Here is a 71,601-nt window from a genome sequence, read left to right as displayed (position 1 = left end):
CCAAGGATGAGCATTTTGAGTGTCTTACAACTCCCTGTTTCAAGTCTGCCTTCCTCTGCTAGTCGTGTGAACAGCAGTTTGTTTCTGCAGGATTTCTTAAATTCCCCCCTTTTCTTCTTCCCCTTTGTACCACATCTTCAAAGGCACTTCGCCCTCTCTCTGTCTTCTGGTCCCTTCCCGAAACTGTCCCCATGAGTCCTACTTGCAAGAACTTCCTCTATAGCCAGTGTTGTCTCTGCAAGATTTTGGACCTGTTTTAATGTGGGACGGGCATTTTCTTTCCAGAGTTGATTTTGTCTGCTCTCCATAAACCTTAGGTTCTCTGTTCACTCTTCCTCTTCCCTGAGAGTTTTCCTGGACCCCTCTCATTTCCCACACACCCAGGTATGAGCAGGGGACTCTAGAGGTGGCCTTGCTGGAAATTGGTGAGTGTATTTTTACTTACAAATACTGCAGGGTCCATCAGAAGTAAGGCTTGTTTGAGTGTGGTTGCTAGGGTATGTGAATGTCTCTCATGAGATAGACAACAGTTTGAGCATTTCGTTTCACCTAAAATGTCATGTGGTGTGCTTGAATTGTGATGTTGTTATGTTACAGAATTACATGCTTATGATTTTGTAATAAAATAAAAAAGGGGCATTACTTGTGCTGAACCCTGTATGAAGTGAACTGTATTCTCAGGCTCTTTATGACGCTGCAGTTGCAGGGCATACATGGTTTTTAAGAATTTTAAAACTATGTATGATCTTTTTCAGAGGATGTATGTAGAGATACACAGTTTGCCAGCTACCATTTCCCAGGGGCAACCCAGAAGTCCCTTCTACTTCTCTCAGACAGTAGTTTTCTAGATTTCATTTCTTCCTCCCTTTTTTCTTTGATGTATTTCCAAGGTGAGAGAATGGGAAGGAGCATTTACAAATTCATAATATAATTTGAGGTAGAAAACAGTAGCTACCTCATGGTTGTATGTACGGTCACACATGCATGTCAGTAAGCTTTCATGTATCATTCAAAACACTTTTGTTGAGAGATTATAGGGGAGAAAGATGAGTTTAATAAGCTTCAAAATTCCTAACAAAATATTGTTTTCAAAATTTTTCTGACAGGTAGTAGAAATAAGGCTTGAGGGTTAAATATATTGGTTTTGGATATAAAGTATTTACCCTAAATAAAAAGCTCTTATGTCATAGATTCATTATTAATCATGAATTATTTATTTTATTATATATTATTAATCATTGAACTTGTTTGTTTAGAACATTTTATTTTTTAATTATTATCCATTTAATATTTAGAATTTATTTTTTAAATATTTTTTCTTTTTCAATTATAGTTGACATGCAATATTATATTAGTTTCCAGCACACAATGTAATGATTAGACATTCATAAGCTATTATTACAATTTTATTCCTTCTCTTCTTATACCAACAGGAGATCTTTCCTTTTTTAAAAATTATTTTTCGGGACCCTGGCTGGTGTATCTCAGTGGATTGAGCGCGGGCCTGCGAACCAAAGGATCACTGGTTTGATTCCCAGTCAGGGCACATGCCTGGGTTGCAGGCCAGGTCCCCAGTAGGGGGTGTGCAAGAGGCAACCACACATTGATGTTTCACTCCTTCTCTTTCTCCCTCCCTTCCCCATCTCTCTAAAATAAATAAATAAAATCTTTAAAAATTTATTTTTCAATTACAGTTGACATTCAATATTATTTTGTATTAGTTTCAGGTGTTCAGCATAGTGGTTAGACAATCATATCCTTTATAAAGTGACTCCCCCTCGGTATTTCAAGTACTCACCTGGCACCATCCATAGTTACTATAACATTATTGACTATATTCCCCAGGCTGTCCTGAACATCCCTGTGACTATTTTGCAGCTACCAATTTGTACTTTTTAATCACCTTTTTTACTCAGTCCTCCAACCCCCTTTCCCTTTGACAATCATCAGTCTGTTCTCTGTGAGTTTGAGTCTATTTTGTCTCTTTATTTTGCAAAAGCAGATCTTGATATGTAGGACTGAGAGGTGGTTGGTGAGCTAAAGATGAGGGTCCCCTGGCTATACAATGTAGAGACAATGCCCAGAGATGTGGGGGGGAAAGTTAGCAAGAAGCCTGATCACTAACCAGAAGTTAAGAAGAAATCAGACAGCTGAACTTTTTACCTTTAATGAAATATTAGTTGTAGGACAGTAGGACTTTTGATATTCTAGTTTAGTGTTTACTACAGGGTGATCTGTGGGTTACAGTAAGATGATAGGGTGGTGGAAAAACGTTGGCAATTTAATCTTCCACGTGAATCTCAGAATAAAGGAACCAGTGAGAGACAAAGAGAGAAAGTGAGCTTGAGCACTAGCTGGAAGTGAGTGTCAGGACAGCTAGCATTTTAAATTTGCTACCTAAAGACCTTTTTTAGGAATGTGTGCCTTTTTACTCTATTGTTTTTTATTGACCTTCTCTCTTCTTGTGTGGCCCTTTTGACCTGAGGGCTGAGACCTCCAGTCTTTCAAATTATGCTGGTAAGGGATCCACAGACGAGTGGCAAGGGAATTAGGATTTCTGAGCTGCTATGCTGTGCCAGACACCTAGGAGACCTTTCTTTAAAAACTCTCTTAATCTTTGTTTTTCCTTTTTTGCTTTCCATGGGTAGCTAAACACATACAAACTCACACAGGCTCACCAAAGCACACACCCACACGCACACAGGCACCCCAGTTTTCTCTTGGCCCACTCTTAAGCAGCATTTGAATACCCAGTGACATATAAAGACAAAGCCCTTATTAGTGTTTGCCACTCTAGGGGCATTTTATTTCTTTGACCCAGTGCTGCTGCTGCCCAATACAGAAACCTCTAGTTACATGTAGCTTTTAAAATTGAAATGAACTAAAATTAAATAAAGTTTAAAATGTCACCTTAGCTGCATTTCAAGGGCTCAACAGCCATCTGTGGCTAAGGCTGCCGTATCGGGCAACACAGATACGTAAAACTTCTGTCACTGCAGAAAGAGAGCTGCCCTAGGCCCAGACAACACACCATCTTCTGGCCTAGAGCTCTCTCGCTGAGTGGAGCTGGAAACCTCACTTCAGTATTCCTAATGCTAAGCATGTAGTAGATATTCAATATACTGTTTAGCATTAAGAAAATAGAAGCTGTTACCCCTTATACATATATATATTTTTGTATATGTATATACAAAAATACATAGAATGCTCCTTCTGCTAAAAATTGATGGAAAAATAATAAAGTGTAGTAATGGATTTCTATTTTAATATTTCTTTATTAGATAATAGTAATATTATTTTTCTCATTTTCTTTATTAAAATTGGGGATATATTTGCATAATAAAATTGGTTCAAATGTAGTTCAACACCAATTTGCGAAGCATCTACTATGAGTTCACCTCGGTGTTCAGCACTGCAGAAAAACCCACCGTCCTCATAGCACTGACAACCTAACTAATGAAGTAGGTGAGCAAATACTTAGGATGGTATCATCCATGCTTGACACTGTTCTAGGAACTGGGAGTGCGTCAGTGTGCAAACGAGAACAAATCCCTGTCTAATGGAGCTAACGTTTAAGTGGGAGGAAATGGGCAATAAACAAGATAAGTAGATAAACTACATATTATCCTAAAGGGTGATAATGTTACGGAGAAAAAAGTAGCAGAGGCTGAGCTAGAGCGTACTGGTGTGAGCTGTAATTTCACATAATGTGGTGAAAAAGGCCTCCTGGGGGTGGGGGGGGCACATTCGAATAAAAGCTATGAGGACACGAATCCCTGCATTATGTTGGTGAGGGAATGTCAGCAGAGGGCACAGCGACTTCTAAGCCTCCAGGACAGGGGCCTGCTTGGCTTTTTGGGAAAACGCCAAAGAAGTCAGCGTGGCTGGAAAGAATGAGAGGGAGAGCAGGTAGTAGAAGAGGAAGAGAGGGGGGTCACGCAGGGCTTATTGGGTAGTAAAGGATTTTGGCTTTTCCACTGAGTGAAAAGGGGGACCACAGGAGACTCTTGACAGAGGAGAGTCATGACCTGATTTAGGTTGGAATGCAGTTGATGAGAGTGGAGAAGGGAAGGGGTATTGAAAGATGAACTGAAAGGCCTCCCCTCTTCGTTCATGGTGAGTCCCTGAAGCTGGAAAGAACTAGCTTTAGGAGTAGTTTAGCCTGTGCAGAATCAACCACACGACTGACTTTCAGCAAAATTCCTCCTTAGGCAGTTCATGTTGTTACCCTCTTTACCTATTGTCCTTGCCCAGCTGTCTGGGCTTTCCCAAGATATCACGAGACTTTCACCGAAATCCAGACGTGAGCACTCTTGCCTTTACAAGTCGTGACGACAAATACATGCGCCGTATTTGCCTTTGCAAGCTTCCCTGTGCCGCGTGCACCAATACGTGCCATCCGGGACCGGAAGGGGATTCGACAGGGGAACCGACATGCTTCTTTGAATGTGTCCCAGGTGCTGATGGTCACGTGTTGTGGGAACCAGGTATGGATGGTCATTTTTTCATTGATATAAAAATGCAATTAGATTAAACGTGCTTTGGCAGAAGATTCTTGGGAAGCCGCTATGAAAATAGGTATGAACAACTTGTAACAAAAATCATTATAGTCCATCAGACTGTTGGATGTTCTGTGCAGCGTGACAAAAAAATAATACCGGGCTTTAGTTCCAAAGGTGCAACAGTTGGGAAAAAGATGTGTATTCGTGAATTTGAGAGGAAACTTATTTTGACAAATTTTTAAAATTTATTTTTAGAGAGGGGGAAGGGAAAGAGAAAGAGAAGGAGAGAAACATTAATGTGTTGCCTCTTGTGCACCCCCACTGCGGACCTGGCAGGCAACTCAGGCATGTGCCGTGACTGGGAATTGAACCAGAGACCCTTTGGTTCACAGGCCGGCACTCAATCCACTGAGCCACACCAGCCAGGGCTAGAGGAAATTTTTTAAAAATGTGAACTATGAATAAATGGATTCATAAAGTCTTTAAAATTATTTTGATATCTGAAATATGTTAAGCATTAATTATTTAAAATAGTAGGTGGAAAAATAAATGAATTTCAGCTCTGTTTTACTAAATTATTTCCGATTTGGAACTATAAGATCAAGAATTCCATCCCTAAAGACAATTGACTTAAAGCTGCTATTACGCAGGTTTGTGGGACAGATGATGTTGGCTCTCCATGGAAGGTCAAAATGTAAAGATCATTCTGGAATGTGGTGAAGGTTCTGTAGAATTTTTATGCTTTATCTTTAGAATTAATGTCTTCCTGTTATTGCTATGCTTTCTTACAACAATTGTGACTCGCCAGTTGCCTGATAATTACTAGGAAGGCAAATGCATCACCGATGAGATGCTGGTTTTTTCCATTGTCTGGATCTCTTTTGTTCCTGCTTGTTTGAGCACCAAAGGCAGGATTAAAGTGGCTGTGGAAATATTTGCAATCTTGGCATCCAGCTATGATTTATTGGGTTGTATATTTGCTTCTCAGTGCTTCATTATTTTTCCGAGGCCAAAGAAAAACACCCATGAAACTGTTGGCGGAAGAATCAATACCATAGATAAGAGCATCCAACTGACTTCAGCCTCTGTGAGCAGCGAGTGAGCTTAACAATACTGGGTCGCAACTGTTCAGGAAGAATAGAGCTGCGAGTTCAGAGCTTCAGTGGTGCAGACACAGACAGCAGTATGCTGATCACCGGAAGGAAAGGGCAGTGGGGGAGGTAGAGGAGGGCAAAGGGAGGATAAATGGTGATGGAAGGAGACAACTTTGGGGTGGTGAACACACAATACAATACACAGATGGTGTGTTATAGAATCGTACATCTGAAACCTGTATAATTTTATTAACCAATGTTACTCCAATAAAGTCAATTAAAAAGTTTTTTAAAAAGCTTCGGTGGAGATATGGTTCAACGTTCTCTTTCAGGTCATCTCTGCAGCACCTGCCTGGTGCTCTGGGGTACTATTAAGGATTTGAGCTCTGGTAGTGTAGTCTTAGCATGGTGTGTGAACTCTCATACTGTAAGATACCATTTAGCATGAACTAGAATACCCATTCCCATTGAGATTGTAAACCGCTTCATTCAGACATTTCATATGCTTTGTTACAAGGAGAGTATGGTAGAGGATATGATAGGCACAAGTAATCTAAAGTGATGCATAAAAAAATTGATGTCAAGTACAGTTTTTTAAAAATATCATGGGTGCCCGATTTAGAAATTTACATTAAACAAAATTACCTTGTGGGAACCAAAAGAGACATCTTGTTCTATATTCTGTTAATGCTTCCATGGAATAAACAGCTTTTCTCTGACTAAGGTAAGAATTACAGCTTATAAACTTTCTCTCGGAACAAGGCATTTGGTAGGAGAATTTACGTTTCAAAGGACTCTGTGGCTCACAGAGGGTATTGACGGAATTGAGATGTGAACAAAACTTAGCTTCTGCTTGAGTTCAAATTGGGAATACACATGTTTCTCCCAGAGGCAGGGCGAGGCCTACCTGTTTCATGTTTTCCCGAAGAAAAAACAGTATTTGAGTTTCAAAACATTCTTCTGCTTGAAGGATGAAAATGAAGGAAATTAAGATGTCAGCAAAGCAGTTATTAGTTGATTATATAGTGAACACTGGGATGGCCAAAAAAAAAAAAAGAAAAGAAAAAAAGGCAAATGCTTACCTAGAGCAGGTATTAGAATTAAAGATTTTTTTAGGATAAATTAAATAATAGATGTTTGCTCTCTAATTATACAGAGTTAACTGGAATATTTTTTTATTTAATTCTTGTTCAAGTACAGTTTTCTGTCTTATATTCCCAGCCCTGCCCCCCCAGTGCTCCCCACCTCCCTCCCATTTCTGCCCCCCACCTTAGTTATTGTCCATGTGTCCTTTATACTTGTTCATGTGAGTCCTTCCCCTTATCCCGTGTGATTCTGGAATATTTTAAAAAGTATTTGCAACCTTCTTACAGATATGAATCTTTAAAAATGGCCTATATATATTTATGTGCATATGAATTAAATGTGTGGAAAAATAGTTGTAGAAATGTTGCTAAACCAAATACCCAGTGCAAACTTGACCCTAATAAGCCAACGGGACCAGAAAGAGCTGTCTTTTCAAGAGAACTTAATGACATTTGTGAATATCAATTAACCAAACTGGATAGAGATTTATGCAGGCTTGTGGGTAGGTCTATCAGGATTTTATATATTGATTTTTAAAGAATGATCATTCCAGACCAGATGAAGGAGATATACTTTCTGTAATTTAAGTAAGACATTTACACCAAGGTCCAGCAAAGCCCCAAGCGAACTCATTCATCATAGGGTTAACAGCATCCTGGTACTTTCTGGGACAGCGTCTAGTCACCCAGCCATCACCCAAACTGTTACAGTGCTTTCCTCATAGCCGGGACTCTTAGAAAAGCATGGAGAGCAGGGAAACTGTGTCCTTTGTCCCCTCACTTGACCCAGGGATGGACTTTGGAAAAGGGGAGATGGGAGGGAATTTCAGGGGAAAGGGGGAGGGTTTGCAGGAACAAGTATAAAGGACACATGGACATAAACTAGGGGCGGTGGAAACAGGAGGGAGGTGGGGAGGGCTGGGGATGTGTGGGCTGGGATGGGGGTCAAAGGCAGAAAACTCTACTTGAACAACAGTTAAAATAAAATTATAAAAAAGAGGATGGTTTGCCAAAATATCAAGCATTGGGAAGATGAATAATCCATTTTCTAAAATGTTGATGATTGAATCTATAATGTCTAAACAGATAATTCCAGAAGCCCATCTAGGCAATATCAAGGTTTCCATGATCTCCTTTCATACCAGCTGGGTCAGTAACACTGTCTTACTGGACTTGTGTTCTTTGCTATTTATTTCTCTGATCAGCGAATGTTTGGGGAATTAGAGAAAATAAATGTTATTAAAAACAAAATATTAATTGAACTTGCATGTTTAACTTTACTATTTGAAGATACAACTGTTATCTAAAATGGTCTAAAACGATCGCTTGTTGATTTAGTACATGCTCATTGTCATAGAAACCAGCTTCTGGAAGACAAATTAAATAATATGTGGTTGTCAGAGGGTGACGGTCCAGTTTTTAGTATTGATTTATTCTTTGTATTTAATTACTTATCAAGTATTAAAATGTTTTTCATAACATTAAAACATAATTTCTCTTATGATGAATGTATCATTTAAAAGTTACTTCTAGTGAGAAAAAAGAGACTGGAACTTCTGTTGGCAAATCTTGCCTTGTAAGAGAATCTCATGGACAAGTCACAAGGGACAATCCCTACTCAGGGTGAGCATTTGCTGGTAAGCGCAGGTGAGGCCTCGGGGAGGGCTGGGTTAATTTCAGGGTGTTGCATCAAATTCATGCAGCTGCTGGCCTGCGGAGGAGCATAAGGACTAATTGCTTGAAAGAAAAAACTGCAAAACAACACTTTACTCAAGCCTGACCTAGACACACGTAGGTTTAAGCTGTTTTTATTTATTTGGTTTTAGCTTTATTTTTTACTATTTACACTACTTCAGGTGTCCCCAGATTTTCCCCTGTGCCCATGTCTACCCAGTGCTCGCCCATCCTTCCTTCGGGCCACCACCACACTGCTGTCTGTGTCTGTGGGTCATACATACACAGTCTTTGGCTGATCCCTTCACTTTCTTTCATTTAGTCCCCCCTCTCCCCTCTCCTCTGACAGCTGTTGGTCTGCTCCATGTGTCCATGACTTTGTCTCTGTTTTGTTCATTTTATTTTGCTCATTAGATTCTACATATAAGTGAGATCATATGGTGTTTGTCTTTCACTGACTGGCTTATTTCGCTTAGCATAGTAATCTCCAGGTCCATCCATGCTGTCCCAAAAGGTAAGAGTTTTTTTTTGTTTTTTTTTGCTGTGTGATGTTCCATTGTGTAAATGTACCATAGCTTTTTTATCCACTCATCTACTGATGGGCACTTGGGCTGCTTCCAGATCTTGGCTATTGTAATTAACACTGCTATGAACATATTGGTGCGTATGTTCTTTCGAATTGGTGTTTTAGGATTCTTAGGATATATTCCCAGGAGTGGGATCACTGTCAAAAGGCAGCAGATCCATTTTTAAATTTTTGAGGAAACTCCATACTGTTTTCCGCAGCGGCTGCACCAGTCTGCATTTCCACCAACAGTGCAGAAGGGGTCCCCTTTCCCCACATCCTCACAGCACTTGTTGTTTGTTGATTTATTGATGGTAGCCATTATGGTAGGTTTGAGATGATATCTCACTGTGGTTTTAACTTGCATCTTTCTGATGATTAGTGGCATTTAGCATTTTTCATATATATATATATATATATTGGCCATCTCTGTGTCACACAGATGGTTTGAACTATTTTAGAAAAATAAATGTTTATCAGGGCTGCTCAAATCCACACCATAAGATCAATTCTTTTGGGTTAAGGCAAAGAAAATTCCTGATAGAAAGTGAGTATGTTATCAAAAAAGAAAGATGTTCTCAACAGCAGGTGAATAGCCTTGAAGCACAGTTCTGATCTCATCCCTTCCCTGTTTCTCAGCTTCCTGGGGCTTTCCACTCTCTAAAGCACGAGTTCAGCTATCTTATCCTGACACTCAAAACCCTGGTAACAGTTTTGCATCTTCTATTTTCACCATTTGTCACCTGCCACCTTCCTGCCCACATCTGTGTAACACAATCCAGCTATACTTCTGCAGTTCCTGGAGCCTACTTTCTATTTTTCTGATTTCATGTGGCTCACATGATCCCCCTTTTCCTCTAGTGCTCAAATAGTCTTCCTTCCACCCATCACTGAGGCTTGGTGTGCACCAGATTCAGAGTTGGGCATAGAAGATATGTCAAGACAAAGCCTTGTCCCCTGCTTCCTGGTACTTACCATCATGTAGGATGATAGGTAATAAATGGGCAATTATCATGTAGTTTTACTTTTTAACATTTAGTTATTTACTGCATCTGGAATTTCTGTGCGTGGTGTGTGGATGCTATAGCTTTATAGTTGTATAAATGGTTAACCTGTTGTTCCAATGCCCATTTAATGGAATAGCTTATATTTACTCCGCTGCTTTGAAGTGCTGTATTTATCTTTTACTGAATGTTCATATATCCGTGAGTGTCTTTCTGGATTCTGATTTTTTTTTTTTGCTTTGCTCTATTTTTCTAACTGTCTGCTGGTACCAAACAGTTTTTATTTTTAGAGACTTTAGTATGTCTGCTCTTGTATAGAGTGTTTCTGCCATGGCAGGTCCTGTCTAGAGGCTCACTCAGCACCCATTTTAATCCTTTTCAAAAGTGGGGGGACCAACAACTACATTGCACAGATGCTCTTGCACTTGCATTTCGGTTTGGCATTTAATATTTAGAAGGCAAAGTGGAATATAGTGTTTTGGAGGCTGCTCTGTGCCATCTGTTCTGGCAAGGAGAGAGGAGAGCACATTTGGATTTCCTACAGCAACTGTAGCAGAGGTGCCATGTCTGGCCCCCACCGTGGTGAGGACTGAGACAAATGTGGAGCATTTAGGCTGTCAGTACTTTCCTGACTCTGAGGAACAGATGCTGTACTGGTGGCCTAATTCTGTGTTCAGGCTTTGGGGGGTGTTCCTGGAAACGCAGCCTAGATTCTGTTTTGTTCACCTTCCCAACAAGTCTGGTACAGAACGGAACACCTACAACAATTCTGCTCGTGCTAATCAGATGGGTTTTGTGTCCTGAAAATTGGCCCTGACACGATACATCTGCCATCGTATTTTTTCTTTATTGCTTGGGAGGTAGTGGTAGAAGGGAGACAATTATTATGTGTTCTTTGTCCTTTTGGTCTTCTGTACCAGTGTATGAATTACTTGTTCTAATAATGATGATGATAATGATGATAATAATAATATCCAATCCACAAGATGTTTATGAGTGGTGCAAATTTTATTATAGATTTTGTAGGGAGATGGATAAGACTAATGTTTGCATTCCTCTTGGTAAAACTTATTTCTCCTCCCAAAGTTCTTATCAGCTGCCATTTCCCGAATTTTCCCCTGCTCTTACCTTCTGAATCTCTCACTTCTTCTCCTTTCCTCACATGTCATTCTAGCAATTTATTGTGATATAAAAACATTTCAGAATAAACAAACTCACAGAGAGATGTTTCCTTGGAAAAATAAAGGAGACCACACAGGTAAGCACTGTTTTGAGTAGTTGGTGTTTTGCAATAAAAGGTGTAAAATTCTAAGCAGTAGTTGGAAAGTGTCCTTTCCAAATTTGTGGAGAAAGACCGAGACCCACTCACCTTGCCCTGAGATCAAAGGAAGCCTAGTGACATAGCTTCCTCAGTAGCTATGTCAGTTATTAAGATGCTGTCTTTAAGACTCAAACCTACCCTTCATGCTTTGCTTTGTGACGCAGGGGCTGGTGATGGAACCTCCTTTCTGTTGTGCTAGCTGTCTCTCTGTTAGACTCTGTCACCAGGGGGCACTAGAGGGAGCCTACAGGTTGGAGGAAAGAGAAGGACTTGCTTCCTGTTTGCTTTTTGACTCTGAATGTCACCCCAGCGGTGCTTCTTAGCGGTAGTTCACTCCCTTAGCAGGGGCACAGTCCACTTTGCAGTTTTTCTAACACATGTAAAACCAATTTCATTTCGTGTCCCCTCAGGGCCATCAGCACCTGCCGGCTGATGCCCGCAGGGTATTGTCTATCTGGTCCACTATTGTATCTCCAGAATCTAGAACAATGTGTAGCTATAGAAGGTGCCTAATAAATATTTTATGAATGAATGAGTTCAGGAAGACTAGAAATACGGTGCATTTCAAATGTCAAAAGTTGCTCTCTCCTTAGTCCCCAAATCCAGACAGTCTCTCAGGACTTTGCATTCGTCTTGCCAAAGTAACCATTCCTTGTCCCATTTTTAGGTGAGGAAGTTGGGGCCGAAAGGCTTTAGTCGATTGACTAACCAGCTTCACTTTTCTTGTACTCAACAGACTGGGGTTCAAACTCTGGGCGGAGTCCCAAACCTGAGCTTCTCCCTCTGCCCTACAAGCATTTTGATATTTTAAAGGCCAGTGGGGACAGTCGTTGACAAAACATAAATATTCTGATGTTACACATGTATACACCAAGAGTGTGTAACTGAGGAGAAAACATTTATTAGGAACAGTACTGTTATAATTTTCATGTGTCTAACGAAAACAGGGGAATTGGTATTAAAAGGCGCTTTATAAACTTGGTGAGAATGATCAGCAGCTTGCATCTGGGCAGTCTACATTCTGGGGAGACTCTATTTCTAGCTCTGTGGCTAATTAGCTCTGCGACCTTGGGCGTGTCCCAGAACCTTCCTGTGTGTCTCTCTTCTTATCTGAAGGGCGAGGGAGCCAGTCTCTGGGACTTCTGATGCACATCCCATTTAGCCTTGTAATTTGGAAATTCTGTATGTAGTATAAAAATGAACCCGCTCATTCTGTGCAGACCATAGGAGCGATCCAAATGTAATTCAGATAATAAATAAACAAATGCATAGACCCACTATTTTCTTATGAAATGTTTATATTGCCACACATGAAAATCTCTTCTTACAATCTATGATTTGCACTCTAAAAGGAACTTGCAGTAACATTAAGTAATGTAACATTTTTCCTTTTTAAAGCTAGCTTGAGGCTACAGTGGTTTTTTAAAAGTCTGTTTTGTTTAGAAACAAAAAGAAGTATGCTATACTTCTTCATAGAAGAAGAAAAATAGAAAGAAGAAAAATTAAATAGAGGATTCTGTTTTCTGTTACTAGGATGATGGAAGAATTTATTGAGGAGTTTATCCAGTTAGGGGAATGAAGTAAGACTTCCTACTTATTTGTCCTTGAATTATTTTAAAAAGGAGCCACCAGAGTATTTTGATTTAAATTCTCTCCTCTGTGGCTTTGTAATTCAGTTATTACTGGGGGAATGCATCAGAAGGATTCTTCAGGAGTGACTCAACCAACTAAATACAATAGTTGTGTCATACATTAAATTCCATGAAATCTCATTAGCTGAGTGGGGGCCTTTGACATTCTCACCGATTGAGGGATCCGTGACACCTGTGACCACTGTCGGGTACAGGTAATAAAGCTGCTGTCCCCCTTCCCTCAAGGATGCCCCTTCTCTCTCCTGCCTCCAAGGGAGGCAGACCCTTGGAGGGTGGACAGACCCCTGGGCGGGGCGGTCCTGAGTTCTCGCTCTGCCCTGGCGAGGGCGCTGCTGTTGCTCTGGGCAAGTGACCCTCTTTCTCTGGACGTCACCTGTGAGAGGGAGATTGGAACAAAATATCCCCGAGACTCTTTCTGGATTTAAGTCTGTAGCTTTAGAGCTAAATTTGGGGAGCATCCATGATCCAGAGGAGACTGGTTGAAGAAATTGCCTCAACAGAGGGCCTTTTAGAGGTAAAGACTACTGGAAACTGAAAGACCAAGCGTGCGCCGCGGTGGAACCCTCGGCCTGGTGGCTGCATCCGGATCCCCTGGGAGACGGGCCAGCACACAGAGTCACTATCAGTGAGCGTTGTGCTCAGGTGGACAAGGCTGACGGGGGCATCTAAGGAGGCCTAACTCGGCCTTTCCAGAGGAGTCAGAGGGCTTTAACCTGGCTGTTTGGCTGATAGGCTTCGTGCAGTTTGTCCTGGGAGTAGCCGAACAAGAACCAGTTCTCCCCAAAGTACTATTTGTTCGAACAGTTATATTTAATAACCCCAGACCCCCTGAGACAGAGACTGATACAAGAAAATGTTATTTATTCTCCCATCACAATCCAAAGTGCACATTCTTCTAGGTCAAAGCTGTACTTTAACATCTTTTTTCCCCACTTGATTTTAGTACAGATAGTTTCTATTTTAGTAAGCTCCAAGAATTCTAGCTACGAAGGAGAGAAAGAGGAAAAAGGACTATAGAAAAAAATTCCTTAGGTTACGTGTTTTTAATTTACATTTTTGTTTGGGTGTTGATTCAGTGCCAGTGTGTCTAGCTAATGGTTCTTTTAATCTCATCTTATATAAGAGTTAGTTGAGTTGAGGATCCCAGGCCTCGGGGCCTTCAGAGACAGACTAGTTCGTGGTATGCTGCTGACCTGGATCCCTGGAAACAAGGGTCCAGATTTGTCACTTTTGCTGGTTTCTGTGGTGTAAATACTCTCACCTGGTCGATTTCAAAGTATAAATGTGATGTCCCTGAACGTGGAGTTGGGAAGCCATGCACATATCGCCTCCTGTGATCTGGTAGGAGCCCATTTCAGCGCATCTCTGAACATTCTCAGTGAATGGATATGCTGAGGGATGCAGAGGCAATCTGGTGTGTTATTTGGAAGGTAGATGAAGGGCAATATGATTTAAGGAGTGGGCAGCTTCTTGGGAGAGGAATGCAGGAAAACGCATCATCGGAATGCAATTGAAATGAAAGCTGCAAAACCAAGCCAGTATGAGTTCCTGAGCCCGAATCTCCTAGATACCGCCTTAGGCTAGTAGGCAGATGACTGGAGCCAAAGCGGCCAGAAACAGGTGTCAGCACACATAATGCGTATATATGTGTGTGTACTCCACAGGATGAAAGCAGAGTTTCAATGAGTGGGAAAGGAGATACACTGGCATAGATTAACTACATATTATACATACTTACAACCTATGGTATATCTGTTTTTTCTTCTTACCTGTCCATTTTGGAAGATGTTCCATGTGCACTTGAGGGAAATGTATATTCTGCTGCTTTTTGGGTTAAATGTCCTAAAAATATCAGTTAAGTCCGTTTGGGCTAATGTGTCATTTAAGGCCACTGTTTTTGCATTGATTTTTTTTCTCTGGATGATCTATTTGTTGATGTCAGTGGGTGTTTTCAAAATGATCACATATTGGTTTTATAATTATAAAAAAGATTCTTAGGATAAAGGCAGGCAATTATACTTTCCTCTAAGTAATCTTGAAAAAGGCTTCTATAAAGAGCCATTTTCTTTTAATACCCAGCCATCAAACTAGGAGAAACTTGACCCCTAAGCATAAAATAATATGAAATCTGAAAAAACAGTATTTAAAATTACATGGATTAGAGGATTCTCAAAAATGTTAAAAATGGGTATCTTTTGGAAAACAGATGTCCTTGACATTTTTTTAAAAAGCTAACATTTTTGGTGAGCTATCAAGCCACCTGAGTCGTTTTGTCTGATTGAGCAGCGGGGGTGAGGCGCGTCCCCCGGCCCAGTGCACGGGCACAGCCACTGCCTCCCTCTGCTGTCAGCCCTCACGACACTCCAGGGCAGGGATGATCACGGGTGTCCCCAGTGTGCCTCCAGAAAGTCACCTCATGGCTCTGAAGTGGAATCCTATCTAGATCTTTTCCTGAGGAATCCCAGGCTCATGCCGCTGTATCATACAGTTTCTCCACAGTGTTCAAATAATCCAGTAGAATCCTGACAACACAGCACAAATGTAACATAAATTTTTGTGACAAGACTTTTTAGATTTGAAGCTCTGTTTTAATTTTTGAGACTGTGTTGCCATCTGGAAGTGGGATCCCATTTGAAAGCTGAGATCATGACTCATGATTTCCTGACCCATATATAGTGTTTACTACGTCGTTTTATTCTTACTCCTTCCTAAGACTCTCTCTACCAGACCGGAGTAGACGGCGGGAACACTGTGCTATCCAGGGCCAGAGCATGGCACAGCTCCAGGATGCACCATTCACACCCCAGTCTATGTGAGTAGCACCTTCTGGGATTGTGCTGGCCCTGGTGATGCTGATGCGTCCTGCCTTTCACCCTGGTTCTCACTTCAGGTAGTGTTAGTCCTGGGGATGGTGGGCAGCACAGGGGTCTGAATCCTTGCAGTCTGAATTTTGCTCCAACTCCTATGGCCCTGGCACCTCCCTGAGTCCTGGGGGATGTAAGGAGCACAGAGGATGCCACAAGAAGACAAATGTTTTGTGGTTAGCTAAGCTACAGTTCCTTTATCCCAACTCAGTGGTTCTTTTTTTTTCTTTTAGCATCAATAGTACATTTTATTCTACATCTTAAGTTTAGCCTATCATATATGCTCTTAAAGCTTCAGTCAATAGGTCAATACAAAATAAAAAATATATATATATATATATGCAGCAGTGGTTCTCAGGCACAGAATTAGGAGACTGGATCAAGTTTTTTCCCCTAGCATCTTACGAACCATGATAGTAGACTGGTTCCTTCTGACTTAGCTGCCTTTCTGATTGAATTTTATCACAGTGGACAGCTTTAGTAGGTATGATATTGCTAACTGAAAACAATGAGATTTAAAATATTTTCTGGAAATCATTAAGACCTAAATGCACATTTTTCTCTAACAGAGCTCTAAGATCATCCAGTGGAAATAATATTGTTCATAAAATATCTGGAACATCAGCCTAAGAACCACTGCCCAGGGTTATTCAATGTCTTCTGGGCTCACAGGATGAGGTAACGGTATGATGGATTTCTTCTCAGTGTCCCTGGAAACTGCTTTCCTCATATCATAAGCATCCTCGTCCGGCCCCCTGTTGCTGGCTGAGTAGTACTCTATGACTGTCCTGTATACACTGTAGCCCAACTGCTTGTACATGTTGACTGCAACTTGGTTAGATACTCTTACAAAGAGGTCAACAAAAAATCCACCTTTTCTTTCTGAAATTTCTTCTAGTAACTCCATAAGTTTAGCAGCCAAACCAAGGTGTTGAAATTCTGGGGCAACAGACAGAGCTGTGACATATCCACGCCATTCTTCCCTAGCAACTGAGCCTTCTGCTTTACCCATAATATAACCCATTAACTCTCCACCAGGTGCCTCTGCAACGATGCAATACTCTGGCCAATGGGCAAGGTACTGTAAGTAAAAAGGAATCCCATAAGTTTCTGTAAGTGGATCCAAGTTAATGTTATTGAAGCGGAACAGGTCGTCACACGTGAAGGCCCGAAGAGTGGTCATTACGCTGCCGCCCCCAAACCGGCTCACCACAACTTCCACCCCCACTTCTGCCCAACTCAGTGGTTCTTAACACACTGGCAGTGTCTGGAGATATTTAGGGCTGTGACAAGGGGGCATCTGCTTCTGTTTGTACCCCGTGGGTGGAGCCCACAGATATGCATCCCAAAGAGCGCCCTCCAACAAAGAATTGACTGCCTTGAAATGTCAACAGAGCAGACCCCCAAGTGTACTTTCTTGATGAGTTGGGCTGATCTATTTGTAAACCTTGAGCGTTTTCTTGGCTTGCCCTTGGCTCTTTTTAGGCCTTTATGGAAGAGGGCTAGGGGGCTCCTTTCCTGTAAATCCACACCCGATGGCTTCCTTTGGGGAATTTTCTATTTTCTCTCTGTGAGAGAGAAACAAAAGTCTTTCCCGTGGAGAGTTTTCCTGAGCCATTTACCCAGTGCCTTGTTCTTCCTTGTAAATTTTGGGGCAGCACGTGGAGTGAAATGTTTCTTAGGAGGATGCAGGGTTGGACCCCAAAGTACGAGAGGGCATGAGCCTTGAGTGCACCCAAGAGTTCCCACTGCCTCCATCCTGCACCCCTACAAGTGGAGAAGAAAGAATTCATGCTTCTGAGGAAATGAAGGATGTAGCTTGAAGCAGGCCATTGTCCTATCTTTGCGTTCTCTCATTTTATATTAAAAACTTATGAGAGTTTTTATTCCACTCTTTAATAGCCATGTTAATTTTTATAAAATTATTAAATACTTATTTTATTTCTCCAAGTCATTGAATAAAATTGAAACTCCACAAATATGAATGCATTTACCTTGTTGCTTGGCTTATATGGCCACGTAGTTTTCTCTGTTGTCCCTCTTCAGGGGGCTTGGCAGATAACTACCCTCTTCCTGTATTTAGGAGGGAACACCTTCTGGTTGGAATTCAGTGTTGGAAGTGTTGGACTGTGCCATGGTCTCCAGCTGCACCTGAATCAAAAGGGATGGTCCGTCATGACATCCAAACCCTTACGAGGGGCTGCTGAATGCACTGTGGGATCTGTCATGCATGGCAAAGGGATTCTGAGTACCCTTCCAAAGGAGGGGGGTGAGGGGGAGACAGCTCTAGTCTTGTGACTTGAGTTATAGTGAGAGTGTGACAGTGTTGCCACCAGAAGCCAGGACTGTGTCTCACTGGGTAAGGCACCAGACTAATTTCCAAAGGGAATTCCAGGGGGAGATGCCAGGAAGCTGGCCTTTGGAGGGAGGCAGGCGTCCTGAATCATCTGTCAACCCCCAGAGATATAGCAAAGTTGGTTGAACATTAAGCAGCATTAGATTTGTTAAAATCTACTGAGTTGCTGACCAGATGGCCTTGAATTTATAGTGGAACAAGCAATGTGGCCTGTGCTAGATGTTACCAGGTAATAATGGGGGAGGGGGGAGCGCAAAAAGTGTACCCATGAAGAGTAGAGCATACTAAGACTACATTACAAGGGTGAAGTATCTCAGAGACAGAGAATTGGAGTGGGTTATGGGTTATGGAGAACTTTTAAGATTCCACCTGCAGGAGGTCTGCATGTTTAAGACCCCAATCCATTAGACCCAGTGCCTTCCTGGGTTGGTTTAAAGCAAGTCCTAAGGGAACTTCTTTTGTTGTTAGGCAAAGGAGAAGGGGCTGTGGAACATCTTAGAATCTCCTAAGGGAAATACCCTGGCTTCTCCCTTCCTGTCCCAATGACCCCCCCTCCCTCCCTGCAACCCTAGGTTCTCCTTGGCTGAACCCAGGTGGAATTCAGTAGGAAGGGAGCCTAAGAATTGCAGTTTGCAGGCATCAGCCTCCTGCAACACAGAGCAGAGCCTGGAGGCAAGGGTAGGGATGGAGGGGGATGGACATGAAAGTGAATGGAGGACCACAGGTGTAGATGTCAGGATAGAGAGAGGGTGCTGGGCATGAGTTCTCAGGTCCCATGGATTTTGTAGTTTATGTGCTGACCCTATGAGACCGTATAGGGTTAACCTGTGCACTCTAGGTGTCCCTAGACCTTGAATGCCTATGGCACATTGTAGGAATCGGTGGAATCTTGGACTCAGCTTGACTGGTGAGCACAGGTGTGGCCTGGCCTGGTGTTAAGGAGGACCACGGGGGATCTGTGCACCGCACACAGGACCTGTGGACTAGCGTCACAGGGAGCCAGCAGGCTCAGAGGGGCCCTCTGACAGACTCTGGCTAACAGATGCTCAGTAGGATGGGCCTGAGAAATGCATGGCTTCAGTGACTTCCCTGAGCCAGAGGACTGGAAGGCAAATTAAAACTGGAAGCTTCTAGGCAGGAGCTTGTAGAAAGGAGATGCAAGTTTGTGGAAAGCAGGAAGAGTTTCATCACCCTGTGCTTTTTTTTTTTTTTTGCATCTTAAAGAAGTACTGCCCTAACAGAAATCAGTGACACAGAGTCTGTTTTTAATCTTGTAATGGCATTCCAGGGTTGGGAGTGAGATGAATAAGTTTTGAATTTGGACTCTGCCACGTGCTGCCTCTGTGACCTCAGTGAAGTTACCCAGCCCCCACAGACCCAGTCTCATATCTATGAGATGGGAATAATGTTGATGCCTCCTAAGACTCTTGAGCTGATGCATGCAGAATTGCATCATGGTATTGCACATGCAACACTGTTACATTTTATTGAGTGCTTGCTGTTTGCCAAGCAATAATTCTGTGTTATTAATAGCAATACTTAGAACAATAGCTGTTATTGTGCAGATGTTTTACCTTTATAAACTTTAGCTCATGACTAGAGTAGGACTTTTATAATAGATTCACTCTAACTTCTATTTTTTTAAAGATTTTATTTATTTATCTTTAGAGGGGAAAGGAAGGAGAGAGAGAGAGAAACATCAATGTGTGCTTGCCTCTGGTGTGTCCCCTGCCGGGAATGGCCTGCAACCCAGGCATGTGCCCTGACTGGGAATCGAACCACGATCGTCTGGTTCGCAGGCCAGTGCTCAATCCACTGAGCTACACCAGCCAGGGCTAGCTTCTATTTTAAGGAGGCTGCTGGGTCCCCTCAGGAGATAAAATAGGGGTCAAGTCCTCCCCAATGTCCAGGCCCAGCAAAGGAAGACACGTCTTTGAGTGTCAGTCTGCAGATGAGCTACAAAGACGCAAACTGTAAATCCTCACACAGCAGCAGCTGTGTTTAGGGAGAGAGGGTTTGAACACGTGATGTAGTCCCAGCTGCCACAAAAGCCCTCTAAGGCTCCTGGGGCCCGGCAGCCTACACTGTGAAACTCCACGCAGAGGCTGGTTGCTGGACACACTGGGAGGCTCAGTGTTACAACAAGGTCCCACCCCACAAGGTGGGCAGTCTGGTATACTGTAAAGAGCAGGGAAATTGAAGTCAGAAGATCTGGGTTCCCATCCTGGCTGCATGGGATTTTAGTCTTGATGGGTTCTGAGCCTCAGTTTTTTAAAATTTGTATAATAATAATCCATACTCAGCTTACCCCAAGTTTTTGTGAAAGTGTTTTACAAGTGAGAAGCATTTACATGTGTAGATATCATCATTTTATGACATTGTTGCCCATAGAAGCATGCAATTAGAAAGGGTTTTTCATCTATAGAAATATAGAAAAATAAAAACTATATTACACGGATGGTGAAGAAGACGTTTAATTATTTGCAAACTTAGAGCAAGTCTGATTCAGGCAGGAAGCTTTTGCCCACAGAAAAATGAATACTGCATGATATCACTTATATGTAGAGTCTGAAAAAGTCAAACTCACAGAAGCAGAGACTGGAGTGGTGGTTGCCAGGGGCAGGCTGAGGCGCAGGGGACATGGGGAAATGTTTGTGAAAGCTTTCAAAGCTTTTAATTACACCGGATGGGTAAGTTCTGGGATTTAAGGCGCCACATGGTGGTTAGAGTTAACGATACTGTACTGTCCACCTGAAATGTGCTGAAAGTAGATCTGAAGTGTTCTCAACACACACACACACAAAGGTAACCATGAGAGGTGACGGATGTATTGATTAGCTTGATTGAAGTGTTCATTTCATAGTGTATACACATACTGAAACATCACCTTAAATATATACAATTTTTATTTGTCCATTATTGCTCAAAACATCTGGAGTAAAATTTTTTAAAAATTTAAAGAAGCTTTGTGCAGAAGAACTGGGTCTTCCCAGCACACTGGAGTCCGTGTAAGGTGCCCTTCCCCCCACAGGGCTGTGCCAGCCTGCTATCCTCATGGGGTGACGTCAGCCAAGAAGCATCTTCAGAAAACAAGTAAGTTTCCTAATCACAGGAACATAAACTCCATGATCTGCCCAGCACCACAACTTTCTCGGTGTAAAAGGACTTTGAAGACATTTCTGCCGTCATTTCAGAGTAATGCTTCTCAGACCTTCTGGACGTCTCTGCCGGAGACCAGCTTTTTGACGACACGTGTAGGGTAGGCCCACTGCTGTCCTGTCACAAAATGCCTGTCTGCAAATCCGCATGGCTTTGTGTTTTCCCAAAACATTTGGTTGGCTTACAAAAAAGGGGGCTGGATAGTATTCACAATGAAAACTTAAAACTCTCTTTGGACCTGTAGGCTTCTTTCTTCCTGTAAGACTTATAAAGAAAAAATGAATTCAGCCTTATGTTAAGTTTTAAATCAGTCTGTGCTGGGCGGTAGGTGAGTCATTTGTTCACAAGGTATCAATGTAAAGTGGTTTTCCAACAGAGCACCAGTCAATTACTTCTCTGTAAAATTTCCCGTAGTTCTTAAAAATGGACAGGTTCTTCTGTGTGAACACCAGTCCATCTTCTAAATACTCAGGATATAGGCTAGTCTTACATCCTTTAGTCAATAACGTGTCCTTTGAGGTCAGTGGTTGTACAGAATGGTGATTCATTGTACCAGGTGTCAAACCTGGAATAGAGATCATGAAGTGACTAAGAAGTCACATCAGCATTCAATTCAGTTCTTTTCCTCTAAAATTCACTTTGCAGTGAACAAAACGAGCTTATCTGAAATTATAAACGATAATGAATTCGCTCAAGGAGTAAAACCAGCCAGCTCTTTGGAAAAGAGCAAAGGATAAATTAGTCAAGAATCCTGTTCAAATATCAGTAAAGAGATTAAAAAATTATTTTCTTTGCTATTTTATCAAGTTTGTGATCCTTTAATGCCTTTTCAGCTTTAGATGCTCAGGCTTAAATGAGTCCTTTCTTCTGATTTTTTACAGGTTTTTCTTTAAAGACCCAGGTCAGTCTGTCTCTAACTATAACCTTCTATTAAATTTGGCCTCCAAAGTCTAATATTGGTCTAGGAAACGTGAAGCTTATAAGAATTGTGTAAACTTCCCATGTGCAGATACTTCATTTTAAGAGTCTTTTCTCTGGCAAAGATCCACATCAGGTTTCTGGGAACGGCCGGAGCAGAGGCCCGGCTGGGCCCGGCAGTGGCTGAGCGCGGTCGAGTCCCTCTCACCCTCCCCTTCCTTCCGCCTCTCCCAGTTGTCCTTTCTCTTTCTCTAGGCCCCTCCAAGCTGTCTCTGCCTGCCCCGAGTTTCAGGCTTCGAACTTTATCATTGGAAACGTAGAATTCTCTTTTTCTTCTCTTTCCATCAGTACAAGTAGCCACCCGTCTCAATTCTTGCGTCATTTTTCTAAATAACAATTGTGTCTAAGTCACGTTTCTGAACAAAAAGGATTCTGTCCCATACTGCTCACAGAATAAAGATTGGGCTTCTCAACCTGGCACTGGAGAATCTTTATGTTTTCATTCCAGCTCATCTTTGACCTTATATCTAATTCACTATATTTATTTTATGCTCCTAGGAAAATTTAAGAGATTTTTCTGATTACATTTGGTGCTAAATCATGCCCATTTCTACCATTATTCTACTTTAATTAAAAAATGATAGTAACACATGTTGATTTTTAGAAAACATAGAAAATACAGATGAACAAAATGAAAAATATAAATATTTATAACAAATGCTCAGTGATAATTACTGTCCACATTTGGCTATATTTTCTTTCAGATGTTTTTCCTTGCATATTTATACATATGTAAATTTATAAAAACTGAATTTTACCATATTGGCCATAATGTAATTATTTCCATAAACATAATTCCATGTTTATACTTCCATGTCTTGCCTATCAAATACATGGATGTTTAATGATCTCACCTTCTACTTGGGTCACTCAGGTCGTTTTCAATTTTCCCTCCTACAATTTAAAACAATTTTTCTATAGTCTGTCTTGTAGGAAGCCTTTTGTCAAAATTCTTAGTTAATTCTTATAAGTAAAATTATTTCCTAAACATCTAGCATGTTTTCTTATCACTCCTATTTCCTAAACCTTACTCGTATTTATTTTTCTTCTTTGGATCCAATTTAACATTTTTCCATTCTTATTAAAGTTCGAAGATTGAATTCAGAAACTGGTAATCTAAGAAAAGTTCTGATCAAATCTAAGACAAGATCAAGATGACTTTCTGGTTCTTACAGTTCCTAGTGCTCCCTAACACCAACCAGAATCACATGAGCTGTTAACGTAATAAAACTAGCTCTCAAAATGGCTCCTGTTCAGCTCGCCCTTGATCCTTCCGTCTCTGACCTAATCAGCTCAGTCATTTCCCACAGAGCTGTTCACCCAGTTTGTTGTTATTGTGATACGAACTGTAAGTTTAGGTTTGCTGGCTAGCTGCCAGAGACTATGTTTTCAAGGGCACTTGGTCTGTTATTCAGGTGATTCACCACTGAATGCTTCTTCATTTGATTCTGTCCTAATTAACTGAAAAAACATTTACTGAGCCCCTTTGGTGCAGATGGCTCTGAACTAGGCTCTGAGGCCAAGTGACAAATAGGACAGTTTCTCTGGGAGCTCGAGGTCTAGGAGGGATGACCAGCCTCACAGTTCCTCACAGTGACATGTGCAGCAATAGAAGCACGTGCAGGATAGAGGAGATAGTAACTCTTTATGGAGGAGTCAGGGAAGACCTCCTAGAAGAGGTGACAGTTGAGATGCATTTTGTAGGATAAATAGGAGTTCCCCAGGTGGATGTGTAGTAGGAAGGGCAGGGAAGAGAGAGCACGAAAGAGAGCAGTATTTTTAAACACAAAGGAGCCTAAAACTATATGGTGTACTTAGGAAGCCACAGGCACGGTGGCATTGCTGGAAATTTTGCTCTAGGGAGAGGGAAGTGTGTGTGATGAGGCTTAAGAGGAGGACAGTGGCCAAATCACAAATGGCCTTGTGCCATTGTGTGCTTGGACTTGACTCCAGAGACACTGGTGACTTGAGATTGCTGTGTTAGGAAGATATATCAGAGAGCAACAGGGTGCCTGGGTGTCAGGTGGGAGGTCCTGGAAACAGCAAAACCAGGTAAGAGACAATTGTAATTACTTATGAAAGAAATGAGGAGGGATGATGGTAGAAAAGGACAAATACTAGACCAGGGCAGGGCCTAAGGGACTTGAATGGTGCCACACTGAGACAGGACTTTAAAAAGGAGGGCAGAGTGTTGAGTGACTCGGGAGAGTTCAACCAACACTGGGCGCCAGTCACGCTAAAAGAGGCACCAGTGGAGGAGATAGAGAAGTGGGCAGAAGGTTGGGCCTGGGAACACCAGAGACTGTCCCAGTGTATAAAATCAGTGGAATTTCTGAGTAGAACACACAAACAACGTCAACAGGGGTATCCATAAATAGACCCCACAGTACAGATTGCCTCCAACTGGAAAATCTGTAAAAATACTAGCAAAGAGACACCGTCGAGGAAAACAAATGAGAACTGATTTCATAGTAATTTTGAGCTGGAGGAAAAAAATCTCCTTTAGAATGAAATATTCAAATTTTGTGGGCATCTCAAATAGACACTCAATACCTCTCCTGTTTTACTGGCTTTTTCACATTCCTGGCAAGAAAAGGCTTTAGTATATTCCTTCATATCTTTTACTGGAGTTAAAGAGGCAAAAATATGTCATTCACAGATGCTGAAAACCACCCCTCTGAGTGCTAACATTTGCCTGTTTCCCTCTTCTTTCCCATAGGTGACATTTTACCTCTTTTGGTTTGGGTTGTGTTCTGGTTGTGTAATGCTGTGTTAAAAAACTGTTTTTAAATCTAGTGTCTTGCCCTGACTGGTGTGGCTCAGTTGGTTGGGCCTTGACCCGCAAATTGAAGTGTAGGCAGTTTGATTCTCAGTCAAGGGCACATGTGTGCGCTGTTCTGTCCCCATGAGAGACAACAGATCAATGTTACTCCCTCACACCAATGTTTCTGTCCCTCTCTCCCTTCCTTCTCCCCTCTCTAAAAATAAATAAATAAACTCTTTTTAAAAACCTTAGTGTCTTAAAATAATGACAATATTTTGCTTAAGAATCTGTAACTTAGCCAGGGCTTGGCTAGGGTGACTTGTTTCCAATACACTTGATGTTAGCTCTAGTGGCTTAAAGACACAAGCACAGAATTATCTGAATGCTTCCCACTCATGTCTCTGGTGGCCGATGCTGGCCACAAATAGTGTGTTTTTTCATTTAGACCACAAATAGTGTGTTTTTTTCTTTAATTAAAAGCAACCATAAGATTTATATATGGAGCAATTAACAAACTTTGAGCCTTTCTTACTTGAGACATGTTATATTGGGCTCTGTGGAGGTTACAAAACTGGCCTTCGGGCAGTAGAGGCCGGTTCGAATCAATAAGGGGCCAGCCTGTGCAGACAGAAGCCACCAGCATTACTGTCCTTTGACCTAGGCAAGCAGGGCTCCCCGAGCCACCCTCTGCTCCTGTGTCCCCTGTGCCTCACGTAGTCTCAAGGGTTCCTGTGTTTTGAGATGTCTTTCTCCAAGTTGTGAAGTGCCTCTCCAGTGCCTAGTTCCAGCCAGGGCCTGTAGTGCCATCTGAGCCGGGTGCTCTGAGCTTGGACTGGGTTTGGCAGAGGCTCTGGTCTCCCTTTGTCCCCTTCCGGTTGCTTCGTGACTTTCTGTACCCCCATTCCTGGTGCTTGCGATTGACCAGATGTCCAGGAGCTTCAGGACTCACAACTGTGGGGTTATTTTCAGGGCTCTGTGGTAGGTCCCTGGCCCTATAAGGGCATCAATGAACAGATATCCGTAGCTTCTATTGGCTGGCATAGTATTTCTCTTGTAAGATGACATGAGATTGGCCACTAAAATAGTGTCGATGTGCTGATTATGAGGCCTGAGAATCTGAATTTCTAAAAGGTTTCCAGGTGATGTTGATGCTTCTGGCCCGAGAATTACCAAACTAGTGTGAAACTGAACGTTTTGTGAGCAAAACACATTGTATTTTTTTAACCCTTGAGAACTTCTATTTTTACATTCTGTGTTATTGGTAAAATGCTTAGCTCAAGAGCAATGCAGGTCTGAATTTCCTCGTCCAAATACTAGATGTACCCAATAGTACTGACTCAGGAATGATCCTATAGAGTGACTCTCGGTAAAGCCCGACCTGACTGACCTGTGCCATCAGTGACTAACTGTGCAGACAGTGCATTGGGTTTCTCACCTGTGTGGTGGTTCACATGAGACACCTATTGGGCCATGACTACTTGGCCCAAGGACCAGAGAGTGGATCTGCAGCTCTGGGGTCACTTAATTCTTACTGTGGCCAAATGCCATGGGGGTGAATATGAGTATGCCTTCCTTTATGTGTTTTTCTAAATTTTTAGTAAAAATGGGATTTCAAAAAATAAAATCTAATCAGTGTTTGTTGGAGAAGGTAGCTCTTTCAAAGGGAAATTATAATGGATATTTTGGATGGGGGGCATTGCTTTGGGAGTTTGAATTATAAAGAGGTGGCAAAGTTTCTGGCCAGGGTTTCTTTAGTAATAGAGACTGAAGTCACCCAAAGGTGACCAGCAGGTCAAATCCCTTAAGGAAGTTAGGCCTTTCCAAAAACATCTTTAGTCCCTGCGATTGGAAACAGTAGATCCTCAACCATCCGCACTTACTAAATTATAGGTGAATGCCAGGCCCACCCCAAGATACGGGTTCTTCAGAGTATGTAGGACCCAGGGCTCATGATACAGTCCCCACACAGAAGCCCCTGACTCCCCAGAGGGTTCAGACAGAGGTGTGACTAGGTGCCACAGAAGGTGGCAGGGAGGTGTGTGTGAAAGTAGCATGTAGTAAGGACCCCCATATGTGATCTTAGTGGACCTTGAATTTTCTGGTGGTTGATGACACGGCCTGCAAAAGAATTCACAAAGAGAAGAAAGTGTAGAGAGTAAAGATTTCATTCACTCTCCAAGAAAGGAGAGGGGCATGGTGTGGAGAGATGCGCCAGCCTGGAGGGTTAGGAGCTTTGAACTTTCATTGGATTATACTTGGGTTGAAAAAGCAGGGGGTGCTGTCCTGTGACCCCTGGGCTGGTGGGAGTGTTGTAACACAGAAGGTGGTTTTGCATTAGCTGCAGTTTGCTCCAATGTTATCTTTCGCCCGTGGCTGTGGGGGACATTAATCACGTTCTGCTCTTGCTTCCCAGTAATTTCCAGCCCTGAGGGCATACACTCAAAGTGAAATGGCAGTCATGTTTAATGAGGTCATAGGCCTGCTCAGCAGATGGTGCTGACTTTATTCTTTCCTTCAGGAGGGGTTATTGCTGCGCTTTTAAAAGTGGAAAACTAAGAATCAGGGACTTGCCCAAGATCCTGCAGCTAATATTGCAGAGCCACGATTTAAATTATCTGTACACATATGACGTATGTAGAAAGGGACTTTCAGGACAGGAGATCTATGTCATACTATCACTCAGCCACCTACTGACTGTGGTCTGGTTACTCGATGGCTCTCTTGGTTAACTCTTATAGAGAATAGGGCTGTTTACATAAACTAGGCTTGCTGTGAGGAGAGAGACAAGAATCAAAGTGCCTAGGGTGGTGTTGGACACATAACAGATGGTTAAAGAAAGGCTGGCTTTCTTCCTTCCCCTCCCTTCTTTCCCAAGAGGCCTCAGGAGATGGTTCCACTCGGACTCACCAGGAGGCACAAAACAGAGGTTTTCACACAAGCAAGTTACTTACCCTTTTGAGCCTCAGTTTCCTCATTTATAGAATGGAGATCATAGTGCTACTTCCTTTGTAGAGTTGTTGTAGCATTTAAATGATAAAATGTGTATTGAGCGCTTAGCATAACTCATGACACGTGGTGAGTGTTGAATAACAGGAGAGTTTATGGTAACGGTAGATGATAATAATAGAAATGGGAACATTCAAGTGTCTAAGGTTGTCTGAGTCAGAGGAATGGCGAGCACTGTGCCTCTTCAATCAGTTCTCTGTCCTGGGCTCACCCTTTAGAGCTGAGCTGGAGAAGGCAGAGGAGGGCCTGGGGGCCCGAGGAGGAAAATGGGACCCTACGAGTCATTGTATTTTACTTACTGTGCATGCTGTACACCTCCTGGCAAGGAGATGGCAGGATATTCTTTCAAGCAAAACTGAATTTTGCACAGTCCTCAGAAGAAGGATCCCCCCACTGTGCCACCTCTGTCGCTGAATTGAGTTTCAAAGGACTTCCTGCCAAAACGTAGGGAATGAAATGCTTGACTTTTCAGCCACAGCCTCTGGTATAATATTTAGACTATTCCAGGAATAGCTGCCTTGGCGGAAGTCAGCTACATTTTATTTTGACAGTGAAGGAGTCTTCTATTTTCTTTTTTTCCCTTCCTGTTTCATTGTAATGATGGAAGAAGTCATTTGGAAGCCTGGAGTTTTTGTAACGCATTTTACTCTTTATGGCCATGATGTGGGCTAAGATTTTCTCTGATGGTTACCCCTAGAAATACTTCATGGATGGGAGATTACGGGAAAGGCCAGTTTCCTCTACGTCCTGGGCAGTATCTACAACACTTGAGACGTTTTCAAATTAAAGCTATAAAACAACCCTCTCAGATTCTCGTTCTCTCTGCAATAGGAAGCGGGCAGGGCACTGTGGAGTTTAAAGAAGACCAGGAGGCTTCGGGAAAGAGAGACCAGGGCTCGGCTCCAGCCCAGCCGTTTACTCGTCTCTGGCAAGTTATTGAAAACGCATCATCCTTGATGTCCTCATCTAGGAAATGGCAGTGACAGACCCATGTTGCAAGATGATTTAGAGGATGAGGAAATGTGAGCAAATCCCACAGAGTGTCACATGCACCAAGCACTCAATACATTTCAGTAACTGCTAGGTCCTTCCCCTGGCCTCTCCCTCTGCTTTTTGATTAGATGATCCTGGGCAAGTCTCTTAGGGCCAGCCTGGTGTCAGTCCACCCGGGGTCTGAGGAGTCTACAAGTCTGCGCTTCTTAATGTTGTCACCATTCACTCATGAGCTGCTGCAACACTGGACTGGATGGCCATAAGTAGCTGGGTGGCCTCTGTGGCCTCCAGGGGAGGAAGACACTTGGGCTGGGCCAGAGGGAAGCTGAAGAGCAGAGGTTAGGGACACCTCAAGTGAGCCTCAGGGTCGCTAATCGTCTGAAACTTTCTGGGGACAAGAAGAGTTTGGAGAGGTTCAATCCAAATCCTACTTGGAGTTCTGAAAGATCAGCCAATTCCATGGCCCAGCGAGGCATTTCTGACACGTCCAGATTATTGTGTTTTTGACCTATTGGTGAAAAGGAGCAGAAGCTCCATAAAAAACAACTGAAACCCAATAAAAAAACAGCCAAGTGATTGTCATGTGAAAGCAGGAAGTCTAAGGGCTAGATCCATGCAGGGCTGGTTGAGGGGCTCAGACGATTTCTACATCTTTCAGCTCTTGTTCTTTTTGAATGTTGGCCTTTTAGTTTCCTCTACCTGAGAGACACGCTGGACCCTGGCAGACCTTGGCCTACAGCCTTTGGCTTACAGTCTGATAGGAATGGACCTCATCTCTCTCTGTGTCCATGTATCAAGTCCTGTGCAAGGGCTCTGAGTGCTTCTTGTAGTTATGGCTCATTCCTTGGATGAGCACAGGGTGGCATGTGAATGATGTACCACAGTGCTCAAAATACAGAGGCCAGGGTGTTGTGGCCTTGATTTATAGTCCAATGATACCTACAGCAGAGGAATTGCCCTTTACCAGCAACAAGAATGATGTGCCAGGCAAAACCAACTAAGCAAACACAACCCAAAGAGATACCCATGAGCAGAGGACCAGGAGCAGAGTTAAATCCCCCTGGGTTGGTCTCAACCTTCATCTATCCAAAGATGCACTAACCTTATAAAGACCAAGAAACCCAATGTTACCCCTGGGCCTCACCTCCATGAACTTGACCTCCCCCACCCCCATAAATAGCTTCCTCTTTCCAATTTCATATTCACAGATCTGATACTTCATTATTTTTTATGGATGCTTTCCCAGTGTCAACTTCCTCATCCCTATTGTGTTTCCAATCCACCTGCCTGAAAAACCCAAATCTGGGTCAACCAAACTACCCCATTTCTCCACGCTAACCTGTGAACTGCTAGCCCCAGGCCTGCACCAGTAAGAGCCACTAAATGCCTGGCCTCAAACCTCCTGCAAGCTCAATTCTTAGGCAGCTTTTTGATGCGTCCTCCATGGTGGCCATTCCAAGTGTTCTCCACTTGCTGGTTATTTGCTGTTTCTCTTGTGGATGGAATCTCCACCTACGTTTTTCTGTGCCCTGGGTGTCCGATCTCTGCAGCCAACATCCTCTGGATCCTTGCTCTCTGGTTTTGTGTTGGGTTTGGTCAAGGGAGGCACCAGTAGAAGAATCAGAGGGCAAAGGACAGGGAAGGTGGCTTCTCTATTTCTCTGCTCTCCCTGCCTCCCCACGGGTCTGGTGAGGGCCGGGTCCCTCTGATTAGTGTCTCTGTTGGGCAAGTCCTCTTTCGTGGCTCCAGCTCTCCAGAGCTCCCTTCCTTCCTCTTATCCATGGTCGTTTGTTGCTGAGTGTTTCACATTCCCTGTTTGTTCCCTTAACCCAGCTCGTATCTATTTGACTTGTCCCATTCACTAATTCCCTTAGTTAAACTCTTTTGAGTGTTGTATCTGTTTCCTGCTGAACACATCCGCTCCCCTCACACACATGGGCTGAGGACTCCTGCTTCCCCAGGAGTAAAATGATTCCTTCATTGTTACATCACGTGGAGAGCAGAGGCCACTAGAAGGGAACCTCCTGAACCTCCTCCCATGAAGGCTAAACCCTCCTGCATCTGCCCTCTGCCCACTCTTCCTCCCGTTACACTCACAGGTTGCTCATTATCATTGTGAAGAAATGACACCCAGTGAAATGACATCCCCACAGGATCTGCTGTACTGGGCAGTCGCAGTATAAATCAGCTTTTCGACTTAGGAAAAGATGGGCCAATGATTCAATGTGCGCTTATTATACTTAAATAAAGCGTGGGTAGATGCTTTGACGTGTTTGAAATACACTCACAGTGTTAAAGTAAAATTAGTATAGCAGTAAATGACAAGATGTGATCATAATATTGTCCATAGTTGTGTAGAACACTGACTGTGTCCCAGTGCTCACAGAAACATTGTCACCTGTACACTGGGGCTCAGATTGGTTAAACAATATCCCAGGTCACACGGCTCCTATGCTGCTGAGCTTGGATCCACCCCCCTGTCTGAGGTACAAGCTCATCAAACCACTTCCGCTTCTCCAGGTTTAAGCGACTTCCCAGGCTCCCTTCTCATCAGACAACTGCCTCCTTAAGTACATGTCTTCTTTTACTTTGGCCATTTACATCCTCATTCATAATATTTGTGGATTTTATTAATGAAGCTTCTCCTGATGTGGGGCAATGCAATGATCACATTGGAAAACACCAATAAGAGGCTTCTTTAAAATATTCAGTTGAGTCTAATCTTACGCAAAGTGGCATTCCCGGAGCAGGACTGACTGGGGAGTGCAGGCACTGTTTCTGCCAGGCAGCGAGGCGGGGCTGGTCTGCAAAGTGTCAAATTCATGCAGCAGGAATGAGGGCCATGATTTATGTCCCAATGTGGTATTGCAGAAATCTCTGGGTTCATCCCAAACCACACACTGAGAGCCTCAGTGGGTGACTTTTACTGTGAAGGATTGAATCAGAGTCGGCCCCTAGGATGGGAACCAAGGCAACGGGACCTAAACAGGAACGTGACCCAAGTCTTCACACGGACACAGGTGGAGTGATGCAGATACTGAGTCCCCAGAATAGTTTCATAAACTGGAAGTGCCCTCCACGAGTGGTCTCTCAAGGCCTAGAGAAAGAAAGAAGTTTGAGTGAATTATACTAATAAAACTCAGTGTTAGGCTGCTGAAGGCTCCTGTAGGGTATCGCTTTTTCCTTGATGTTCTGCGACAGCAGAGACAGCAGAGACAGCATGGCCTGCAGCACCCATTTCATCGGTGGTTTTGTTGTGCTTTCTTTGCTTGCTAAGCACCTGACTATTTTCGGGGAAGATCGCTCCATGCATTCTGAACAGCAATGCTCTAAAATCTATCAAGAGAAACTGTATTTTCCTTTCAATGATAATGTCCCGAAGGAAGCCTGCAGCATATTGAAGCAGCAGAAATGCTGTAGGAATACAATGTGATGCACAGTGTTAAGTGTTTAAGTTAATAAGAATGACCAAGCTGCTTAAAGTGGAGTCAGTGACCCGACCTCTTGGGCCTGCATTCCCTCCTCTAAAATGGAGAGTGAGATGAGAATACACGTGAAGATGATTACAATCTCACCTACACGAGTGTTGTTATTATGATAAGTATTGTTACTCTGATCGGAAGTAGTGGCCCTCCTTGGGGAAAAAAGGCTGTGGTTCACAGTTCTCCCTGCAGAGACTTGAGTGTTGAATCTCAGGCTCCTCCCTCTAGGCTCTGCTGTCAGAGCCTATACCTGCAGGCTTGCCCACCTGCTGACGTGTGTGTTTCATGTACCTGAGAATAGGTACATGAAACCTATTGGTTCTCCCAGATTTGGCGGATGCAGGGGACATTGGAGCTAGTGAAAGTATTGATAGTCTTAGGATGAGGGTTGAAACAATTTTAAATGTTACACAGTCGTGGCTGGCAGGAATACAAAAACATCACTCATTCCTCAGTGTCTAGCTCACAAAATGTTCCTTTCCATTTAGAGTGAACAAAAATTCTGCCAGTTCAACATAGCTGGTTTTGAATGTAGTGTCAGTCAGTTTCAGATTATGTCCTTGCCTCCCCTGTCCTTGGAGTCATCTCGGGGTGATCTGAGGTAGTAGGTATCCTACATAGAGCCTTGACCATGGGAGGGGCATCTGGTGTGGGACTATCCCTGGTCCTCAGTGGCCTGCAGTTTAGGGCTGCTTGTCCCCCTGATTTCTTTCCTTCACAACAGTGTCCACATCAGGGTTCCTGGTGGTTCCTTTGTCTTGACCTTGGCTTTCATGACTGCGGGCTTCTCCCAATCATTTCTATATGCCTTCTGATGGGAGGGGGCCACTGAGGCTTTATATCACATGGTGGGGGTGTGCGTAGCATGGTGACATCTTCTGATTTGAGGAACATTGCTCGTGTTTGCCTGCTATTTCTGTATTAATGATTACACACACTTTAGTCTCAAAGTGCCCAGTTTCACAGTACATTCTATAACCATGATGGCGTGCAGGAAGGCCCCCTCTGGCCCATTGCGGCCAAACGCCTCACTCAGCCAGTGCTTCCCTCCCACCCATGGGGTAGATGGGCCCAGGAGCATCTCAACCCCAATCAAGTCCACTCCAACTCCTGTCATCTTGTCTCAAGTTTCTTTTGGGCCCAAGGGATGGGAGAAGAGGAAAATAATACTCATGTGATCAAATATCCTTCTCCACTTCATGACTTTGTGCTCTAAGCTTTCTCTCTTATTATTTAAACAGAAGAAGTTTCAAGAACTTAAGAAAAACAAAACCTTTCTTTTTCAGTTTCCTGGCCCTGTCACTGGCCTTGAAGAACCTATGTTGGTGGTGAAGGGGAGACCAGGTGGGTAGGATGCTGAAGGTGTATAGAAAAGGCGGTACCTCAGAAGGAGCTTCAAAGGAGGGAGACAAAGGGCAGGAGAAACAGGGCAGGACCCACACTAAAGGGAGAAAAATAGTCCAAGACAGCAGTAAAGAAGTCACAAAGTCACTTTGTGACTTTGTGTACCTTACAATGTACCTAACTAAGGTATATTGTGTAAACAATATACCTTAGTTAGTTCAGACAACAGGGTTGAGCAGAGCAGGGACCCTTTCAGGCTGGAAGGGGTCAGAGGAGGCCTAATGACAGCCTGGAGTTCCCATGAGGAATTTGGGAAATGGGTGCGTAGAAGGTGTTATTGATAGAGAGAGGGGGGAAGAAATGATGAAAATGTAGCGGCAAAACAGCAGGCCCTTTAGGGGAACAGTGAACAAGCCAGGAGTAAAGCGATTCAGTTGGAACATACACTTTGTTCAGAGAAGCATCTGGATAGGAATTGTAAAAAAATAGCCTGGAGACAGATAGTGATTGGCCTTTAAAGTCAATCTGATGAGTCTTGGCTGGTGTGGCTCAGTGGACTGAATGCTGGCCTGAGAACCAAAGGGTGGCAGGTTCAATTCCCAGTCAGTGCACTTGCCTGGGCTGTGGGCCACGCCCTTGGGGAGGGGCGTGCGAGAGGCAACTGCATGGTAGTGTTTATCTCCCTTGCTCTCTCCCTTCCTTCCCCTCTCACTAAAAATGCATAAATAAAATCTTTTTTAAAAAAGGGAAAAAATTAAATCAGTTTTATTGAAACTCAATAAAATCAATGAGTTTCAACATTATTCTTTGATATAAGGGAAACATTGAATAATGTTGATCAAAGGAGAGGTATATTTAGAGCAGGTTTCTCTTTCTTCTGCCTTCATTTTTTTTGTTGTTTGTTTTACCTGTCAGGTATGTCGACTGTATAAAACTTCAGAATGTTCAGAGAGAAAGACCAGGTAAAGATTGGAATCCTTAAAATCACCTACCATGACAGCAATCATTGAGGTAAAGGAAAATGTGCTTGCAGGGAATGAAAAGGTAAGAGATATCAGGATAATAAAAATGTAGAAAATACCAAATGAAAATTCTAGAACTGAATAATGCACTGCCATTAAAAAAGTTACTGGATGCCCTGGCTGGTGTAGCTCAGTGGATTGAGCGTGGGCCTGCGAACCAGAGGATCGAGGTTCGATTCCCAGTCAGGGCACATGCCTGGGTTGCAGGTTGGTTCCCTGCAGGGCAGTTCCCAGCAGGGGACGCATGAAAGGCAACCATACATTGATGTTTCTCTTCTTCCCTCCTTCCCCTCTAAAGATAAATAAATAAATAAAATCTTTAAAAAAAAGTTACTGGATGCACTTAGCAGAATAGAAATGACAACACGAGCTTCAAGAAAAATCAACAAAATTATCCAATCTGAGGAAGAGAGAAATTAGAATGGAAAAAAAAATGAACGAACCTTCAAGGACATAAAAAACAACATCAGAAGGTCTAATAAGTGTGTTTTTTGAGTTCTGGAAGAGAGGAATCTTTAAAAGCAATGGCCAAAACTTCCCCAAAGCTGGTGAAAGGCAGTAATTTACAGATTCAAGAAGCTCAGCAAGTCCTGAGCAGCATGAATACAAAGAAAACCTGGGCACAGCCTAGCACCACCGATCAGAACCAACAATAGAGAGGAAATGGCGGCAACACATAACACATTGCACAGAAAGGAAGATGACTTGACTGAGCACTGACTTCTCATCAGAAAACATAGCGGCTAGAAGACAATGAAAAAGTGCCTTGAAAATGATGGAAAAAGAACTCAGAGAAAATGCCCTTTAAGAATGAAGGTGGTATAAAGGTATTTTCAGGTAATAGCTTGCTGCTGGTAGACCCACACAAATATTCAGGGAAGTTCTTCAGACGGTAGCAAATGATGACGGAGGGAGACATGGACCCCGGGAAGGAATCAAGAGCACCAGCAATGGTGAGTGTGAGAGTAAAGACAGAGTCAGCCCTCTGGTTACATCTCCCCTCACCCAGCAAATTCCATCTTTCTGCATCTCCCCAGTCTCAGCAAATGGCTCAGGCCAAAATCTTTGGTTAATTCTTTTAAAAATATATTTATTTATTTTTCGCCCTGGCTAGTGTAGTTCAGTGGATTGAGTGTGGGCCTGTGAACCAGAGGATTCCCAGTCAGGGCACATGTCTGGGTTGCAGGCCAGTTCCCAGCAGGGGACGCACAAGAGGCAACCATACATTGATATTTCTCTCCCTCTCTCCTTTCCTTCCCCTCTAAACATAAATAAATAAAACCTAAAAAAATTTTTTAAAATGTATTTATTTATTTTAATTGTTGTTCAAGTACAGTTTTCTCTCTTTTACTCCCATCCCAACTCATCACCCCTCCAGTGCTCCCCACCTCCCTCCCATTTCCACCCCCCCTTAGTTTTTTATCCATGTATCCTTTATACTTGTTAAAAATATGGAACGCTTCACGAATTTTCGTGTCATCCTTGCACAGGGGCCATGCTAATCTCTGTATCATTCCAATTTTAGTGTATGTGCTGCTGAAGCGGCACCATTCTTAACATCTCGTTCTACTTTCCTTGTACCAAGTCACCAGGAAATCTTTTCCTTCCCACCTCCAAAATATGTGCACAGAATATGACCACTTTTTTTTAACCTCCCCTGGTCTAAGCCACCATCATCTCCCCTGGGTTGTTGCAGCAGCCTCCAGACTGCCTGCCCTTTGCTTCCTGCGCCCCCAGAGCTGTGCTAGCATAGCAGCCAGAGTGATCTTTCTCGTACATAAACTTGATCATATCACTCCTCTGTCACCGCCTTCTAAAAGCTCCCCATCTCAGAGCTGTCGGTAGCTCAATTATTGTTATGTTATTTTTAATGATACATTACTGTGATTTATTTTTACATCTGAATAGAAGGTTAAGGGACTAAATAATTTTACTACAATGAAAAGTCTTTTTTCCCCATTAACTTACTGATATGAACAAGTTTCTCAGAACATGCATTTTTAAAAATGAAAAAAACACAAGGGCACACAATTAATGCTGAATCTTGCCTCAGTCTGCCAATAAATAATATTACTCTATGGATACATGCCCTAATTCAGGAAAAAAATCCCAGCTCCATCCCAGTATGTCATTAATATACTTTCAATAATATTTACCTTTTATGTTAAGTAATAATTTTTCAAAATTTAGAAAATGTAATTTTGGTCAATTATGTCCGACAATAATTATCATGATAATTCAACTTCTGAGACATTTTATAAGAGTCTTATGGGCATGGAAAAGATAGTTAACGTGTTTATTTATATTCATATGTTTTGCAGAGAATTATTTGATAGGGACATCTAAAGTCTTTTCAAGTATACACATATTTTGTGTCAAAATAAAATTCTGGGTCCAAAGTAAAAATGGACTGGAAACACAAGTTTGGGGAGAAAAAGGAAGAATGTGAAATTTCCAACTGCTAAAGAGTGTGCTCATGAATTGTTTAAATGGATGATGGTAGATATCAAATAGCTGTGGGATTTAAATTCCACTGTGAAAGACAAACACCACATGATCTCACCTTTAACAGGAACCTAAACAACAAAACAAGCAAGCGAAGTATAACCAAAGACACTGAAATTCAGAACAGGGGGACAGGGACCAGAGGGGCGAGGGGAGAGAATTTCAGGGGAAAAGGGGAAGGATTCACAGAAACTAGTATAGAGGACACATGGAGAACAACTAAGGGGGGGTGGAAATGGGAGGGAGTTGGGGAGCACGTGGGGGTGGGCTGGGATGGGAGTGGGGGGTGGAAAACTGTACTTGAACAATAATTAAATTTAAAAAATTAAAAAAAAATAAATTCCACTGGATACATTTAAGATAGTAATGTAACAACTTTATTTTAAAAATAACAATACTTAAATATGCTGGACCTGGCATCCTTTGAGATTTTTTAAATGTATGAGGAAAATGTTCTGTATTTTAAAATGTTTAGGTTGATACTCAGTTTACAAATTTTTAAAAGGAAAATATAAGCAGAAAGTTTGGATTCTAGTGCTGCAATTGTGTCTAGACCTGGAGAACAAGTATTACTACTTATTAAATATTAGCATATGCTAGACAGTGTTCTAACTATTTCTCACAACTTCTGTTAAATATTTATAGTTAAGGGGTGAGCAGTGTTCTGTTTACTACTGCTGCAAAATAAGTAACTCCAAAATGTAGTGGTGGTGATAAAGCAACCATTTTATTTAGCTTAAAATTTTGTGGGTTAGAAATTTGGGAAGGGCTGTGCAGGGGGTGTTCTAACTTGGGCTGTCTCGTGCAGTCGGTCAGATGTTGGCTGGGACTTCTGTTGTCTGAAGAATAGACAGTGCCCAGGTGCCCGCGCTGGCCTCCTCACAGAGTTGGCGGTCGTCTGGGAGCTTGGCCGGGGCTACTAGTCAGAGTAATTGCAGTGAGTCAAACAGGACCGTCCCAAGGCACTCTGATTCCTGACATGGCAGCTGTCTTCCCCCAGGATGAACATCTCAAGAGCAGTGGGTGAAAGCTCTCAACCCACAGTCTTCCTGCCGGCTTCATGTCCCCCGTATCTCACTGATCAAAGCAGCCAGAAGCCCACCCAGCTTCAGGGAAAGGGGTCTGCACCTCCACTGTCAATGAAAGCAGTGTCCAAGAATTTGAAAGCCGTATTTTAAAAATGGCCACAAGCAGATAATTATTTCTATTTTTATTGATGAGGAAGCTAGAGCATAGTGGGGTTAAGTAATTTGCCTCAGATCACAGAACAAGTAAGTGATGGAGTTAGGATTCGAACCCAAGCAGCCTGACTCCGGAGCAAATCTCTCAAATGAGACAGCACGGCATCCTGAGAAAGGCCGCCCAAGGGAGGTGTGAAGGCCCCCTGGCTGAAGGAGCATAGGTCCCCGGCCCCTTTCCAGTTCCACTGCAGCATCTTCTCTGGACACATTCCCAATATCAAACTGGGAGACCAGTTCCAGAGTATATAATTTGGGGAGCCTATTGCTATGGATACCATGTTGCCAGAGCTCTTCAGTGACTCAAGGGATGGTGGGCAGAGAGAGGAGATGAAGAGGTGGCAGCCTCTGGTGCTAAAAATTCCTAAACCCTCAGAGCCTCAGGTGGGATGCACCTGGTGCTTGGTAATCTGCTGCCTCCGTGCCCTTTGATAAACATTTCAGGTTGCACATTGTTTGGTGGTCGTGGTTCTGATCCTAGACTTCCCAGGATACTAATATTAACCAGCTTTTATTTGACTATGGACAAGTATATATTGTGTGATTTGCTGTCCTCTTGTTCTTGGCTTTGATTAATTAGCAGCCACAGGGCTTTTCTTCTTCTTTTTTTTTAAGATTTATTTATTTACTTATCTTTAGAGGGGAAGGGAAGGAGAGAGAAATATCAATGTATGGTTGCCTCTCGTGAGTCCCCTGCTGGGAACCGGCCTGCAACCCAGGCATGTGCCCTGACTGGGAATAGAACCGTGATCATGTGGTTCGCAGGCCCGCGCTCAATCCACTGAGCTACACCAGCCAGGGCCACAGGGCTTTTCAAAGTCATTTACATACTTTCTAGAAGAGCTACCTCTTTCAGAAGAACCTCTTCTTTCCTCTTTTCTCCCCTGCCATTCTCGGAGGCTACAAGACCTCCCTACACCTCTATGATTTTTAATTTATGGTCTTGCACGGACAAAGAAATTCACAAACCTTCCCAAGTTCTTCACATGCAGCCAACACAGAGGGAGCTGACACAGCAGGGACTGAGGGTGATTAAGGTGATTACGCCTGGGGCTTAGAGGGTCACCAGGTAACTTTGTGGTAGAAACTTAGGTGAGCACTGACGTCAGCGTCCTCTGAGCTGGGACAGAGGCCAGATTGGCAGGTATGTGTGGGCCAATCCCATGCATCTTAACTGAACGAACTTTCCACCCCCCAGAGCTGGTTTTCCTGCGTGGTGGGCATACCTGCCTTGTTCGTATCCATGCACACTCAGGCCCTTAGCACTTCCTCTCATTTTATTATTTTTTTTTCACTCCAACCTCAGTCTCAGTCCCCTCAGTTGTAAGTGATTCTCATGCTTCCATCCATCAGAAATATCAGGAGGGTCAATTACTGAATCACTTAGGGTGGGCTTATCATTCTTTCATTCACAGTGAATATTTGACATGTGTGGTTCACTGACATTCAAAAAGCCCTCCTTTCCCAAAGGATTAGAAAGTCAATTAAGATATTTTAAGGCTCACACGAAAGAACTCTACTCCCCTTGACTTGATATTGTTAAACTTATTTGAGGAAATTCACATTAAAACTTTTAAATCTCTAGTGGGACTCTAATAAAGAATGGCTAATGAGCCTCTAGATGTCCTTTTTTAAAATAATACTAACATGATGAGCAAATATAATTTACTGAGCCCTAATGATCTAAGGTTCAGAGTTATCAAATGAAGCGGAGGTTCATGCTTTGCAGAAGAAAAATAGCGCAGCAAAACTTCCAAATGACGAAGTCGCAGGAGGCTGTTTCTAAAATTTCCATGTTCCGTGATATAGCTGGTCCTTAGCTCTTCCTCAGGAAAATGAGAGATACCTTTTCATCCCCAGTCACGGACCCGGCTCAGTTACAGATCTCTGGCAGGATAAGGTTAAGGGGATGGAGCAGGACAGGGGCGAGGAGGGAAGGCAGAGGCAGAAAAATCAATTCAAATTACTTTGATGACAGTGAGTTAGAATCTTCTCTGAAAGGCAGGCAGGACCCTCCAGGATGCTGTCATCCCAGATCTTAGAAGAGAACAACTCCAAGTTGAAAAAGCCATCTGGGCCCTCGGGAGGGGGCAAAGACAAATCTCCCAAGAAAGCCTCAGAAAATGGAAAAGACAACGGCCTCAGCCCCTCACAAACCCAGCTCAGGGAGCGGCAGTTGGCACTGGTACGCGACATGGAGATGAATTGGTACCTAAAACTCTGGGACCTGTCCAGCCAGGGCACCACCGCCTGTACCACCGCCATGCCTCACAGGTAAGCCTCCTCCCGTGGCCTCGGGAGTGTTGTCCGGACTGGGTGCTTTCATTTCTTTTCCCATGTTGCTGGTGATCTTACGGGCTCAGATGATGGACACTTCAGAATGTGCAATCTCTAAGAGCAGGAGCTTGGTGAAAGTGGCAAATAATGGCCCCTTGATTATCATTCAGAAAACACCCCTTGTAAAGAGGCAGTAGACACTCAAGAGCGGACTGGAAAGAGGTGTATGGCAATAAGATTTGTCTTAAGGAAAAATCAGCTCGAAGGTTGCAGGAAAATACTCCCTCAGAAACAACAACAAAAAAGACTTTCTGATCTTTCTGCACTTTCTTTACCTTCAGAATTTGGGGACAAGGGAGAGAAATGCATTTTGCCTATTTGAAAAATGTACCTGATTGCCCTGTGTGAACTTGTTGAGTGGGGGTTTAGGTTTGGCAATGGGGGTGCAGAGTAGAATATATAGACCACCAGTAAGGGGGTGTGACCCCCCTGACTAAGACAGTCAACATCAGGAGAAAAAGGCACTAAAAAACCCAACAAGGCAATGAATGTAAGGCAGATCTCTACAGACTTTCTTATTCTCCCTTTTTTCCCAGCCTCGGCTTCAAATAATGCAGAAGAGGCACCACGTCGCAAGTTTCTAAGTTATAAGGCAAAATGTACTCAGTAAAAGTGTCTGCAGTCCTGAAATTTAAGAATGCTTATCCCTTGTAATTGCTATAAAAATCTCTTAGGAATTAAAAGTAATTTTGCAAGAAAAATTATTGTGAAAGCAAAGCCTAAAATAACTGTTTTCATTAACTCATAATAAAAACCCATTAAAAATAAAGAATGGTTTCAATGAAATGGCTGAAGTATGGAAACCTTATCCTGCAGACACTGTGTGGCAGTGGAGGAATCCTGGCTATATTCTGTTTGTCAAAGCAGCCCGTGTGTTCTGAGCTGCCCTGAGTTTCTACTTTTAATTACAAAAGGATACGATAAGAAATCTTATTTACCCATTGATGTAACTGATATCTATGAACTAAATATTTGTTGGACTACAAACTGCAAAATGCCCAAACTTCTGTTTTTCCCTTTCCAATGGAGGAATAAAATAGATATTTCTCAATCTAAGCCACTATTTAAAAATCAACATTTAAAAGGTAGAATGAGATAGTTTCTAGAAATGTTCTGTAAATTACTATTACCATTTATGGTGAGAGAGTGGTTATTTCACGTACACAGAGAAGGACTGAAGGAAAACGGGCTCAGTCAGAAAGAGCCCGAATGAGCTGCCAGTGTTGAGAATGTCTGTCATATCTATAAATCTGAAAGCTATTGTTAAAGGGCTCCTGGAAGGAGAATTAAGTGGCAAAGGAAAGCCTTGTTAACAGCTTCCTTCCATAACACATTTTTTTTGGTACTTCAGTACTCAGAAACTTTCCTTAAAGAAGTCTAACATGGGACTGAAAATTCTTGCTCTGTTATCTGACATTGGAATAAAATGTATCAGGTTAGAGGGAAATATTAATTAAGGTAATGAGATTTAGCCAGCAGCTTTGGGGAATAAACAAACAGCTCTTTCCTGCTTTACTCAAGCAATAACAACTTGTCCTGTAACCAGAATAAGTGGTTTCCTTGGTAACCTATGGGGGAATGCTATTAATCATTGCTTTGCAACAGCCTCGTGTACCCTTGTTTAATGGACGTGTTGAAGAACAGTCCCAGTAACGTCTATCTTACATGATCAAAAATTAAAAATCCTTCCTCCCCCTTTATTTTTACAGCATGATTATTTATGGGAGGAGGCTGGGATGTCTAGTTGGAATTAATCTGTTTATAAATTAGATTTATTGAACAGCTCTATGTGTATGCACAGCTCAGAAAAAGGCAATTTTTCTCATCACCAGCTCTTTCCCCTTCAAAAACCAATGTTGGGCCCTGGCCGGTGTAGCTCAGTGGATTGAGCGCCGGCCTGCGAACCAGAGTATTGTGGTTCGATTCCCAGTCAGGGCACATGCCTGGGTTGCAGGCCAGTTCCCGGCAGGGGACTCACAAGAGGCAACCATACATTGATATTTCTCTCCCTCTTTCCTTCCTTTTCCCTCTAAAGATAAATAAATAAAATCTTAAAAACAAACACAAAAACACCCAATGTTGGAATCACCTACTTCAGTTGAGTCCTTGCATTTACGGGAACAATGACCACGACTGATGGTGTAGTTCCTTCAGAGTGTAATGTGAACGATAGTCCAAGCAATTCCCTGTGCCACCTGTTTTTCTTTAGTTTGTAGATGCTACCCGTGAGGAAGTTACAGAAAGTTTTTCTGGACCTCCAAGTGTCCTTTCTTCCAACGACACGTTCCAAGAGTAGCAGTATCTCTGGTAGAGACCTACCTGTAGGAGATGCACACGATTAACATAACATGGGAGCGAATGCATCCACCTGTGAAGCCTGGCCACCAGGACGGAGTGTAACACGGACTGAGCAGTCCTTGGGGACGTTGTGTGTTTGCTACGGGCAAGAATTCTATGGGTTGTGGCTTTATCACCGTCAGTAGGAGCTTGCTAGAGGCTCTCACTCCAGTTTCCTTGCTGAGAAGACAGAATGAAAATATTTTATCAGTTTGTGAGGGATTTGAGGGTTGTCTTATGCCAAGACTGGATGAAAATCTATATTTGAAACAAAGGGTATTATTAACTGATTGGAAGGAGGCATTAGAGATAGACAGGGGTCCAGCAGAGCCCATATAGTTAAGAGAGCAAATTGAGAAACGGGAGAGAACGCACATTGGTCTTGTGGTAAAGGGTTCTGAGCCCCTTTCTGGGGTGGGATCTAGTACACGTGAAAACCCTGATTGGCTTCCCACTGACTGACCAGCCGTTCCCCAGAGCCGTCTGATGGCCCCATGAGGGTGATGCATCCTACTCGGCGGCTCGTTCCTCTGCACCGGGAGGGGTGGCCGCTGCGCGGCCAGAGCCCTGGCATTGGAGGCACAGGGTCAGCTTTTAGTCCTAGTGCAACTGTGGATGTGATTTTTTTAAAAAAGCTATCTGTTGTTTTTAAATAACTTTTTTAGGGTCACAAGGATATCATCTGAACTTGGTAGAAAACTTAAAAAATAAGTATATAAGGAAGAAAAGGTAACTACTCTCTGGTCAAGAGGGAACATTTTTTAAGATAGTAGAAATCACTATTAAAGTACTATAGCTGTTTATTCATGTGCTTATTGTCCTACTGAATGTACCTAGTCATTTCAAATGGATAGGTTTAGTCACCTATGGTTTGGAGTGTGGACACTGGTAGTATTTAACACCTCTTTGTACTCTATACCAATGTCACTTTTCCCCAGAAGGATGGTGACCCTGTGAACCCCTAAAGATCCTCTGTAGGAACACAGGAGTCTCCCACCAACACTAACTGAGCACAGCAGGATCCACAGCTGTCAGGTGAAGTGCACATCAGGAACTGGCCTGCAACCCAGGCATGTGCCCTGACTGGGGATCGGACCGAGATCGCGTGGTTTGCAAGGCTCATACTACCACTGCTAATAGTTTGGTGTGCTCCCCCCAGCTTTTGAATTGGGATTATACTAGATATTATTTGCTACCGTTTTCAGTAAATATAATGTCAGTCTATTTTATTACTGAAAAAAACACTTACAAATTTCAAGGGCTACACCTTATATTATTGCTTAGCTGGTCTTATTTTGTTTATTATTTATCATAAGTTATATTATTGCAGACAACTTTATACCAAGTTTTTAAAAATCATATCTCCAGTTGTTTTGGGGGCTCTGTTTCTGGCAGTGGAAGGAAGGATGCACACTGTGTATGTGTTGTGTACACAGAAATGCAGTCACACATACTATTAACGCAGTTGCCGTCCGGGGACATTTTCCACCGCACCTCCCCACCTGCAGTGTTTGAGAGCGCCGTCTCCCTGCTTCTCCAGACAACACAGTGTCATGTGGAAACTGTACCACTAAGTTTTATAGTTAAACGAAGTGTTGGCCAAATTAATTAACTTTTCTGAGTCTCAATTTCTTCAACTGGAAAAGAAGATGAATAGTGTTATGAAGGACCATTGTCAAAATTAAATGAGCTCATGTACAAGTGACCTGAAGGAGTAGTGTCCTTTGTTTTCAAACTTTCTGAGGTAAGGGTTGAGATGTGACCCCCAGGTGGTGTGTGGTGCACTTAAGTAAGTGTTGTGAAGATAATCAAGAACAGGGCAACTCTTCCAGTATCTGGGCACAATGTGCACTTTACCTGGCACCTGACAGCTGCGGATCCTGCTGTGCTCAGTTAGTGTTGGTGGGAGACCCCTGTGTTCCTACAGAGGATCTTTAGGGGTTCACAGGGTCACCATCCTTCTGGGGAAAAGTGACATTGGTATAGAGTACAAAGAGGTGTTAAATACTACCAGTGTCCACACTCCAAACCATAGGTGACTAAACCTATCCATTTGACATGACTAGGTACATTCAGTAGGACAATCAGCACATGAGTAAACAGCTATAGTACTTTAATAGTGATTTCTACTATCTTAAAAAATGTTCCCTCTTGACCAGAGAGTAGGTGCACCTGAGCCTCATTCCTAACATTTCCTCTCTGCTGTGAAAACTCCCCGGCTTCTTCGAAACCATTGACTTCTGCCACTGCCGGAGGATCAGATGTGGTTCCGTGTGTGGACCAGGTGAGTCTTGGTGCACTCAGTCCCTGCCAGCAGGGCAGCAGGTAATCCGTGAGCTTAGCAACCTGGCTTGAGTTCAGGCAGGAAGATCAGGTGTTGGGAATCAACACTGAGGTCAGTACCAGAACATTCAACAAATGTGAGTCAGCAGCTTCTTTGTTCAGGGCCTTGCAGCTGACCCACAGATGAATTAGGTAAGAGTCTTGCCCTCAAGTTAGGTAGAACTTGCTAGAGATACAAAAGGTACTTGAATGAGAAATGCTATTTAAAAAGTCATAACAAAGCTGGGAGGAAGGAGCGAGCGCTCCTAGCTGGAGTGATTGGACTTGGATCATAGGTGGGACTTGAACAAGAGGTGATGGGGTCCGGGGAAGGGAGTCCATGTGGAGGGATGAGTGTGAACAAAAGCACAGGCATAGGGAAGTATGAAGTGGAAAGGAAGAGCTACTTCCGCTCATGAGACTCCTGCAAGCAGCCTGGAGCAGATGGTGTAGCCAGGAGAATGGGAGGAGGGGAGACCATTTCAGAGACTTGGGAGCCAGGCGGAGACCGGGTATGGAGGAGAGGCCCAGTGTGGAGGGGCTATTCTCAGGAAGAGGCAATGGAGGTGAAAGAGAGGATGAGAGTTGAAGTCCGAAGTAGGGTAGGGGAGAATTTTGTTAGAAAAAGCTGATCTGTGGATGTTTGGGGGCAAAAGAGAGGAGTCCAGTGGAGAGCGAAAGTGTGGAGCACAAACAGTGGAGGCAAGAGAGTCAAGGGCACCAGGCGGGGCTGTTAGATTTGGCGAAGAGAAGTGTTGGTGGAGCCTGGTGATGAAGGGCAGGGCTCTGGAGGCCTGTGGCCTGCAGGCTGCCTGCCAGTAGCACCAGCCACTGGTGGGAGGCTCTGGGCAGGCCCCTTGCCTGGCAGGGGCAGTTGGCTAAGGGGTTAGGGCTGTACATCCTCAAGCCAGGCTGCTGGAGTCAAGCCCTGGCTCTGACACTAACCAGGGCGTGACTTAGTTTCTTCTGCTGTGAAAGGTGGGTAAGGGGAGGACCAGTGCTGCAGGGTTGCTGTGGGAGTCAAATGACTTAAATCAGAAGCACACAGAACAGGGCCTGGCATATAGTATGCTGTTGTATAAAGTATGTTATCATATAAAGGTCTGAAGCATAATTCTGACACGTGGTCCGTGCCCTTTGTTATTGCCACGGAACTATTATCAGACCTACCAAAATTAGGGATGCCTCCTCTTCTGAAATCTACTGACTCCAGTCTGACTCTGTAAATGGGAGTAAGCATACCTAGCTCAGAAGTCTACTGTGAGGATTCCGTAAAGTGATGTCAGTCATCTGGTGTAGATGGGACACTCGAACAGCTTTGGTTCTCATCCCCCTTTCTCTTCTTTACTGACCTAGAATATAGTGGACAGCACCAGTAAAAAGGTGCCCGGGACAGAGTATAAAGTGACAGAGAAGAGCTATGATGGAATGACTTTAAATTTCAAGCCAATACTTTTTTCTTAGAAAATACTATTGTGGATTCTTTGCGTATTAAAAGGAAAGATGAGACATGTTTCTTAGAGCAGGCATGCTTTCTTGAAGGCTACAACTCTTGGAATGTTTATGTGAGAAGCCATAGCTACCTGCCTAGAGGCATTAGACTAGGGGGACATTGCTGTGATTTTAGACATAGGCGAGAAAGATTGCTTCCTAGCAGTCATTGTCCTGTTGTTTTGAATGTTAGTGTGAATCTCAGACTATTGAATGATGAGGTGTGTCACGAGAGGGTGAACATTAATCAGACAAAGACTAGGTAGTTGCCAGGACCCCAGCAGCATCCCCTGGGCAGAGGTGGAGTTGCCCTGGTCCCTCAGGGTGAGAACAATGTCCCTTGGTTTAAGAACCAGGAGGCTGTCACCCTGTGCAGCTGTACTCCCAGGGTGGTGACCTGGAGGCAGACAGCCCTGGGCAGGCACACCCACCCTCATAGCAGTAAGTAGTAGTGAAAGACACGGGGGTTTGCCTCTGTCTGCATCCCCGTGACTATTTTTGGGTTGTTTTGCATGATGAAAGCAATTTCTCAGTTTTCTGTTTCTATTAGCTGGGCCATGGCTGCGTGTGTCCAGTTCCTTCTGGAGGACTGTGGACGCCGTGGAGGCAGCGTCTGTGCCTTGGTCCTCGGACTTGCTCACAGGTTCTTTCTTAGCTGGCTGTCAGTGAATTACACAGAGCGCGGCAGCACTGGCTCCTCTTCCCCTGGGCGCCTCTGCCTTCCCAAGGCCGGGCGTGAAATGGGCCTGGAGCCGGGATTCCAACCCTGTTTTGCTCTGTGACCGTAGCAAGGTTTTTGAAGTTCTGCAGAACTCAGTGCTCGTCTGTAAAATGAGATTAGACAAGACGCCCTCCTGGGCTCTTTCCTGTTCCGAGCCCATGCAGTATAATAACATCATAATCCAGGGTAAATGGATGGAGTTGATTTCCCGCTCCCTTGCCTTTAAGGGATGGCGCACTCGTGTTGCCTCTAAGGCGGAGGAAACCAGCTGATGCGCTGTTTTGACGTTGTAGGAGCAGTAGAAAAGTCTCTTGGATTTTTAGAGCACACTATTTTAGTAATTGTCAATCATCGCCAGATGTTTGGTTTTCTTACGCATTCCTTTTAACCGAAGGAGACAGCACACAGGCACCTTTAATGTGTAACGGCCCCGTTTAGGGAATGTTTCCGCCCTCACTATCTCATGTGCCTCCCCACAACATAACACCCGTGTTTGTGTGTCTCACCTCCCTGTGGGCGGCCCAGCCTCCTGCAGGTGGCCTGCCTGATCATCCAGGCCTGGCCCTCCACCTGGGGCTCTTAATGTGCTTTCTGTGTGTCCCAAACTAGGGCCCACTGCTCGTCCCTGAGGTGATCCTGCAGGGGCACATGCACATGGACACTCTCAATGGTTTTGTGTTCCTTTTGATGAGTATTAGGAAGAAATGTACAACGTGCACCTCAGACCTATGAATTCACGGCTACTGTGGCAGAGGAGAAGGTTGAGTTTAAAAACAAGTGATTCAACTTAACGGAAAATATTTACTAGTAGAGGTGAAACTCAGATTTGACAAAAGTCCTGGAAGCGGCACACAAAACACTATTTATTTGATCTCCTTCACATTTACTAGGCACCTATAAAGCACCAGGCCATCTTTCCAGAGCTTTTTGTGTTCATTCCATTTAATCCTTACAGTGGCTCGTGGCCTTGTTACATCCACATCCTTCAAGAGTATGGCTCTGGTTATTTACTTTTCATTTGTTGCTGATTAATTTTTTTTCTTCTTTACCCTGGGTTGCCTCTCTCTGAATAGGCTCAAGCATATTCCAGGTTACATCTTTGAGCCATGGCTATTGTATTTCCTGTCCAAGGTTGACCTCTCTAGTTCTGTCTCTATAAATTGAATATTATGCTTCTCCTGGGATTGGGTAACATCATACTGCAATTTTAAAAGTTAGCTTCAGTTTACATCATAGTTTCATTTTATACAGCTAAATTGATTCATTTTTCACATTTGCCCTTCAGCTTCTTGTGTATTTCTGGTGTCGGCCATCAAAAGATATCACACATTGTGCCTTCTTTGTCTGAGGCTGCATAGACTGGGGGCAGATTAACGTGAGTTCTGAGGTCAGGCCAGCCTTGGTCTGAATCCTTCCACCGGGCTGTCTCCACCAGTCACTGTCTATGTGACCTTGGACCTCAGTCTCTTTCCTTGTATAAAGGGAATAACAATATTCCACATTCAGAGACGTGGGAGGACTAAATGAGGTATAAAAGTTTTCAGGGCAGTGCTGAGTGCATAGAAAGACCCCTTCAGCAGGTGCTGTCAAGGCTGTCCCCTTTAAAGTCTTCATTTTCAACTTTAAAGTCACCAGGCTTCATCTATTACTTCATGTCCTCACTCTCCCCACCACTGGAATCCCCCAGGAGCTCCCCAGGCCTGGGAAAATCCCCCAGCTCTACAAGAATGGTCTCGCCAAGGGGCTCCCCTTCTCGCTTTACCTCGAACCCCATTCTTCTAAGATTTTCACTTACGTCTCATTTAAAATCCTTTCTGATGAGCAGGGATCAAACGTCTGTCTGGCATGCCCTACCTGCGTATGGAGAGGATCCATCCGTCGTCTCTGGAACAGCGAGGCCTTGGTCTCAAGTCCCCTATGTGGATTCCAGCAAATCGTGTCTGCTCTCTGAGCTTCAATTTCTTCATCTATGTAGTGGAAATAAAAACGCCTGTGTTACCTGTCTTCTAGGATTTCAAAGGTTAGGTCCAATGGTATATGTAAAAGTTTATGGTATGTTATTATATTCTTTTTATTACCTTCTGCTCTGAGACACTGACTCACGTTCAGCTGAGAAAATGGCTTGAGACCATGGCTACCCTTGATCTGCTTTGCTAGTCAACGTGAGGTAGGTACATCATACTTCTCTCCCAGGCCCTAGACAGGGTGTCTCAGGCTCACACAAAGACCACGGCATCACCCTGTTTTCCCAACACCAGCAACCGTTTGCTGAATACTTAGATACACGGCACTTTCTCTAGATTATTCAATGTAATGCTTTCCAGTAATCCATGGGGTGGCTATTTTTATTATTTCCACTTAATGGGAGAAAACCGGAGCTTAGAAAAGATTGAACCCAAGGTCAGACTTGAGTAAGTAGTAGCGCTGGATGGCAGATGTCACCTCTCCCCCCGCAGAACACGTCCTTCCACGGTGCGGGTCTATTGGAGGTTGCTGCTGAGATGTAAAGTTAGTAGTTTTTACTTGCACTTACAATCATAGTTTAAGGTTGCTTCACATGGACTTCTGGGAGTCACAGCTCCCCACCTCCCACATCTGAGGTCCTTCCATTCGCCCCGCAGTGTCTGGCCAAGAATAGCTCTGGTGGGGAGGAAGTCACCCAGACAAGGCAAAGGGCTGTGTAAAAGACTGGACAGTGAATTTCCGTGTTTTCTGAGGCTTCTCTTCCATGGGAGCTGTTTCCATCCGAAGAGCTATGTGAAAACCGAGGTCCTGGAGGCCCCTGTGAGGCATCCTTCATTAGATGAATTTCATTCATTTCAGATCTTAGGTGTAAGTCTGAGTCTCTGGCCTGCTCCCTCCCAGAGGACCTCTGAGACGGAGTAAAGGTTCCACAGCAACAGCTGCCCTGGCCTGTCCGATTTCAGCTCGTGGCTGTCACTAAATGGCGTGTGCTAATGTCCTGCTGGAGGGTGTTGCGGTTGCGCTCTGTGCTTTCGCTCAGTGGGAGGAGGAAGCAGCGTAGCTCCGAGGAGGACTTGCTCACCGGTCTCTGGAGCTGAGAGTCGAGACGATGCTTCCTTTGCCCAACCGCCTCCTGAGCCAGGGAGTCAGTCTTCCAGTTCGGGAGAAAAATCTCCTTTCAGAGGCAGGATAAATTGGGCGTTTTGTGTGCATTAGTGCACTCATTGCAACCTAACTACAAACAGAAACTTGCCAAATATTTCTTCAGTCACCAGGAGATTAAACTGGGCTCCAGACCAGGTCTCTGACTCTGCTTTCCAATCCAGGAAGGGCCCCTGAGTGCTTATTACAATTGGGCTGTTGGCAAGTGCCCTTTTCAAAAGTCCGTGGATTTTACTGAAGGTAATAACCCTGGCTGCTAAATCCTGAAACCTCAGTGACTGGACATTATTTTCTACTCGTGGCAGTCCATTTGAGGGGCAGGAAGTTCCAATCAGGTAGAATGTGGGCTCCAGGCTGATGAGAGTTCTGTCACCTCCCACTTCTGTTTTCTAAGGTGGATGGTGGTTGAGTATGGACGCTGATCCAGCAGAGAGAACAGGAGGGTCTTGCGCAGGGTACTTGATGGACCAGGCCTGTCAGTGGCACCTGTGGGCAGAAGTGGTATTGTCTGGAATCCAGTCGCATGACCACACTGAACTGCAAGGGAGACTAGGAATTGTGGGCCAAACAAATGCCTAGGAGGAGAGGGAAATGGGCGTGGTGAACACGGTCAGCTCTGGTCACACTCAGCCGTGGTCAGAACAAGTGAAGGAGCAGCTGAGGGAGAGCCCAGGTGTTTGTGGCAGCTGGGGAGAGGCCAAGGCATACCTCTTCCTTCACTGTTACTCTCCTCCTTCAAAGTCTGATCTGCCGACCTGGCCTCAGCCACATGGCGGGTCAATCTCTTTCAGTTTCTCTCCTTGGGACTCACTTTCCTGTTTCACTGAGATGACGGCCCTTCAGAAACCTGAAGGTAGATGGTGATCTGATTTGCTTGGCAGGGACTTGGACCCCAGCCTCATTTCTGTCTATCCGTGTGTGCTCAGCTCTGGTTTTGAACAGCTCAGAATCTTTTTTGATTGTCCTAAGAACTGTGTAGGGATGGAGGAGCCGGGAGCCTCCCTGCAGCTCTGTTTTATTCTGTCTCTGTGAGGTCCTGAGCTGGAGTGGCCGCCGTGCCCCAGGTCATCCCTCCCCATGGTAACAGCACTGGCTCGGTGCCCCAGACACGGGCTGATAGCTCACGCGGCAGCCTCAGGCACATGGAACCAAAGGTCAGAGGGCACTTGCTGAGGGCCAAGAGAGTTCACTGTTTCAGTATGATATTCCAGAAATGTCCAGGTGTGTGTTTCTCAGGGGAGCTTCTGTAACAGTGTGTTTATTCCAACAATGCAATCCTCCCACAGTTTCTCTGTAAAGCACCCGCAGGATTCTTGAAGATGGATAAGCTTCTGTTTCAGCAGCAGGGTACAGCATGGTCTTTAACGTGATGTTGTTAAATATAACTGCACATCGTTTATGATATCCTGGCCTTCCTTCTCTGGCTCAATATCCTCACATAAAATGCACACACATTTTTGTGTGAAATGGTAAGGAATTTGAGTAAAAATTGATGAAGAACATATGGGTTTGTATTCAAGAGACCTAGTTTATTGCAATAGCTCTCATTTGAAATACTTCACTTACAAAAAAAATTAAAGCCCAAGGTGAATTTCTTTAGCTTAATCTTCATGATTAATGGATTGGAGCTTTGAACATCAGGAATGAAACCAGCTGTCCAAAGGGCTGTTGAATTATTTACTGACCCCCAAGGTTAAGAGGAGACTGTCCGCGTAAACAAGGCCACATGTGGGGCGCAAGAGGAAAAGCGGCCCTTTCCATCTCAGCCCAGTGGTTCGAATGATGTGACCTTTCAGACACCAGTTGCTTGTTGGACAAAATACTAAATGCTTAAATCTGTTTACGGTATTTTAAGTTCCAGATGGTCATTTATCCAAAATAAAGGCCAAATAAATATTAAGTTTAAATGTGTTTTCAGTCAAATGAATTTTCAATGAAGTCAGTATTCAGAATTCAAAGACATTCTTTTGTTATCATATGTAATATTGAACAAAAATTTAACTCAAACTAGAAAATTAAATAGAAATTCAGTCAAGAGTTTTTGATCATCTATTATGTTCCAGTTCTGGACATAGGGGGACACATAAGACAGGCTTCTTGCCATGAATAATCTTGGAGATTTGTTTGGTTTTCAGGAAAAATAAGACCACAGTATAGTTTTATTGATGTAATATTAGAAGTGTGAATGAAATGCTATGAAATGAGATAAAGGACGGGGAGACAGGGAAGAGATGTGTCAGAAAAAAAACACATGCAAAATGCACCGTTTCAACTGGCCTTTTACAAAGGTGTGCAACAGTTTGCGGGAATGTGAACAGCAAGGGGCCATGAGGCAGTGCGTGCTCCGTCGCTCAGGAACAAAGCTGACCTTTTTTTAGGCTAGGAATCCTCTTAACCAGCAAGTTCCTAGGAATGGGAAAAAGGTTTGTGATGTGAACAGATAATGTTTCTAAATGCAGAAAATATTCACGCTTAGGCCTTGTTCTCCTAACATTGTCAGAGAATGAAAACTTTCACTCAAGACGTTTTTCCCCCGAAACTTCCTATTTTAGGGGTCGAGGCTCTATTTTAACTTTTTAAACCTGAAGAAAGAACCTGACTATTCCAGTTTATCTTCGTAAATGTCAACGGTTGTGCTGCATTAAATGCCCTCAGGGACTGTGAAGGCACATAGAACTCTTTGCCTTGAAAACTAGAGGCCTTACTTAGCCATTTTGTTTTTAAGATTTGGCTTCTGTGTTTTTTCTCCCCGCATTACTTTTTCTGAATTCTCACCCGTCAACTGTTCTTGCTGTTGCTGTCAGTAGGTCTGCCTCTCACAGCCTTTTTCGTCTAACTTGCTGTCTTGACTCTGCTGAGGAATAGGGCGTCGAGTCTGCCTTCCTGGGATTCTGAGCAGGAAAGAGCAAATGGTTTATGAATTGAAGTTGCCCTGGAGGCTTGAAACATGTGCCTTGTGATATATTATTTGTTCATTTGTTTATTTTTGGTTGGGATTCATGGAGCCAGGTTACTAAAAAGGTGACCTCTAAAAAAATCCAGTTGTTACTTTATCTGAACTAACATTTGAATCTGTTTAGGGAAATGCCAAATGCTAAAGTTGCTTGAAGTTGCTTGAGGTTTATCTTGGAATAATTCTGAGAGATGTTAGAAAAACAAGCCATGGAGGACACAGTTTCTCAAATTGTTGGTGGGGCACTTGTACTCCAGATTCCATGATTTTGCCAGCTGAAAAGAACATTCTGTCGCAAGGTGAGCAAAGTGAGTTTGTCTTCCACAGCAGAAATAGGCTTTTTCAATAATATCATCTTGGAACTTGAGTCAGTGATGAAACATATACAGTTATTATATAGAGGCAGTGTGATATATTTGGGGATTTGAAATATATAAACTGACTTAGCTTATCTAATTCTATGGGGGGAGTATTGTTTTACTTATTTTTCTAAGGAAGAAACTAGAAACTCAGAGTACTCACATCACTCAGCAGTATCTATTGGGCAAGGATTTAAACCCCCTGTCTGTCTGACCTCTAAGCCCAGGCTCCTGGAAATTTGCACTTAGATCCAAGTCCTTACAATAACTGACCCTTTAAAGCATTGTTTTTTTAAAAAATTTTTTTAATTTAACTTTTGTTCAAGTACAGTTTTCTTTCTTGTATTCCCAGCCCTGCCCCCCCCTAAAGCATTGTTTTAAATCATTAGTATTTGTATTTAAATTTTTAAAAATTAGATGTATTGGGGTGACATTGGTTAATAAAACTGCATAGGTTTTGTGTCCTGCCTAGTGTGGCTCAGTGGATTGAGCATGGACTGTGAACCAAAGGGTCACCAGTTCAACTCCCAGTCAGAGCACATGCCTGGGTTATGGGCCAGGTCCTCAGTAGGGGGCACGTATAAGAGGCAACCACACATTGATGTTTCTCTCCTTCTCATTCTACTTCTCTTCCCTGTTCTCTAAAAATGAATAAGTAAAATCTTTGAAAAAATTTTAAAAAATTACGTAGGTTTCAAGTGTACAATTTTATGATATACTACCTGTATATTTCAACAATAACTGACTCAGTATTGTCAATTTACCTAGCAGTTTCCTTCCTTATTTGTAAAACAAGAGAATTAACCAGTAGAGTTCTAAGATTTCTTGCAGCTTTGTGTAGAATCCCAGATTTTTTAGATCCATCATAGTGCCTAGAAGAATGTGACCAGGAGGTGGATTGGTTCAGATGGAAAGAGCCCAATACGACCTCTCAGCACTGCTTTGGATCACAAAACTGAAACTATACATCTTTAGGCCTTGCTTTTGGGCTGAGATTCACTTTTCCTGTTGCTTCTCTGGGTCCCAGCCTCCCAGCCTCCCAGCCTTGTTTGTCTCTGACGAGGTCCAGACCCTGAAAGGAGGACCTGCAGAAGGAGGCGGATGAGCCCCGTGGCAAAGCATGGGGAGCAGTGACTGTGAGGTGTGGGATTCTTTGCAACTTTCTAGTCTGCTTTCCAAGTGGACACTGAAGCAGTGGTGGAGAGATGTCTTATTATGGGATGAACAAACTAACTTTATCCAGACAATCCTTCACTTTAAAAAGGATCAGATCATATTTAAAGCCATCCCATCCATTTTGTAGTCACGTAGCCCATAGCATTGAAGTGCCTTGAAAATTGTCGTGTGCTGAGCCTGTCCAGGCCTGCCACATACAGCTATGCCACCTGGGCATTGCAACACTAGGGGCTCCATCCACATGGACTGTGAGGTCACGGCAGTTTTTAGAGTTGTGCCATGTGGAAGATATTATAACAACAATCACCACTTGCTCGGTTACTTATTCTGTGCCAGGTGCATCAAATACTGTATTTCCTTTATTCTTTACAACAGCCCTGTGAAGTAATATGGTATATTTTTCCAGAGGAAGAAACTGGGACTCAGAAAGTGCCTTCAGTCCATTCACTAGTGTGTTGTAGGGGTAGGATTCAAACCCAAGTCTTCCTGATTTCACAGCCCATGCTATTTCCACCATACTCTACCTGCATTCCATGGAAATTCTTCTCAGCCAGGCCAGTGCAGCCTGGGAGAGGGAAAACATTTTCTCAGCATCCTGGAAGCATTGCTTCAGTGCTGACTCGACCGTGCCTGACCACAAAACCATCTCAAACCTTCCATGGCCCAACAGCGCTCTGTGCCCCCAACAGCCATCTTTCAAGGCATTTTTGGCCACAGAGTGTATATTTGCGCATCAGGGTCCCATCGGCCATTTTCTTTGCATTGGCTTTACACTGAAGGCCACATATTGGCTCCATATCTAGAGGTGAGAAAAAGACCATGATGCATAGAAGAAGGCTCATGTCTCATTTTTCGTGACTGCTTTCCCCGTTCACCTGTTTCTTCCTTGGCTCTTACAAATTAACCTGCTGTGAGCATTTGTGGATGGGTTTCCGTGTGGACATGGATTGAGTCCCTCTGGGCTAAATAACCAAGGGTGCAACTGCTGTGTCACATGGGAAGTCTGATATGTTTAGTTTTAGAAGAAACTGCAATACTTTGGGGGGAGTGGCAGTACCTTTTTACACCCCCACCAGCAGGTTATGAGTGATCCAGTTTCTCTGAGTCCTTGCCAGCATTTGGTGCTAATGTCATGCTTATTTTAGCTATTCTGGTAGGTGTGTGGTGCTATCTCAGTGTGGAATTAATGTGCATTTCCCTAGGGGCTAATGATGATATGATGACCATCTTTTCATGTGCTTATTTGCCGTGCGTACCTCCCCTTCAGTAAAATGTTTGTTTATTATCTTCTGTCCATTTGCTAATTGAATTGTTATGTTTTTATTGAGTTTGGAAACTTTCTACATTCTAGTTATAAGGTTTCTGTTGGAAATGTGGTTTGCAAATATTTTCTTTCTGTCTGTAATTTGTTTTTTCATCCTCTTTACAGGGTCTTTTACAGAGCAAAAGCTCTGAATGTTTATAAGACCCAATTTACAAACTTTTCCCTTTATGAAGTGTGTTTTTTGATATCAAGTGTAGGAGTTCTTCACTTTGCCCCAGGTCCCAGAGTTTTGCCCTTAAGTTTTTACCTGGGAGTTTTATCATTTTACATTTGACATCAAAGTCTGTGGTCCATTTTGAGTTAACTTTTGTACAAGTATGAGGTGTAAGTCAAGGATTCACTTATTTTTGTCTGTTTTTGCTCATTGATGCCCAGCCACCCCAGCACTGCTTATTGAAAAGCCCGTCCTTCCGTTGAGTTGCTTGTACACCTTCACCAAAAGTCGGTTGAGCATATCGGTGAGTGCCCTCTGCTTTTCACAGCCACCATACTGATAAGTCCTATGGTTTGACAGCAACATCTGAAGAAGAAAAACAGTTAATGGACCTGTTGTCCAAATGAATCATGCCACTAGTTTAATAAATTATTTGATTATGAAATATTTGATAATTTAGAGAGGTCTCATTATACACTCACGAACCATCCTCAAAGCCATATGGTCCTTATGAGAACAGAACATTTGGCTCATACCCCACCAAAATATTTCTTTTACCTAAATAGAAAGTCATGGGAAGAATGCCCATATTTTTTCTTCCTCAGGGCCAATACTTCGTGGCTGAAGTTTGACTTAGTGAACTCTACAGGGACAAGAAAAGTGATTGGACTTTGTCAGGCTTCTTTTTTCACAGGATTCAGCAGAGACATGCAGCCAGCAGCTCTGCCAGGACCTCAGGAGCCGGCTCGCATGCAAAAGCCATAAGGGACATCTAAGACAAACAGTCTGATCCCTTATAGGGACACACCAAAGCCAGATAACTCAAGTTAATCATAGCAAGATCCAGCCAGTCTTAGAGCTGAGTGCTGTGAAATAAGGCCTGCTTCCCTAGGGTTTGGAGACATGCATCTGTACAAACCTGCCTGTGCAGACATCGCCAGCCCCAAGCTGGGTCTGCCCAAGTCCAGTGAATCTGCTCTGAAATGTAGACGGCACCTAGCAGTGAGCAAGCCTCCACCTCAGGCCGCCTGCTGGCCTGTTAGGCCCAGTGGGGCAGTGGAATGGAAATACCTGGAGAAGTTTCTACGTGTCCATGGAATTTCATTGAAGGAAACCACCAGGGCAGAGACGGGCATGGCTTACAGGTACTTGCTGATCGAACTGTCATCCAACCAGGGCACTGCACTGAAGTCAGGGCTTATTGTTAGAAAGAAATAACAATTGGAATAATGAAAAAAACACATATAGAAAAAGGAAAGGGAATACGAATGCAGTGAGCCCTCTCCTTGGGCTGGCTTATTGTTTCAAGCTTTAAATTGTCTACTTCCTTTCTGCTCAAAAGGTTATGTAAAAACAGTCAACTTCGCTTGTGAAACTCCTAACGATGTGCTGCCAATAGAAATGTCTTTGACCTTGAGTAGGGAGGTGATTTAGTACATTGGTCCCCAACTTTTTGGCACCAGGGACTGGTTTTGTGGGAGACAATTTTTTTCCATGGACTGGCATGTGGGGGATGGTTTCAAGATGATTCGAGTGCATTACGTTCTAGCTCACCCCCCACTGGGTGGCCCAGTTCTAATAGGCCTGGACGGGTACTGGTCTGTGGCCCTGAGGTTGGGGACCCTGATTTAGTGGGTCAAAAATGAAGAATGGGGACTCTGGTCTTCTTAAGGGAATTTATAAATTAAGAGTAGGATTTCTTAGCTGCCTGGCCTTCAGGGCTGTTGTTTCCTTCTAAGCCTGAATCATGCGGTCTGTGCTAATGGCTAATAAAGTAGTTCATGAAACTGAGCTAACTCTTCTCGAAATGACAGGACTTTTTATCAGTGTAGCCCAAGATAAATTACTGGTTATTCTCTAAATTTCCAATCTCATTATTTATTCTGTGAAACATTAATAAAAGGGAGAACGTTCCTTCCTGGTGTGGGGTTGGATGTGTAATCTTTATAAATGGCTCTGAGATGGGAAGCATCCTTCTCTTTCACGAGCAATTAATAGTCAAACCTCTATCAGACGTGCTTGTGCTTAGCGAAACCACTCAGCAGGAATGCTTCCTTGACTAACGCCTGGAGTTTTAAACATCTGGGAAGCTGAGCCAAAGCTGTTCCGAAGGGCAAGTGTGCTGAATAGTTAAAAATATATCTATCTATATATTTTAATGCATATATAATGTTTGTAAAGACCAGGTGTTTTAGCTCAAGTCAAAACTTCTACTCCACAGAATAAGATTGTTTTTGCATGGACAAGATGTCTCCAGTGATTTCAATTCTCTATAATCTAAAGGCCAATTTTAATGTAGTAGCTGTACTCTAGTTTATCCACTAATTTGATTAATAAAGCAATTTGCAATGAGATAGCTTCTCTCTGGAGAACAAAGTGTTTCACACAGACTTTTATAAAATCAGGGGCTCATGCAGGAGAGAAATGCACTTTTCTAGGCTTACAGGGCTTATAAACCTAGGCCAGCCCACCCCATCGTACTTTAGGAGTGGAGTCTCAGAAGAATCTAGTCACCTTTCCAAGACAGCCGGAGGCTCCATACACTGGGATAGAGGAGGAGGTGCCAAGGCCCCTCACCCACCTTTCCTGAGTCGGTCTTCCAAAGAGAGAAGGAGCGGCCTCTCTCTCTGCTTCTACATGTTCTCGCACTCTCTTCTCCGTGCCTTCCTTGACCCTCACTGGTAGCAGTGGTGGAAGATAGACCAGGGGAGGACGGGCTGCTTCATTTAAAAAAAAATCTGCCTTTGCGTCTTTATCACAGGAGGCGTGGTATCACCATGAACTCTTGGATAAACCTTCAGAGGGTAGACCTTTTTCTCTCAGAAGTCCTGGTTTGAGTATCAGTTGCACATCTTGTGATGTGTGCCAGTGTTCGGATGAAGATACATTCTAAGAGTGCTTTTCAAACATTTATGAAGCAGAGGAATACGTTCCTGAAACAGGTAAAAACAAAGGTGTCCTAGTTGAAGTTGGGGGCCGGGAGCCCACCTGCTCGAGGGGAGCAGTCAGCCCCAGCCTGGTTTCTGAGGCTCCTTACTCCTCACGTTTGGAGAGTAAAGTTCTGAGCTGACTCTTCATGAAGACTTGGAGAGCAAGGCTCTGTGACCTCAAGGATGCCAGGTCCTGCTCAGAGAGACAAGCTCTTGGGCAAGCGTGCATGCCACCAGATCTAGTCAGAAGCGATACTTAGGAGACTGTTGTACCTGATCAGAATCTGAGGAAAGAGAAGGGCCGTTAAGTTGATTGTTGGCCACAGGGATAGCCAAGACTTTGAATGACGGCGAACTGGCTGGGCACTGCCACGTCTTCCCGGCGCGTTCCTCCGTACCTGCCCCCGACTTGAAGCGTGTCTCCTTTCTCTAAACTACCATAGCAGTTTGTCTATTCTTTGTTCAAGGCACTTACTAACATTACTTAAGACATCTTGTTTTAAGCATTAGGGACAGATTGTTGGGGAAGAGAATCCCCAACAGTCACAGAGTGTTTTGGTTCTCCATAACTTAGCTTTGACCTTGACTTCTTGTAAACATAGTTGGGGTTGAGGAGCGAAGGTAACTTTCATATTCTCCCTTCTTTATCTTAATTTCTACCATTCCCGCAAGGTTTTGTTAAAAGACCTAGTTGAACCTGTCTGACCTATCGTCTTTTTAGAAAGGGTCTTATTTCATGTGTAGCAGAAAGAGAATGGGCTTTGGCATTAACCAGATGAGAGTTCAAACCCCAGTTCTTCTGGTTTACAAACTGTGTGACATTGGGCCAGCTGTGACATCTCAGTTCCCAGCACACAGTAGGTGCTCACTAAATGTAGGTTTCCTTCCTGATTATTCTGTAGACTCTGTCAATCATCCGAGGGGCAGGACATGGCCATTCCCTCTAGATGAAACACAGAAACAGGAAAGACAGAATAGATAAGATAGAATAAGGACAAGAAAGAATGAGAACACTCTCAGCAATTCACACTCTGTGTAGATTTCCATGCTGAGCTTTAGAATTCTGAGAGGACTGGAGGAGCTGGGGAAGCTGCTCTCTCTTCCTAATTTGGTTAGAAGCCATTGCAGCCTTCAGCCCCATACCAGCTGCTCAAGTCCCGGGATCATCTGTGAGACAGCATTGTGCTGTGTTTCCATGGAGACTTGGTTATATTTCTCACTCAGGGTGACCAGGGGAGGGGAAGAAACAGTAAATATGCAAACACATGTATCAGCTGAAAAGAAACTGGAGGAAATAGTTTGGATGTGGTGTGAAAAGTGCCAAGTGGCTGTGTAGCTCCTTCTGTTGGCTTAGAATTTTCAGCAAAAAGAGGAATTTTTGTGGATTCATTTTATTAGTGTCTATAAAATAGTCACCCAAGAGGGTCCTTTGGTTATTTCTACGTGACTGGAAGTTAGTTGTCTTTACTACACAGTGTTGAACTCTGAGCTAGGCAGTATACCCAAGCTTGGGTCGACATTAAAGTGTACTGAGAAGTAATTTTATGGACAGAGTACAAAAAAAAATAGCTGCATGGAATAAGGATGCAGCAAACACCTAGCTTTGAAGCAATATTATAAAACTAACGTTAGTCAAGAGGCACTCAAACATATGTAAAATGAAGGTCTAATCAAGGGGTCAGCAAACGTTTCCCATAAAACTCCAGAGAGCAAATATTTCAGGCTCCCCGCACCTCCATGTCTGTCCCAACGAGTGAACTCTGCTGCCGCAGGGTGAGAGCAGCCATTGCCAAAGAAGCCAATAGCGAGCATAGCTGTGTTCCACTCGTATTTTGTTTACAGGTACTGAAATTTGAGTTGCATATCGCTTTCTCATATTACAAAGACATAGTCTGTCTTCTTCCTTTTTTCCCTTCTCCCAAACCATTAAAAATGATAAATGCCAATCTTACCTTGTGGACTGTACAAACTCAGGTGGCAGGCTGGATCTGGCCAGCACACTGAAGTTTGCTCACCTCCGGTATGGAAACCAATCTTTCAGTTGTACAGGTTATTCGTGCATTTGTTTGTGTTTATTTTTTTTATACCTCCTTGTGGTCAGAGGTACTTAAGGGGTCCAAATGCATATAAAGCAGAAAGATAAAAATAAGTGTAGAAGGAGAAAAAATGAGGCCGAGACAGATTGACAGCAGAAAGAGAAGACAGTCTAGGTGAGTGAGCATGCCCTGTTTAAGCCATGCACTTGGACCTGGATTTGGCTCTGCACTTTCTAGCAGAACCAGATGGTGGAAAGGGAAATGGAGCTCTTTAGAACAGTCACAGAGTCCTTGAGGTAGAGAGGAGCCAGGGGCGCTCAGTAGTGGTGCACCTCTTCCTGACCTGGAGATTGGAGAGGTTTCTCTCTGGGTTCTTCTTCCTTGTGTACTTTACTCAGTAACATCCTCCAAAGTATCCTTGTAGTAAACACAGTGGCAAGGTTCCTAGAGTCCTTTCCTATGGAGCCCCTAGTGTTAATAAATGGCATTGCATCAAATATAAATCAATCAAAAGCAAGCGGGTGGATGGTAGAAGAAATCATACTAGTTTGATAGAAACCACATCGATCAGTTTGAGATTATTTATGCTTTCAAAATTGTCCCATAATGATGACACAGATATTGCTATTTATTATAGTGACAGGGTTTGTCCAGTTTGGGGGAATAAAGCAATTGTTTCTCAAGAAAACAAAACAAAGCCAACAGTTACGCTATTTACTAACCAAAGATAATTTTTTATAGCCTTGAGCTGAAGGTGGGGAGGAGACAATAAAAGGAGAGGCAGGGGGAAGTCTCCAAATTATTTTATGGGACAGAACTCGGAGATAGTCTGTCTAATTTCTGATTTAACAGCTAAGGAAAATCAGGGCTTGGAGGTGTTGGGTGACTAGTCTGAAGGGGTGAAGCAGGGAATCCCTGTCTTTTGGGTCCTAGCCCAATGCCTTTTGTAGACTCCCCATATTTATTTCCAGCTCCCCATTCATCCCACCCCATGCAAGCGCGCATGCACACACACACACACACACACACACACACACACACACCACCTTCCTCCTGGGGATGCCGCCTCATTCACCATCCTGCTCTTGTTTGCTTTTCCAGATGCTCCTCTTGTTGCTGGGCTCTGGAACCTGCTTCAGTCCACTGCTCTGCCCCAAACATTCACTCTCACTCATAATTCTTTTCCCTTTCTAGAATATTTTTCACATCCTCCTTGCCCAGGAAAATCCAACTGAGTCTTCTCTTTCTCTTTTACAGCATGACCTGTCTTGGCTGCACACAGAATTTGGATTATTAGTTGTGCGTGTATGTGTCTTATTCTCAAAAAGATGCCTTTGTCACATTGAGGAGATAGACTACAGTTTATAATATTTTGTAATTCTCCCATGCAATACACACATGTAGAAAGTGCTCGGTGCATTTGTATTGCTTGATTGGGGACCTCCATTGAGAAGCTGGGGGACAGAAAGAATGGCATCAAAGAGCAGATAGGAACCCCCGTTTTCTCTCATATTTTCTCCTGCGTGTTAGGAAGAACGTGTTACTTAACCTTGCTGAGCTTTAGTGTCTTCGTCTATAAAATGAGCCTAATTCAACTGAGCTCACAACAGTGTGGGAAGAATTAAGTGAAGTCACGCATGTGAAGTGTGTAGCTCACTGCTTCCCAGAGTGGGAGCCTCACGAACTGAGTCCCCTTGCTCCAGACTCTGTCCTCGCCAACCCTCGCAACCCATCGTGTGGTCCTCTTTCAGAGATTAAAAGAGCATGCGTAATGGTGTAGGAGAGGGGCAGAAAATAAACACTTACCAATTCAATCTTGCACAATTCTGAGCACATCACCTCCTCATTTGCTTTTATAAACATTTGACTCTACCTATCAGAATATATCCTTAAGCTCTATTGACAGTTTTTTTCGTTTTGCCTAGTATATGGCCTTCTATTTAATTAAAACAGCCTCATGAAGCATTGCAATAAGTCACTCTCCAAATGGTGTAATATGAAGATGGAATCATCTTTGACCAATTCGTGTATGTCCAGACTAACTTTGTGTCTAGAATGTTTATATCTGAGACAGAATGAAATGAAAGGGCTAAAGCTCCCGCTTGTATCTGGCGGTGCCTCTCCCACTGGCTTGCCACAGGGTCTGAGAATGTCTGACTAGAGGCATTAGTTCCCCTGTTAAAATGGAATCTGAGCTGATCAGTGGCAGCCCGGGAAGGAGCTAGGACATTGGCCAGGCCTGACCTGGAAACAGGATGGGAGAAGATTCTAGACTAGATCAAGGGGAAAGCTTGGGTGTCAGGGCCCGGCTTAGTGTTCTAGGCCACCTCTTCGGAAACGCAGGAGGGAAAAAGCTGAAGAGGCAGTGAAGCCAGAGAGAGACCTCATTCACCTGCCATCTCTTTTCAAAGATGTCTGTGCAAAAAGTTCAAAAACATTCATTAACCGATAGAATTTTCATTAGTCTCAAAATGAAGATGCTAAAGATAAGCGGAAAGTATTTTTCATGCTGAAAAGCATTCCCTGGGTTCTGTCATGGTGAGAATGTGGTGTCATGGCTGGAGGATTTGAAGACCAGCTTCCTCCCTCCCGCTCTCTGATCCTCCCCTTCCTTTTCTATGAAATAAAAATAACGAGCCCTTCCTGACAGGATAATACCATTCGTGCAAAGGGGCACAGCAGGACTCAGGAAAGGCCCTCCTCCTCTTGCCCTTTCATAATTTCCATGATACAGTGTGAGAGTTAAAATTCTCTTTCTTCCTGAATTAAACTTATGGTCATCCTCGAAGGATCCCCTCCCCACAACTGTCCCCTCCCTGGTCTTTTTCCATTGCACTCCCTTGACCTACTTTATCATGGACCATGTGGTGTACTTAGACCTGTTTGAAAATAGTTATGGCCATGACCGTGGAAATCAAAGCCTAGGAAAAACTGCTACCTATGCAGGGGGTTGTATTTCCTACATTTAAAAAAAAGCCTACATGGTTTATTTTAGACTGGCCTAATTTCGGTCAGTCGCGGGCCTGTGCTAATTCGCTCTGAGCCCTCTAGCTGTGGCTCTCCCGCATTAACGTTTCGGGGGGAATGTGGGTGACACCCGGTGGCTCAGGCTCCAAACCTGTGTGATCACTTGACACCTGAATAGGCTGCTAGTGAAGGGCCCAGAAGCCTTTGTGACGGGGGCCTGTTGAGAACAGGGCAGAATGCAGTTTCTTCCATTGACTGGAACAGGAGTTCTACAACAGTACATTTTTTAAAATGTCAGTTTAGATAGAAAATGCTGTAAAATTTAAATAAGAGCAAGAGATGAGTTCCACTTGGATTTGAAATGTTATTTTCATCCCGTTTTGACATTTCCACTTGTGGTTTTCCAGGGGGAAAGTTGCTTTGTTTCTGCAGCATAAGGAAAACATTGAAAATTCAGGGTTCGAAAACAACACTAGATTACACAACTCTGCATTTTCTCATATAGAAATTGCTGACAGTGGCTTCATAAGAAAAAACAGGCACTTTGAAGTGTGTTTCTTTCTGACTTGGAGCAGCTCTAGGTCAAATGCATTTTTTTACTCAAGGAAAAAGAAAAAAAACCTTTCTGAATTTCCCTGCAGTGCCTGTGAGTGCCACTAGAATGCGCTATTTTACAAAGAAAATGGAATGCTTTAGTACCCTGAACTGCAGATAGCAGAAAGCTTTACCCAGGTGGTCTTAGAACAGAACTTAAATCTGAGTGTGTATATTTACCTTCATTGTGAAAATTAAGAAGTGTCTCTATTGAGACGACATGGAAAAGTTTCAATAGTGAGAAAAAAAGAGAAAAAAAAAGAGTATGGCCAGTATACTCTTGTGATTCTCAGAAGCCCTAATCCTAGACCCTAATCTGTCCCCTAATCCTAGACCAGGCACATTACCATAACTAGATGATTGATAAAGCAAATTTGCTATGCCCCCGAGTTTCTGAGCACGAGGATTCTGACTGACACTGCAGAGCTCCGAGGGTGGCTGGTGAAGAAAAGAAAGGCAGATGTGTCCCCCACGGGGCCTCCCTTCAGAGACTGTTAATGCCTTTTGCCCCATATGAGGTGCAGGCACCTTTTTGCACAGTTAAGATGGAGCACATTTAGTGAGTTTGGAAGGCATGTATCAGGGTGGCTTTGGAGAAGGCCTCGTGGGAGCCCAGGAATGTCCTTAGCACCATGACCTGCAGGTCTGGCTGAGCACCAAACCAGGACGCAGGCGAATGGCGGTGCCCTTCCTCCTCTGCACCCAGGACTCATTTGCATTCATCGTTGGACATCTGCCCACCCCCAGCACTTCACCCCTCATGCAGTGATCCCTTTGCCAGCCCATAGCTAGTTGTTGACTAACACTCCCTAAGGTTTCAATTATGTATCTTGTGATGTGTTAATGTTCAGGTAAAGATATGTTCTTTCAAGCAATTATGATGCAGAAGAACAATTTCTTCAAACAGGTGAAAGCAAAGCTGTCCCAGTTGAGGTTGGAGGCCTAAGGATGTGTGCAAACTCTGTCATAGCCAAAGAAATGAACATCTAATGGTGGGAGTCCAGGTTGTAGAGGAGCTATTTTTAGATGAATTATCTGGTTCTTAAAACCAGGCTACTTTTTTAAAAACGTATTTGAACATAATTTCAAACACACAGAAAAGTTGCAAGAACAATACAAAGGACATCTGTAGGCACTTTATCCTTTAACACACCGTGACATTTCCCCCATTTGCCTTAATTCTACTTAGGTTCTGACATGCTTGCTCCTTCCAGTCCCCCACCTCCCATTCATTTCTCTAAGCTTTTGAGAAAGCTTAGGAACGTCAAGTTACGAACGTCATGGTCCTTTACTTATCAGTACCTCCTAGGTTGTTGTTTTATATACCCCCCCCCAGTACAATTACCTACTTCAGTTAAATTTACATAATGTACTTTCATTTGATCTACTGTCTGTATTCCAGTTCTGTCAACCAATACAATAATGGCCTCTTTAGAATTTTTTTACTCCACTGAATAAATACTGAATAAATCTAATACTGAATCCAGTTTAGGATTACATATTGTTTTGTTGTTGTTGTCATGTCTTTTTAGTTTTCTTCAACCTTGAACAGTTCAGGCAGGAATTAGTATGAGCACAGGGAGATCTGTGGGAAAGAGCCCAGACTAATTGCAATGTCGGCTTTGAGTTGGAAGGTGGCGCTGTAGGGCCGCACAATTCCTACGCTCGTCCTGAGGTTGGTCCCGGCCACCAAGTCTGTGAAAGACTGCGTTACCCAGTCAGGGCCACTACATTTTCATCCTGAACTACAGGCCCAAAGCTGAGGTGACTCTCAGAGACGTACTACTTGACCTGCACAAATTCAGCCATCTGTCAGTGCTCACTCACCTTTGCAGCGCAGTGCGCACTAGTGGTGCGGCTGTCACTGGGAGCTGGAGCCAGGCACTGACGGGCGGGGCGGCAGGACCAAGCGTACGGCTACCCCAGACTGTCCAGCCCAGAGGCACCCTGACCGGTGGATCTGGGTCAGGGAACCACCCCGAGAGCCTGGAGCAGCCGCCAAAGGCAGAGGCCTGTTCCAAACCGGCGCCAGCGCAGAAGAGGGTGGATTGGGGCAGCAGGTTCCGGTGAGCCCACGGTGGGAGATGCCCCAGCAGTCAGGGACACGTAGGTTCTGAGTGGGCTAAATGTAATATTTTTAGGCAAGGGAGTTTTGACCCAATCGCCTTTAGTCTATTTTTTTCTTCCATGATATTTCTTTTTAGTTTGTTAAGCAGAATGAGAGAGAAGCTCTGACAGTTGTGGGATGTGGGTGTAGTATATGCAGTTCATTAAGTACCGGCGCTCTTGCTTTAGCACTTGAAGTGTCTGTAACAGGTCATCGATTCACCCTCCTTTTGACATTTTACAGCACTCTGTAACTCAGCACACGGGGACAACACCTCCCTTTAGAAGCTGGCCATGGCTCTGAGAAGGAGCTATGGTAGCTTCCTGAGGTGAGCATTGTGTAAGATGGCACTTCTATGCATAACTTCCCAGCAGGCTAATACGCCCTGTAACTTTTTTGTATGAGTCATCAAATCAGCACCTCTCTCCTGCCCTCCTGTCTGCCCTCCTAGCACTCTTATTTGTTTGTTCCTGTATCGTCTGTCTCTCTACTGCCCTACCCGCTCCACCTCCGGAGTGAACTCCAGAAGAACAAGGATTTCATCTGTGACGTTAATGCTGAATCCTCAGGACCTGGTACCTAGTGTAGAACTGAACAAATATTTGCTGAATAAATGAATTATTAAGCAGGAGTAGGACAGATCAGCCTTCATTATTCCCTGGCTGTCAGTCCGCTGGAGCATCAGACAGGGGGCGGGTGGGGGGCTGTCCCACCAGGCACTCCAGCCAGAGTCTGCCTGACACTTCCTCCCTCATTTTCTCTGCTTAACTAAAAGCATCCAAAGGGTCCTCATTTGTGATCGAAGCACTTGGAGACAGCGTTGTTCCCACAGGAAATAGATCCTTAAAGCTTGAATTTTAAGATCCTTTATCCGTGCCCTGACACTGAGCATAATGCCACGTGCTCATTTTAGTTTTGTTTCTCCTCAGATGTCCATCTCGTTTCACTTTTCATCCACCCATTCACTTCACTCTAATGACAGAGTGTTCCCTGTGCTTTCCTCCAGGAAGCTCCCCGTGGTGTCACTGGCTAGCCCTGTCCATACTGGGTCCTGAGTTATAATGCCCAGAGCGGCTTTCACTCTGCACATACTCCTCACTTCTCCTCTGATGTGGTGCTTATATACCCACATAGTGGGGCCCTGGGCCTCTCCTTCCCCACCCCTTCTCATCGTAAGCTCTTCCCCTTCCTACTCCTCGTCTTTCAATCCCATTAGCTAGCTCTCTTTAGTTTATGCTTTTCCCAATCATTTTCGATTTCCAATTTTATTATAAGAGGGGCATCACCTCATTAGATTACCCAGGCGTCATTTCACGAAAGATGGGGGACAGGTCTGGAGAGTCAGCCCTCCTGTCGAGATTCCTGGAGGACCCATCATCCTAGACACACTAGAAGATGTTCTCTTCACTCAGTAACTGGGGATGACTGTGCATCCTGATTGGACCTTCTTATTCTTGGTGTGGGTCAGACTGTTCCCGGAGCAACCTGGGCTACAACAAAGGAACTCTTTAGCTGGTGATTTTCGGTTGCAGGATGGTACCCTGGTGTTATCAGTAGGTCATTGTGAGGTTTTTCTCATGAGTCAGCCCCACTCTACCTCCCGGGCAAGACGCTGACTTGTTCAACTCAGTGTTAGTGGAACTGGGCCATGGCAAGGTAGGGTCACACTTTCCTACTCAGCGGGTGTAATTGCCTGAAGGAGCCTGAGTGAGACTCAGTGACGGAGGACGGAGTCCAACTATCTGATTTGTGCTCCTTCCTGACAACTGTTTCTTAAGGCTAATGGCTCCACTCTCAGCTCCGTATGGTGGGTCTGTGGCGGCTTCAAGCCCTCCCCTCATCTTTGTGGTGCCTGACAAAAGCTCCCATTCACGTCTTGGAGAAAAGAAGAAAGAAAGAGCTTTCTTTTCATGGAAGTTCATCTTCTTGTCGATTCATTGGTTTTGATTTGGTGTCCTGTCCACTTCTGGATCACCAACCGGATCTGGGTGATGGTAGGAGCCGACTACTGTAAGCTTCCTGCCCAACCGCTCCTAAACCAGCTAGCCAAGAATGGAGAGGCAGAACACTCTTGGTGTGAGAGGAGGGGAGTAGATTATGGTGAGGCAACCTACATACATCAATCATATTCTCTAATGATCACATCTGGCGGGGGGAAGGAAATGCACTGTGAGCTGGTGTGACAATAGACTCATAACAATAAGATTCCGGTTAGTCAATCACCTGGATTCTGGGAATGAGNCAGATCTGGGTGATGGTAGGAGCCGACTGCTGTAAGGCAGAGGCCTGTTCCAAACTGCCAGGCCTGTTCCTGCCCAACTGCTCCTAAACCAGCTAGCCAAGAATGGAGAGGCAGAACACTCTTGGTGTGAGAGGAGGGGAGTAGATTATGGTGAGGCAACCTACATACATCAATCATATTCTCTAATGATCACATCTGGCGGGGGAAGGAAATGCACTGTGAGCTGGTGTGACAATAGACTCATAACAATAAGATTCCGGTTAGTCAATCACCTGGATTCTGGGAATGAGACTAGTCCACCACTCACCAGCGGTGTGCTGTTCCACTCCTTGAACTTTGGATCTTGCTTTTAGCTTTCCTCTTATTCTAAAACCCCATGACTTTTTATGTGTTGAGGGATATTTTCCTCTATTGGTCTACATCAGCAGTAGCTTATGCTACTTAATCACATGACTAAAATAAGCAGAAATCTAATTTAACCAAAGGTAGAAGGGAAACATTGGCTTTAAATGCTATTTAATTTAGCATGAAGAGTAATGCATTTTTAATAAGCAACACATTAAAAACTCATAAAGTGGTTTATTTATCAGGTGGTTAGCCCCCTCCATTCCTCCAATAACTACAGTTAAGGTCCATCAGCGATTCAGTAGGTGCAGTTATATAAATGCCATGTTTCATTTCGCATCTGATTATAGCAGTTCTCCCTCCTCACACAGTCTGTGTGCGAAGAGTGAAGAGAATTTTAGAATCTGTGAAGATATTGCAGATAATTTAATCTCTCTCCCCCCCCCAGTAATTTTACAAATATATTCTCTGAGGCTTGAAGAAGTTAAGCAACCTGCTAACAGTCACATAGATGGTTTGCTAAGTTCTAGTTAAGAATTTAACCAAACACTTTTGATCTACTAGTTCTCTCTTTGTGCAGTAGAAGTATTCAAATCAACAAAGATTGATGAGCGCCATTTGTGCCTGGGCAGTCTGCCAATGCCCATACTCGTGACAAGGAAGTGCACGGTTTCCGGCTTCAAGCAACAAGAAGAGCAGTCCAGTGGGGGAGAGAGCCATGTCAGTCAGGTAATTAGCGTCCAGTTAGATAAATGCAATACTGTGGTTTTAAACACAGTTGTAATGAGCCGAGCAAGTGATGAAGGATCACCTGAGAGTCAAGGATGACTAAAGAGTTGTCAATTCACGCACAGGGTTTGGATAAGAACTGGAATGGATAAGAATGGATAAGAACTCCACAATTGGTCCAAGACTGGGAGAGCATGTGGTGTAGAGGGAATAGTAGGTTTGAAAGCCCAGGGATGATTGTTATATAAAAAAGTTTTGCAGACAGAGAGGTGTGGATTGAATGTTAGTTCTAAGGCTTACAAAGTGGGTGACTTACACAGTTTGTTTATCCCTTCTACCCATTCACTTCATCAGTAAAATGGAAATAACTACCTATCCTATAAGGTCATGAGAAGATTAAATAATGCTACAACTAGAAAGTGCATAACATAGTAGGAACTCAGGAGCAGGTAACTGCTCTTCTTCTTCTCTTCCTTCCTGCTCCCCTGCAGACCTTCTTGGAGAGAAGGAAGCTAGAAGAGGAAGTTAAGGGGCAGGAAAGACATGTGTTGATCATTGGAAACATTTCCCGTGAAAAACTGTTGCTGGATTCTTAGGTAAAAAGGGCATGGCCAAATTTGCAAACTAAAAGGGTATTTTTGGAAGTATTGTGCATAGAGAACTGATAGAAAGTTATCCTAATAATCTAGGTGAGAGAGCTGGAAGAGGCAGGCAATGGCAGTGGGATGGAACGCAGAAAGCAC

At 43.6% G+C, this 71,601-nt stretch overlaps 2 protein-coding genes, 1 long non-coding RNA gene and 1 other non-coding gene across 4 annotated transcripts in view; 1 reads left to right on the top strand and 3 right to left on the bottom strand.

Annotated features, from left to right (window-relative positions):
- Positions 1-16,158: 16,158 nt before the first annotated feature.
- LOC118987478 (N-alpha-acetyltransferase 20-like) lies at positions 16,159-16,987 on the bottom strand. The gene has a single exon (XM_037046676.1). It carries the CDS (start codon positions 16,942-16,944, stop codon positions 16,408-16,410), a length of 537 nt encoding a protein of 178 aa, XP_036902571.1. The 5' UTR covers positions 16,945-16,987; the 3' UTR covers positions 16,159-16,407.
- A 19,323-nt stretch (positions 16,988-36,310) lies between these two features.
- On the bottom strand, positions 36,311-36,413 carry LOC118987529 (U6 spliceosomal RNA). The gene has a single exon (XR_005066584.1). It is a non-coding gene; the product is annotated as a U6 spliceosomal RNA (small nuclear RNA).
- A 7,925-nt stretch (positions 36,414-44,338) lies between these two features.
- Positions 44,339-51,484, bottom strand: LOC118987477 (uncharacterized). Its single transcript, XR_005066578.1, has 4 exons — positions 51,474-51,484; positions 45,583-45,589; positions 45,455-45,460; positions 44,339-44,400 (listed from the first exon to the last, which is right to left on the bottom strand). It is a non-coding gene; the product is annotated as an uncharacterized LOC118987477 (long non-coding RNA).
- A 6,197-nt stretch (positions 51,485-57,681) lies between these two features.
- Positions 57,682-71,601, top strand: part of KCNAB1 (potassium voltage-gated channel subfamily A regulatory beta subunit 1) — a 312,471-nt gene continuing 298,551 nt past the window's right edge. Inside the window, exon 1 of the mRNA XM_037046673.1 lies at positions 57,682-58,053. Within this exon, the coding sequence (XP_036902568.1) occupies positions 57,812-58,053 (242 nt within the window). The 5' untranslated portion in view covers positions 57,682-57,811. The remainder of the gene's footprint in view (positions 58,054-71,601) is intronic.

The sequence above is a fragment of the Sturnira hondurensis genome, unplaced genomic scaffold (genome assembly GCF_014824575.4).
Source record: "Sturnira hondurensis isolate 20B ecotype Veracruz unplaced genomic scaffold, ASM1482457v3 Scaffold0005279, whole genome shotgun sequence".
Classification (NCBI taxonomy): Eukaryota; Metazoa; Chordata; class Mammalia; order Chiroptera; family Phyllostomidae; genus Sturnira; species Sturnira hondurensis.
Note: the sequence above shows the minus strand (reverse complement) of the source record. Positions and strands in the feature narration are given on the sequence as shown.

Coding starts and splice junctions, on each gene's coding strand:
- LOC118987478 (XM_037046676.1), bottom strand. CDS start 16,944: ATGACCACTCTTCGGGCCTTCACGTGTGACGACCTGTTCCGCTTCAAT.